Raw genomic sequence first — 72,089 nt, forward strand, 5'->3', positions numbered from 1 at the left:
TTGAGTGATGAAGACTCGACAGTCCCACCGTTGGCAAGTTAGAACTGTGAGATTCACTACGTGCACCACTGGTGTTTTGTGGAAAAGCACATGTAAGATTCTGCAACAGATACTCCTGCATTCGTCAATACCTTTTTATGGCAGGAATTATTTCGGCAAATATACTTTTGTACCGGGGATCTAAGAGTGTGGCAACCCAGTAGTCGGGATTACTTCGAATTCTGACAATCCGGGGGTCATGTTGCAGGTAGTGCAGCAAGAAGGCACTCATGTGTCTTGCGCATCCAGAAGGACCAAGTCCTTGTTGTGTTGGTAGCGAGGTAAGAATCATGCTTCCTTCCTCTGCCCTCTCCCTCCAACCTCGCACAACAGAAATGTGATCAAGGTCTCCCTCATCTGATGAGTCTTCCATGCCCATTGCCAGTTCGTCCTCCACTTCTTCCTCAGCTCCTGCACCTTCCGCAACAGTTTGGCTGCTACCATGCGCCCTGGTTAATCCCTCTCCCCCACCCTCCCATGCCTGCCGCCTTGGTGCTGCCAACCGTCTGGACCTTGGAGATGTTATCCCTTCCGCATACGACTCCTCCTCTACTTCCTCCACCTCCTCTTGTCCCACCACCTGACTCCGAATTCTGTTTAACATGTGCTCCAGCATGTAAATCACCGTAATAGTCATGCTGATAATGGCATCGTCAGCACTAAACATCTTCGTCGCCATTTCAAGACTGTGCAGAAGGGTGCATAGGTCCCTGATCTGAGACCACTCCTCCAGCGTGATTTGCCCCACCTCTGGATCTCGTTGGCCCAGGCTATACGTCAGAACGTATTGCACCAGGGCTTGTCGGTGCTGCCACAGTCGCTGCAACATGTGCAGAGTTGAATTCCACCGTGTCGGCACATCGCATTTCAGCCGGTGAACTGGCAGGCCCAACGACTTCTGTAGAGATGTAAGTCGTTGAACTGCGGGATGCGAATGGCGGAAGTGAGCACACAGCGACCGTGCAATTTGCAGAAGGCCATCTAGTCCGGGATAGTGGGCTAAAAATTGCTGGACAACCAGGTTCAACACGTGAGCCATACAAGGCACGTGTGTGACATTGCCCCGGCGAAGTGCCGCACCCAGGTTTGCAGCATTGTCGCACATGGCCTTCCCTGGTTTCAGGTCCAGTGGAGACAACCTTTCATGAAACTGGGTCTCCAGAGCTGACCAAAACTCCTCAGCTGTGTGACTCACATTTCCCAGACATTTCAAAGTAAACACTGATGCGTTGAGCCCTGCTGCCAGCATAGTAAGGAGGTGTGCAGGATTCCTTCTGCGCAGTTAGAAAGCAGGTGGCATTACCAGACAGGCTTTGGGTGCAGGTGGAGGACCGAGAGGAGGTTGAGGAGGCAGAAGCAGTGGAGGAAGTTCGAGATAAAGAGGATTAACACACAACTCGTGGGGACGGTAAGACTTGGACAGCAGCCCCTTGTCCTGCTGTCACCATAGTTACCCAGTGCCCAGTCAGCGACATGTAATGCCCCTGTCTATGCCTTCTCGTCCAAGTGTCTGTGGTGAAGTGCACCCTGTCACACACAGATTTTCTCAAAGAAGCGGTGATGTTGTGTGCGACATGCTAGTGGAGCGCAGGCACACCTTTCTTTGAGAAGTAGTGCCGACTGGGCATCTGGTACTGGGGCACTGTGACGGACATAAGGTCTTGAAAATCCTCTGTGTCCTCCAGGTGGAAAGGCACCATTTCTGTAGCCAACAGCTTGCAGATGGTGAAATTCAACCTCTTAGCTTTCTCATGGCTAGGAGGAAATGGTCTTTTACTTTTCCACATCTGAGGGACCGAGGGCTGGCTGTTGTGCTTAGACGGTGTTGAGTAGCGTGTCCCCGGCAACTGCCGGTCTGTGAGGAAGATGCAGGCGGACATATTAGGTTGCCTTGATCCAAAGGTGGTGCTCTCGATGTCGGAGAGCGCTCAACACTAGCAGGTGTTTCCACTTCCCAATGAACTGACGACCTGCCAATCACACTGGCTGTTGCGGGTAAAGAGGTGGCAGGTCTGCGTCCAAAAACATGTGTGACTGCTGTCCCCCCAGTCACAGAGGATGAAGAGGCTGCGGATGCACAAGATGGGGCAGACGGTGGTTGGCCCAGCCGGCTAGGCCGCATTGTAGCACAGTGAGCTTCCCACTGCAACTTATGCTTCATATCCATGTGACGGTACATGCATGAAGTACTCAAACTATGTATTTTTTGGCCTCTACTTAGCTTTTGCTGACAAATATTACAGATAACACGAGTTGGGTCATCCTTATCGATCTGAATAAATGCCCAGGCTATGCAAGGCTTAGAGCCCATGTGACCTGAAGAGCCACTACGACTTGTGGTCAGAAGCAGAGTTGTGGTTGAGGATGCAGTTGTTGACGTGCTTCCAGTACTCCGTCTCTGTTCAGGAAGGCACAACCTAACCTCGTCGTCAATAGCATCTGTGATGCCCCGCTGTGCTTGGTATCACAGATCCTACAAGAGTGCATTGATGGAATCCTCCACAAGAGGCCCCCATAAACATTCACACATCTCCACCTTCCACCTCAGACCAGCAGAGGGAGCCCGTTAGGGATATAAATAGGGAAGGTGGAGCTAGGCAGTTCAGTTCCTCTGAAGAGTTCCTGCAGTAGAGAAGCCTAAGAGAGGTCAGTCTGCAGTGGAGCTCAGTCTAGTCTAGAGAAGGCAGTTAATAGTTCAGCAGTGGAGCACGAGGCTCCTGCTTGCTAGATTCAGGGAGCCCAGATAGAACTTAAGGTGTGCTGGTGACGTAAGATCAGTGAAGCGCGGCAAGCTGCCGTTAGTGTGTATAGCCTAGTGAGGGCCCGAGTAGGCCGAAGGCGAGTGGCGAGTTAGTACATAAGGGGCAGAGGAGCTTAACCAGCTCACCCCGAAGCATTTACCGGACACAGGATCCGAGCTTACCGGTATCTCTATGACCCAGTAAGGCATAACCGGAATCCCTGGAGAACTACAAGTCCCAGGATCGCTAAGGTGCTGATATGTAACAGAGCCAGGAGACGCTTAGGCCCCGCATACTGGGAGCGTGAACTCCAAGAGAAGGCCCTACCACAAGGTCAGCCAGCGCAGGACAGAGACAAAGTTAGGCCTAGCTCCAGGCAGGTCAGAAACTTACTACGCAGAGGCAAGAAACAGGAGGCCCTACACCCGCTCATTGGGGAGGATCCTGATATGCACCCTTCACCCTACAGTGCTCCGGGATGTGCCTGAATTTCCACCAGTAAAAGGTACTGAAGTGACTACCGTGTCCGTTCCCGTTTTTGCTCTGACCCAGCTGGGTCTCGCCTGTCCTGCACTCCCCCTGCATACGCTGCCCTGAGACCTAGCTCCACCTGTGGGGAGCTATACCATCGAGCTGCCTTATCACCGGCCTCAGTGGACTGCTGCAGCGCTGGTTCTTGTCACCAGATACCACAGGTGGCGTCATGAACTCTTATAAAATTAACAATTATCCACCCTTTTAAAGAGAGACCCCAGGGTACGGGCCAGGGAGCCGACCACCGCGACATCCCCAAGGCCAGGCAAATGCCCGGGTACCGAGTCATCCCCATCCCCAGGGCTAGTCACATCCTCCTCCACCTCCTCTGCTGACCTCATTGACTGTCTGACTGTGGGTTGACAGTAAGTGGGATCTCCAACCTCGTCATCATCACCCTGTGTGTTATCACACCCGTCGCCCTCAGAGCCAACCTCTTCCTGCCCTGACCGAAAAGTCAAGTTGTCGCTCCAATCAGGTATTTGAGTCTCATCATCATCTTCATCATTGTCTCCACCAACAGGAGTTACAGTTTGGGAACAAGGGTCTACATTATGCTCAGAACCTTCTTCATCTGGTCCTGGATCCAACTTATAAAGATTCTGGGCATCGGATCAGATCATTTCCTCATCTGGATTAACAGAAGCTCTGGAGCAGACCTCCATTTCCCAGGCTATAGTATGAGTAAACAGCTGGGCAGACTCAGCCATCTGTGTTACCCCATACTCAGACGGGCAGCTGGAGACTTGGGAGCTGTGAGGAAGCAAGTGCGATTGGGGTGACACCTCTGAGGACTGGAGTATTTGTGATGTTGAAATTGAGGTGATGGAGAGCCCACTTGAAGGAGCACTTGATATCCGTTGAAGCACCTGCTGTTTTTGTGACTCATCTAGAATTTGTAGCGATGGGCATGTCCGTAAGAATGGGATCGTATCACATTGTCCACGAAAAGAAGTCGACATCTTAGTTTGGCTGGAAGATGGTCTTTCTTCTGCAGATGTTACTCCCCCCCCACCGTGGGGGGCCTCGACCCACCGGCGGACAGGCACCAGTATTGGGATAGGGGGGCTGGCCGTCAGGGTCCACCGCGGCTCTGGCACAAACCCGGCGACACAGAGGTGGCACAGGCAGGAACGGACTGGCCGTGTCGGCTTCTCACTTTTTGGATTTTAGAAGGGCATGACATGCCTATATCTGTGTCTCCCCCTCCTTTTATTCCTCCACCTCTTTTCTTTTCGCATGACTATATGTACTTGTCACTTTTCCATGTGTTAGTTGTGTCTTCTGAGCAGTTTGTCAGCTTTTGGACACCTTTGAAGGTGTTTTCTATGTGTTTCTATGTGTTTTTGTTTGCCTGTCATTGGTTTTAACGGTGTTCGAAGGTGTTCGACGAACAGTTCGACGAACAGTTCGGCGAACACACGGGTGTTCGACAAACCGAACTCGAACACTACGGGGGTGGCTCAACACTAATCATGACTGAAACCTAACACACCTTAATATACTCAAGTGAACTCACAGGGGTTCTTAACTATATACCACTGGTACGCCAACAGATTTTGAGAATGGAACAGTAGGGTGCACCATTCCCATGGAGTATTGATCTAGAATGATCGTCACCACTTCACTACTACTTCAAGAATGATCATCACCATTCCACTCCATGGGACTGCTGCAGATTGAAGAGCAGTCTGGGAAGTCTCCAAAACATCGTAACAGATGTAGAATCTCGACAGTGGGCTCATCTTCACGATGGTGATTATGTTGGTGGATGTTATGATCATTTTGCATTGAAACGAAGTAGCTTGAATGTTTATGATTTCATATAAATAAACATTGAAGATAATAAAGTATGCCATGGTTTATTTAGCTTGATCTAAGTTATGGCTTATGGGCTTGTGCAGACAGCTGTATTTTCAGTGGTTGTTCATGAAAAGAAGCATTGAAAACATATGTGAGTGCCGGGATTTTACTCTACTGATGTATTTTCAGTCCAAGTGCAATCCAACAAAACATCAGATCACATTTTGACCAATATGGGGCAGTGGGGCAGTGCATAAATACAACTTTTTCCTCGGACTGGCTCGAAAAATCTCAGCATGGCCAAGTTTGATCCAATATTCGTATCGCACTCAGCCAGGCAAGTCAATGAGTTCATGGAAAATATCGGACTGCACTCACATGACATCTGAGCACAGTATAATTTCCGTGGACTGACAGAATGGAAAAGATGAAGACATATTTTTCTCCATCTTCTCTTCATCCAAGAGAATCTTACATTGATCAAACTCGCATAATCGGCCCAATTCTCTCAGATGAGAGAATACACAGTCGTCTGCACCTACCCTAAACAAGAGTCTGGAGAAGGCACCAGTCAAGACTCGAGAGTTCACTCTTGAATTTGATTTTATTTGTTTTATAAACATAAACAGTGCTTTTTGGGGGAAAAAATACAGCCTTGATGTCAAAAGTAAATGGAAATTTGTAATAGTTCATGCTTTGGCTTCCAAAACTCACATCAAAGACAGTTGTTTTTTTAATGTTGCATGAGACGCTATCATCAATCAGACAGACACTTTAAAGAAATGCTCATAGAGCTTTCACAAAGACAAAACAATATTTGAGCAATGTCAAACCGAGCTTGACCTTAATCTAGTTAACTCCCAGTAAAATGTCAGGTGATGACCATATACTTTGCATAGGAAAAAAACATTTTTGGCATCCCCCATACCCATATTCTCATTAGCATTCAGCGTTCCATTTTTATTCTACATAAAAACTCGAAAAGATTTTAAATTCTAAAAAATCAGCTTGAAAGGTAAAAAAAAAAAAAAAAATGATCCGAGCCTAATTAGCACAAAAATAACACACAAATTCAACAGTTTGAAAAGGGCAGACGCGAAGGCAAAATATCATTATGTGACACGATTAAAAAGACATAATAACTTTAAGGACATTTAGTAAAAATATGAACACATTTGCCGTACTTAGCACTAAGCAATTAAACAGGTGACTGCATCAAACATCAGGAATTGGATGCTATAAACCGGGAAAGGGTTTTTTTTTCAGCCATTATAAACGAATTACTTAATTTAGGCCATCATAAAATATATACCTAATGATGTCTGCCTAATTTATTTCTTTAAAAAAAACGCTGGCAATTAAGTTTTTCCATTGCATCTCGGAGTCATTGATGACAATGTGTTCTCTGCAAATTTTATCCTAAAAAAAATCCTTCCCTTCAAATCTAATAAGAGCCCAATTGAATTAGTCTTTCAAATTAGCAATACATACATAGAAAGAGCCATGAATCTAAATGACAGGCAAAGACCTACAGCTTAAACACGAGGCTCGTGGTTAGAACATCCTTTCATATATTTTTAATAAAACTGCTGATACAAATTCAAAATCGACTTCATAAATCAAACATGATTTAATGTATGAAGCTCCAAGGTTTCCCCAGGACCAGCTGCGCAAGTCCCTGTCTTCGGAAGACACAAGCTTTGCAGTTCAATGCTTGAGGTTTTATGAAAGGTTTATTGGATTTCAAAGTCCCTTAAGGGGAAACCCTTTAAATGTCTTTGCAATTATAAGACTAATAACACTTTCAGTTTCTGGACGGTGCCGTGACTTGACAAAGATAAGGAACTTCAAGTTGCTCAGTCAATACAAAGCTATTAATCTCTGTCACCTCCTTGTCACTATGGCTCAGGAAAACAATGTCGCTCCATGACCTAGGGGGAAGTCATGTAGTGATTTTATTCAGTATGTCAGGATTCATCAAACCAGATTTTGTCACTCCTTTCAACTCCCTTGAAACCCTCCCAATACTTTATCTTGACTATGCTGGCACCCTTCATATAGTTTGTTGCGGGCCCTGCTTCTGAATAATATTTAGCATTTATTCATGCATATGGAGCCCTAAGGGGACTTGGAAAAGGTTCTATCCAACAGCAACAGAAGCCTTCTGAAACTAATTTTCTTCTCGTCAAGGTGAATTAATGCCGTGAGAAGATCATCACGTAATCAGATTTGCCATCTTCACATAAACAAAGGTTAATTTCTTCGCTTAAAATTAACTATTGAATTATCCGTTCCGTCCCAAGAGTAATATTCAGTTTTCTTTTTTTAACTTTCTTCGACATTGCACGTTTTTTAAAGAAAATATTGCAGGAAAACTTTACGCAGGGCTTAAGTTGACCAAACCCATTAGATAACAATTGGCAATGTGCTCATTCGTTCGATAGTTATCTCTTCCAACTTCTTTATGCACTTGGAAGCTTAAGTCAGTCATTTCCTTCATTTGTTTTCAATGGGGAGAAGTCATTTTTTCAATGCAAGTCTATGAGAAACTTAATGTGAGTCTGATTACCTTGCACTGAGAAAGTGACTTCTGGTGCACACAAAAGACGCTGTTTCAGCCGGATAGTCACAACTTCAATCACTTAGTTCAGAAGAGGACAGGAACGGCTCCTGGAACAGAAGAAGGCAGAGATCGTTAAGTATTTTTATGAATGCACACAATAACTATGGGGTAGATAATAATAACAACAATAAGGCCACATTCACACGTTCAGTATTTGGTCAGTATTTCACATCAGTATTTCTAAGCCAAAACCAGGAGTGGGTCAAACATTCAGAAGTTGGTTCCTGTGATTGTTCCTCTCCTGGTTTTGGCTTACAAATACTGATGTGAAATACTGGCCAAAATACTGGCATGGGAACATAGCCTAATAATTATGAATTGTCCATAATAGAGATTTCCAAAGACATCAATAATATCTCCCTGAAATGAGGTCTTCAAATGTGAAGATCTTAAGAGAGACTGATGAAAATCATTATTCTTAGGGCTTCTTCAAATGTTGGGTTTTTGCCATGTTTCTTCCTTGTGTTTTTGCCCTGAAATAAAAACGCATTGTTTTAAAGTACCTGTGAAACGAGCGTCAGTAAGTTGGTAGGTGAGTCTGTATGTATTTTCTTGATAATTTGTCCTGTAATTTATATGCATTTTTGCATTATATGTACTATATGACTATTCATGGAACTATTTGCAACAGTGCTGGCACCAGAACTTTTTATCATCTACCTACTCTGTATATGAGCCTTAATAGCAACCTGTTATTTATACTTTGGAAATTACCTTTTTTCACATACATTTATATTGGTTGGTTATCCAGACACATTCACCCATTGCCTATTCACTATTTTATATATTTTACATATCGGAGTAATTATTATTAATTCTTAACTCCTGTTCATCTCACCTACTTTCTTTATCTGTATTTGCCATGTTGGATATTTATTTCCCCTTTCCTTGTTTTTAATTATACTCTTCAATAAAGATTTATATTATTTGTATTTACTTTTGTCTTGGCACTTCTCTTTTCCTTATTGGTTGTTATATTTTTTTATTATACAAGTAAATTAGATGAGGCACTAGTAACTAGGTTTATGTTGCCCATTTTTTATTTTTTATTACTTAGATATGTAGATTTTCTAGATTGGGAATCACAAACATGGGACCTGCTCAACAATTTTAAAAGACTCTCCGAACGGGTTGCTGCTTAATTAGAATGATTGCGTAAGGACTTTTTTTTGCTTATCAGTGTTGGTGGATGTCACTAAAATTATGCCCATTTGTGCTCATCAGCTTTCATTAGTGTTTGTGTATTTATTGTGTGGCCCAACACAACTTTTCTTTTTCCAATGGTTGGACAACCCTGGATTAGCCTTTTGGCCAATCCCGCCAATATCGGTGGGTTCACCCCTCTTTAATCTTAGTGAAGAGTCAGATGGCCATATAACTCGGACAAGGATTGCAACACAATGCTTGGACTGGCGGTTGGTTCTCCCGACCCAAGCGTGACAGCATGTATATCTATGCAAGCTGTCACGCTTGGTTCGGGAGAGCCAATGGCAAGTCCGAGCATTACATTATGATCCTCGTCCGAGTTATATGGTTGACTCTTCCCTAATGTGTATGGTGACTTCAAGACTTGGACAGAAACTATTGGTCTTCTATTGGCCAGTAAAAATGCTGCCCTCCCACCCCTCCCCGCCCCCCAAAAAATTATACGGTATGTAGGATTTTTTCATCTTTCCTTATTGACTTAAAGCCAACATATGGCTGAAAAGAACTTTAGGTTATAATCCTGAAGAACGTCATTAAACATAATTGACTTATAGATATACAAGGTGGGCCACTTATATGGATACACCTAAATTAAATGGGAATGATTTGTGATAGCAATTTCCTGTTTGTGGCACATTAGTGTATGAGAGGGGGAAAACTTTTCCAGATGGGTGTTGACCATGGCGGCCATTTTGAAGTTGGCCATTTTGGATCCAACTTTATTTTTTTCAATGGGAAGAGGGTCATGTGACACATCAAACCTATTGGGAATGTCATAAGAAAAACAATGGTGTGTTTTGTTTTAACATAACTTTATTCTTTCATGAGTTTTTTACAAAAAAAAATTTGGATGGAAGACTCAGTATCCGAATTGTCATGATTAGTGTTGAGCGAATTTGTTTGGCATTTCAAATTCATGTTCGGGGTTCCGACTTGACATCTGCGTGACAGTGTGGAAAATCAGGGATGTTCATGGGCGGAGACGATTTTTTGACGCAAAGAAGTCGGAACCCCGAACATGAACACGAATTTGAAATGCCGAACAAATTCGCTCAACACTAGTCACGATCACCTATGGGACCTCAGCGATGAAGAACATATCCTATGGATTTTAAGTCAACTTCTTCTGCTATTTTAGCTAATCATACAATTATTTGACCTCCCTTTAATCATGTTTTTTATTGTTATGACTTATCCTGAGACTGTAGGACTTCTGCTATTTTAGCTAATCATACAACCATTCGACTACTCTTTGAGCATGTTTTTTACTCTATCCGAAAATGTATTTTTATTAAAACCTGTATGAATTGAGAATGGTAGCATTGTTATTTGTTGAGTTTTATTTTCAGTTAATTAATTGTGCCCCTTCTTCACAGTGCCTTAGGAAAATGCCTCATTTGCCTACTCCTCATCACTGCCCTGATCAGAATATACATTCCTTATTAGCCATACTGGCCAAATTATCTGCGTAAAATATTCTCAGCTATGGTTTTGATGTCAGGACCTCTCACCACTCTGCACAATAATTGCAAGAAAACAGATTTAGAGATAATGTCCATATATACTATTATTAGAAAAAGCAGCAATTATTATATTTCACTTTTGCTTGCTTTCCCTGTAAAAGCTCAAACTATTTCCTTTACTAGTTTTTGGATTAATAAACACATTTTATTTTTTAACAGAAGACTAATAAATCCCTTTTCCAGCAATATAATAAAATTTACATCCCAGTAAAATATATATTTTTTTCCCTTTTATTCAGGGAAGATGTTCTACATTAGGCAGGCCTTGTTATAACTCACAGCATCTTGCAAAACCCAGGGAAGTAAAAGCTATACATCTCCTTCAGACTTTCAACAGAAGAAATAGCTCCATCTGCTCACTTCCAAGGAATATATCAAGAATAAATGTGCTAAACGTGAATGTAAAAAGGAGTAAAAAAATCTAAACAGGAAGACAAATGTTCTGTAAATCATGCTCATAACCATAGAGAAGGAAAAATGTACGTGCAAAGCTGCTTTATTTATGTAAATGCTAATTTCATCCAAGTCTTGTTATTCGTAAATTTCATCTGGCGTCTTTACTGCCGTCGGAATAGTAAACATTTTCTGAAGATATCAACTAAATAGAAAATGTTAGTTAATGGTATTTTATGACATTACATAATACTGATCTATTTGTCTTTAGCTTGTGATGATCCCCAAATCTAAAAAATAGTAAATGATAATATCGGGTAAATAAAATATTACTTACACTCATATACTGTAGTTAGAAACATAGGCAGCAGAGTAAATTAGCTTAGAATACTATGTGACTAGAAGTGATGATAAAGATTTTTCAACACAAAATGAGTTAAAAGCAAAAAAGTACTTTATTGTGACTCAATTAAAATAATAGTTTATACTGACACTATATATTTTCTCTCCAGAAGCTATAATAAACAATCTTAGTGCTTATCAAGCTTATGATGATACAAATTATTCATAAAAGATAGTTTGTACTGACACCATACAATTTTTCCTCAACAGCTGTGATTAAAGGGGTAGTCCGGGACTGTAACATTGATCATCTATCCTTAGGATAGGTCATCAAAGTCTGGTCAGTGGGTGTGCAACACCTGACACCCCCGCCGATCAGCTGTTCTCAGTGTCGGAGGCTGGATTTGCACAGCACAGCGGCTTAGTACTGCACATCTGCCCCTTATTCAAATCAATAGGTAGCGGATGTGCGGCACCCAGCTATGGCATCTGTTCCATTGACAGAGCTGTGCTGTCCAGCTCCATAGCTGGACAGTTTCACAAGGAACAGCTGTTCGGCAAGGGTGTCGCAGCCCCACCAATCAGACATTGATGACATTTCCTAAGGAGAGTAGTAGTGAAACTTGGTACTCAAAAGGATATGTAGCCAAACAAGGTAAATTTATTTACAGTATCAGTCCGTAGATCAACAGCTAGTGGATAACGTCCGCATGGATCTTCAACAGATGAATGCTTTGATGTTGAAGTGAAAGATGTGAGTAGTCAAGTAGTTGTAGCACTTACTGACTGTGGCTTTCAGCCACGATACCCCATTGCAGACATACCTCTTACCACCTTCAGTTCGTTTAAGTGTCATCCCCAATGAGTATTGACTACTCATCTTCCACTTCAACATCACAGCATTTATCTGATGAAGGTCCATGCAGACTGAAACATTATCCACTAGCTGTTGATCTACGGACTGATACTGTAAATAAATTCACCTTGTTTTGCAATATATCATTTTGAGTGCCGAGTTTCACTACTGCTACTGGTACGGATTGGAACCCTACTCATGCACCTCATCTATTCCCTCTGGAGTGCCATTTATGATTTTTCTACTGAAGTTTCCTAAAGATAGGCCATCAATGTTAAAGTAGTGAACCACCTCTTTCACAATCTTAGTGAACTATAGATTTATACTGACCTGTAGCATTCATCAGAGACTGTTTCGATTAGTTTATACTGACACAATACATTTCCGCTACTAAAGTTAAAATTAACAAATATAAAACTTAATCCCACTATAAGGCTTTTTGTTTTTTGTTTTTTTTTAGTTACCTGGTTGTCTATGGAACGTATGCATTTCCACAATGCCCTCAATATGTGATGTCATCTATTTAGTGGGCTTTATGTGTTTTTTCACCAGTAGTTTTGCCACTTTTGAACTTTATCTACGATTAAAAGTTAGCCAGACTCAAAACTCGTCAGTATTTTTCTATGCCCAAACTACTATTTTAATGAAGTCACAATAATTTTTTTGCTTTTAACTCACTTTGCTGGATTGAAAAACCTTTTTCATCACTCAGAACAAAACTTCTTAACATCTCACAAGCTTTTATCTGTGCACATTCATATACTGGATGGGGTGAGCTGTATAAGCAAACTTTCTTGTATTACTTACTATATTACTAGAGACAAGCGGATCAGGCAAAATTCAAATTAGTCTGTTTAGATCATTTTTCCAGGGTAATTGTATTAGAAGTTATTCTTTATAGACCCCAGAGCATATTACATGCAATATATAAGAAAAATAAAAAAATATTTATACTCACTTCACTGTTGACCTCTCCAGCCCCTCCAGTACTCACTGCCACCAGTCTCGTACTCGTCACATCTTCGGATTGTCTTTGGTAGCAATAAAATCTCAGAGTTTTCCTAGAGGTTTCCTATGCCTGGTAGGGTTCTTTCCATGGTCGTGGCTAGTGATGAGCGAGTGTATTCGTTACTATTCCCTATTCACATGGATAGTACGGTATTCAGGTTACTCGTTATAGTGCGAGTTTTTGTGTACTCTCCTTGCTATATTCGGATGTCCCGCCCTGCAGTTTTGGCGCCTCCTTTGCAGCCGTTAAACATGCTGGGCTTCTTAACCAATCACAGTAATGCCGCAGACATCTTGGTTGTGGCATTACTGTGATTGGCTGGCCGCCCAGCGTCATAGGGTCTATTTAAGCCCTGCCGCCGCCATTTTGTGCATCTGGAGCCTGCGTTCTATAAGCATAGGGAGAGATCGCTGAGCTGCTAGGGAGAGTGTTTAGGCCTCTTGATCAAACAAAAGCCCTTGTAAGGGCTACCTGCAGTGTGTACTAGTTCGGTGTTTAAAGCAGCCGGTCACTAGCTCCATAATACCACCAAATAAGAGCTCATTTCAGAGCTGAAGACTCACAACAAAGTCAGAGTACAGGGAGGGAGAGATTGTGCATTAGCTAGGGAGAGGATAAAGTATTCTTCCAACGTTCATCTTAAAACAGCTCTTGTCAGAGGCAAAGCAATATTTTTCCTGTACACACAGAATTAGCATTGTGTGCTGCCTTTTTTTTTAGCACTGGTCTGTTTTCCCTGCTGTTTTAGGGGTCAGAGCCTGCCTTCTGTCTGTATTAGTCTACATAAAAAAATCTTTGATTGCCCTGCACAAAGCAGTAGTCCAAACATTTCCTACTGCCTGCTACAAGCAAGCACCAGGCCATTTTAACCACTATTTTGGGGTGTCAGCCTGCCTTCTCTCTGTATTAGTCTACGTAAAAAATCTTTGATTGCCCTGCACAAAGCAGTAGTCCAAACATTTCCTACTGCCTGCTACAAACAAGCACAAGGCCATTTTAACCACTATTTTGGGGTGTCAGCCTTCCTTCTGTCCATATTAGAGTGCGTAAAAAATCTTTGATTGCCCTGCACAAAGCAGTAGCCCACACATTTCCCACTGCCTGCTACAAACAAGCACAAGGCCATTTTAACCACTATTTTGGGGTGTCAGCCTGCCTTCTGTCCATATTAGTCTACGTAAAAAATCTTTGATTGCCCTGCACAAAGCAGTAGTCCAAACATTTCCTACTGCCTGCTACAAACAAGCACCAGGCCATTTTAACCACTATTTTGGGGTGTCAGCCTGCCTTCTGTGTGTATTAGTGTACGTAAAAAATCTTTGATTGCCCTGCACAAAGCAGTAGTCCAAACATTTCCTACTGCCTGCTACAAACAAGCACCAGGCCATTTTATCCACTATTTTAGGGGTCAGAGCCTGCCTTCTGTCCATATTAGTCTACGTAAAAAATCTTTGATTGCCCTGCACAAAGCAGTAGTCCAAACATTTCCTACTGCCTGCTACAAACAAGCACCAGACCATTTTAACCACTATTTTGGGGTGTCAGCCTGCCTTCTGTCTGTATTAGTCCACTTAAAAAATCTTTGATTGCCCTGCTCAAAGCAGTAGTCCAAACATTTCTTACTGCCTGCTACAAACAAGCACCAGGCCATTTTAACCACTATTTTGGGGTGTCAGCCTGTCTTCTGTCTGTATTAGTCTACTTAAAAAAATCTTTGATTGCCCTGCACAAATCAGTAGTCTAAACATTTACTACTGCGTGCTACAAACAAGCACCAGGCCATTTAACCACTATTTTGGGGTGTCAGTCTGCCTTATGTCTGTATTAATCTAAATAAAAATCTTTGATTGCCCTGCACAAAGCAGTAGTCCAAACATTTCCTACAGCCTGCTACAAAGCACGCACCAGGCCATTTTAACCACAATTTTGCCTGTGACAGCTAGCTTGGCTTGTGCCTTCAACATATGAAAATCTGTCAACAAAACCCAAAATGCTAAAAAAGCCTGTTGTTAAAGAATGTGGACGTGGACGAGATGTTGTCCGTGGTGAGCAAGAAGGCACTCACTGTTTCCGGTCAGAAGAAGCTTGATGCATCAACTATGTTCCTGGAAAAAATTCCCGGTCTGGAACGTAAACATGTGCGGAAGCCAGAAGAGTGAGAGCAGATTCTGTCTTGGATAGCAGACAAGGCCTCTACGCATTTGTCAAGCAACAACAAATCTTCCACGACCACACAGTCTTCTGTGGATACACAGAAGGCTGGCCCATCCAATCCTGAAGCTGGTTCTCCTTCCTACCACCAATAATCAGTCACACGAGACATATGACCCAAAGCTAGGCCACTCCGAGGATCTGTTTGGTACGTATCCTTTGATTGGCTCTGGCCTATCACCGTGCAGCATTGAAGAGGGGTAAGAGGAGGTGGCATGCGTTGATGCTCAAGTATTTGAGGACCAGAAGAAACCAACTTGGCGGAACGTCTTTTACTGTCTCCCGAGGTGGAGGCTGATGATGATGAGACACAGATGCCATCAGGTCAGCCTACAATGTCAACTGGGAATGACGATAAGATGGAAGACGAGGTGGTCGATGATAAGTCCACTGATCCGACCTGGACCGTTGGCATGCATAGCCATGACAGCAACACAGAGGAAGATGGATATGTAGCACCAACACAGGCTCCAAGGGGTCGTGGTTTTCCCAGAGTGAGAACTGGGTCAACTGTTCCCAAGAGCACCCCCGCTGTACGCCAAGTCAGGGCAAGGAAGCGTTCAGCTGCTGTGTGGAAATTTTTTTCTGAAAGTCCTTCAGAGAAAAACATTGTATGTAGTCTGTAGCATCTGCCATACCAAGTTGAGGAGAGGCCCCGGCAAAGGCAACCTAAGCACCACCAGTATGTGAAACCACATGGCAGCCAAGCACCCCAGTAGGTGGGTGGAACACCAGGGTACCAAATCTGTGTCTGCTGGTCAAACCAATGCCGTGTCACCTGGGCTGTGCCCTTCAGAATCTGCTGTTCAGGAAGCAGGCGCTCGTAACTTCTGCCCACAAGCTGCGGTTGCTCACGCACAACAAACATCAACCACATTCACTTCCTTGTCCCAGCAAGGCATTCAATTGTCCGAGACTGAGAGCTTGGAAAGAAAGCGTAAATACCCAGCGACGCACCCACAGGCACAAATACTAAACTCGCAGATTGCCAAATTGCTAGCTGTGGAGATGTTGCCGTTTAGGCTTGTGGGAACACAGTCTTTCCGTGATCTCTTGGCTGTGGCTGCCCCATGATACAGTGTTCCCAGCCGCCACTATTTTGCCCAGTGTGCAGTCCCTGCTTTACACAAGCACGTGTTAAGCAATCTGAACTGTGCTCTCACCAACGCCGTAACAGGGAAGGTCCACCTAACAACAAACACCTGGACAAATTGTTGTGGACAGGGACAATACATTTCTGTCACGGCACACTGGTTGAACCTGGTGGATGGTGGGACAAAGGCGCAAACGGGAACAACACACATTCTACCCACGCCAAAAATAGCGGGCCCAACTTCTGTCAGGGTTTCCGCCTCTTCATATTCCACTTCCTCTCTCCCCTCCTCCTGCTCCTCATCCTCTGCTGAATTACCCTCCCTAGCACTGCCAAGCAGGGACCTGTGCAGCAGCGCATCGGCAAAGGGGCAACACGCTCTGCTGAAGCTGATCTGTTTAGGTCAGAAAGCACACACTGCAGCAGAGCTGTGGCAAGCTTTAAAACAGCAAACCAATCAGTGGCTCTCCTCGCTGCACCTCTAACCCGGTCTGGTCCTCTGCGATAATGGGCGTAACCTGGTGGCGGCTTTAAAGGCCGGCAAGCTGGTACACATGCCATGCATGGCTCACGTGCTGAACGTAGTTGTTCAGAAATTTCTGAAAACTTACCGTGACTTGCCGTACCTACTTGAGAAGGTGCATCATATTAGAGCACCATTCCTCTACCGCTTTTGCTGCTCTTACAGCGCTGCAATAGCGCTTGAATTTGCCAAGTCACTGACTCATTTGCGACCTGCCCACGCGATGGAACTCCACCTATCATATGTTGGTGAGGATTAGTGAACAGCAGAGGGCATTAGCTGAATACAAGCTTCAGCATGCCTGTCAGACTGAAAGTCAGCCACCACACATAACAACTGTTGAGTGGGTGTGGATCGCTGACATTTGTGAGGTTCTTGAGAACTTTGAGTACTGCACCAACCTCGTGAGCGGTGATAAGGCTATTATCAGTGTAACCATCCCACTGCTGTGTCTCTTGAAGCAATCACTGCAGAATCTCAAAGAGGAAGCTTTGAGTGCCCAGCATGTTGGTATGGAGCCAGATTTCCCAATGGGTGATACTACCCAGCCTAGCCAATATTCTCAGGCAAGATAGGGTGATGAGGAGGAAGATGAGGAGGATGAGGAGGGAGAGGACTTGTTTTCCTGTGCTACCGAGGGGACTCGTAATGCAACAGAGGGGACACCCAGCCCAAGCTTCAGGTCTGTCCAGCCTGGATGGGCTGAAGAGGAGGAGGTGGAGGAGGCCAGTCAGCGTGAGGAGAGGATGTGTAATGTTTCTACTGTTGGGGACACAGAACTTTTGCCTTTTTGTAGCTTGGCCCACATGGCACAGTTCATGTGTAAATGTCTGTGGCAAGACCCTCAAGTGATACACATTTTATCCAACAACTTATACTGGTTGGCCACCTATCTCTATCCACGGTACAAGGAGAAATTTTCTTCTCTCCTTTTGGAGTCACCAAAGAGTTTTACAATGGAATCGTTCAAGAGGACCGTTGTAGATCAGTTGCTGAAAGCATCACCCTCAGACAATGCTGGTGGCAGAGGTACCGGCTCTTTTCAACACCAAGGGATAATGGGGAGGGACACGAACACCAGCTCCAACAGAGGTGGGGGTAAAATGTGCACAAATTGGGCAATTTTTAATAAACCAGCACAACAGCAAGGGCTATCTGTGCCTGTAATAATGCCAAGGAGGGATAAGTTGCAGAACATGGTCAAGGGTTACTTAAGTGACCATACGTGTGTCCTTTCTGACGCTTCAGTTCCCTTTAAATATTGGGTGTCTAAGCTGAACACTTGGGCCGACCTCTCCTTATATGCCTTGGAGGTGCTGGCCTGCCTGGCTGCTAGTGTGGTGTCTGAGCGTGTTTTCAGTTCTGCTGGGGCAATCATCACTGATAGGCTTACATGCCTCTCCACGGAAAATGCAGACAGACTTACTCTAATTAAATTGAACAAGGACTGGATATCTCCACAGTTTGTAATCCCTACAGATGACAGCAATCCAACCTAAATTCACCAAAAATACAGATTCATGCTACTGCTTTTAACATCACCCCCTTCCCATAAAAAAACGTTTCCTTCCTTCGTCAACCATGACTCAGCCCAGAAGGCTAAATTTTAGAAACCCTCTGCACATTGTGCAGTGGACAAACCAGGACAATATTCCTACTCCAGCCAAACTAATATTTGTGATTAGAGGCCCTTGTGATGATAGCTTCCTGCTTCAACCATGACTCAGCCCAGAGGGCTAATTTTTAGAAAACCTATGCACATTGTGCGGTGGACAAACCAGTCCAGGACAGTATTCCTACTCCAGCCTAACTGCTATTTGTGATTGGAGGCCCTTGTGATGATAGCTTCCTGCTTCAACCATGACTCAGCCCAGAGGGCTAATTTTTAGAAAACCTATGCACATTGTGCAGTGGACAAACCAGTCCAGGACAGTATTCCTACTCCAGCCTTACTGCTATTTGTGAATGGAGTCCCTTATGATGATGGCTTCCTGCTTCAACCATGACTCAGACCAGAGGGCTATTTTTTAGAAACCCTATGCACATTGTGCAGTGGACAAATCTGAAATGTACAGTGGTCCTACCAAACTAATATTTGTCATTGTAGGCCCTTGTCACAGGTTGTGCCACATTGTGACTGAGATAGGGGATACATATTCAATAGAAATTTACACTGACTGTTGATGACCAACTGATGGCCCTCTGAAAACTTGAATTGAGGCCCATAACTACTACAGTATTCCAAGGTACATAATGTTTGACAAGGGAGGCCCTTGTCATGGAATCTCCCTTCACCTATGACACAGCCCCCAGGAGTAATTTTTGGAAATACGATGCTGCACATTCTGCACTGGACCAAGTAGTACAGTATAAATAAGTCTTCTCTTCCTATATAATCCCTATATAATGGGTGGAATATTGACAATCAAAATCTGTGAGCCATTTGGAGAAGCTTTTCCAACCCATCCTGGAGGGGGGCCCCATATATCCTTTGTCCTTTGACTTGATATATTTTATATTGCATTTTTGGCCTGTTAAATACAATTTAGGTTAGGTTTGGTAGTTATTCTTGTGTGTCTGTAAAAGTGGTGTAATACTGCGACAAACTTATTCCCAGAAACCATATGTGAGTCAGAAATGCATGCAGGCACATTCCCCAGGCTCTTCCCATTCTGTTTCATTACTTTCTCATCCATTTCAGCCTTTTCCTCAGGCCCCCAGATCCCTTTGTAGGGTCCAGCAGAAAATTACTCGCATTTCCCATTGACTTACATTGTACTCACTATTCGGAACGAATACGCGATTATTACAAAGTACTCGTTACGAGTATAGCGATTACAAATATTACGGTACTCTCTCATCACTAGTCGTGGCATATGTGGTAACATCATATGTCACCTTTGTGGGCACATTTGCAGAACCCTCTCGCTGCCGACGCCAATCTGAAGATGGGACGATGACCGGATGAGTGGCATTGAGCAGCTGAGGGGCTGGAGGGGTGAGTAAAAGGGTTGGGTTTTTGTTTATTTTGATGGCCTTTTATGGATCACAGACACCATTTTGCTGAATCAGCGAATAAGTGAATTACAAAAAAATCTACATTTTGGCAAATGCAAATTTTTACAATTTTTGAGTATAATTCAATTCTAGTCAAATTTATGTTCTTACCTCTAAATGTAACAATTAAAATTATTTGAGGGTTAATGTACCTCGTATTAAAAAAGTAAAGCTAAAAACAGGAAAGGCATTTTCTCCCTCAATCTCTTTTTTGCTACCCTTTTTTGCCTTAAAATACAATTAAAGCTGAGAAACACATAATTAAATCTCTGTGTGTCTAGACAAGTAAGCCATGCCCCAAGCTTCTTCCTTATGGTTCTGTGTGTGGTTGTAAGAAATCTGGCTGCAGCAGGAGTCTCCCCCCACTGCTCTTTCTATAGTAGGACAAAAGGCTGCCTAGCCCCACCCTCCTTAATGGATGGGCTGGGCTTCATCTCCTGCTAGTTGAAGATGGAACTGAGCTGCATTAAATAACATCTTCGTTATCTACTGATTTTCATAAAATGCTGAAAACTAATAGATACTGAGTGTTACTATATTTATTATTGAATCAATTATTTCTAGGTTTAGTACTCTTTTCTAATATTTTATATAATATTTAGTCATTAAGTTGTTCTATGGTCAAAATACAGCACCCAGTCTCATTGTGATAGGTGTGGTTGTGTATTATAATTTTTTTTTGAATGAAACAGCTAAAAGAAAGCAAAAAAAAAAATACTATAAAATTATACTTCCCCAGTAATTTTCAAAACTAACTGTACTGTATGTTTTAGTTATTTGTGAAATAGTGTTATAGACTAATATGTTGGTGCTATAGAAATAAAAAATATTATTATAGAGTCAGAAGCAAATATATCTGTTGGCAAAACAGACCTGATACAATAAGAATTAAACAAAGATTCCCAACCTTTCATTTCTTCTATACAGTGTTACCACCCAGGAGCACAGAAATCTTTAAAAACTGGAGAAAGAAGAATCGGACCTATTCTTGACATTATTATGCAATAAAATAGTTCTAACTTAGCTATGTGTTGTTTTCAAGGATTCCACCAACTGCTGCCATTGATTCCGTCTCTTGTAGGGAGATTTCATGGCTTTTCAATAATCCTTTTGTATATTAATCTCTACAAATAATAAATGAACTTTTCCTCACAGGAGGTCTCTATGGTTTCAGTTCCCTGTCCAATCTTCGGCATTACTATATCTGCTCAATAAATGGAAAGGAAGTCATTGCGGAATTGTGCTACGAAATAATCAGTACATTCTTGAAAATTATACATTTTTCAAATAATAGTGCAAAAGAGAACTTAATTGCAGTAAAATAGAATCAAGGAATTGACTAGTAAATGAAAGATAAGATTTAAAATAACAATATGAAAAAGCAAAATATTTCAATGATGTGTAAAAGGGTGTGACACAAAGGATTAGTATTCCCATCACTATGAGGCATTTGTGTATAAGGACCGCCATCTACTGTCCAAACGGAACCCTGCAGAACCATCCGGAAGAGGTAGAGTTTCAGGAGGGACCAGTTTAGATGGGGCACCGGGTCAAATGACCTTAATGATGCAGTTCCCAGGTATAAGAGGCCAGCGCACCAAGACTGGAGTGGATTTGGGACGAACAAGAGGGACTGTCAGAACGAGTGTCAAGAAAGAAGCTGAGGCCAGGGTGCCAGGCCATGACAGGAACCTTGAGTCAGCAGGTTGGGGCGCGTCTGGAAGCAGAATCCAGATAACACCAGTCAAGGTTCGGGAACCAGGCCAGACCAAACAGCATCTGAGAAACAGACCAAGTTCCGGAACCCAGACTACGCCGGTCAAGGCCCAGGGACTAGAACTGCGTAGTCAAGATCCAGAGTCCAGAATCCACCAGTCAAGAGCCGAGGCCCAGCCTTCATCCCACCAGGTATGAGAGACATCTGTCGCTGGTCAAGCACTGAAGATTCATTGGAAATCCCCGCTCAGGAATGGATGCCTGTGGTGGTGAACAGGAGGCGTGAGTGAGCCAGGCCATTGCTTCCAAGTACTGATGTACGGCATAGGGGTTGACCTGGGGCAGTACAGCAGACCAGATGGGGGTCGGTTGATGCGAGAGAGGCCCTGCCAGTTTTGCTAGACTTTGTTAGAAGGACTTGCGGCCTGGGGTGAAGAACCGGAGTCCCCCTGCTAGTGCCTGTGCTAGAAGAAGAAACAGAACAGTGACTTTCATAGTACTGTGACTACTACCCCTGTTAGGAAGTTGAAAGATTATATAACGAGAGAGTGTTATAATATTTATAGTAAACCAGAGAATTAATTGTATATCTGATATTGTATATTGTGTGCTGTAACTATTCTGCTTTACACTATTCACAGTTGCCACAGTTACCCCATTTCCCCCCACGCTAGAGAAATAAACAGTTTAATTGGTTACTTCACCTTACCCTGTCTGCGTGTTGTATCCGGTCACCTACTTACAGATGTAAGGAGATCACATGCGAGATCTTAATGGGAACCTTGCAGCTGTTTTAGCCACCTTAAACCCCATCATCATTTGTCTCCTTCATGCTATTTCTGTATTTTGACAACCCCCTTCTTATTAATAATAATAGTTTTTATTTTTATAGCGCCAACATATTCCGCAGCACTTTACAAATTTTAGGGGGGACATTTGCAGACAATACAGAATAAGCATATCTCATATCGAAAGGAGTGAGGGCCCTGCTCGCAAGCTTTCAGTCTATGAGGAAATGGGGTAGACACAAAAGGTAAAAAGTACATATATTGTATAATGCAGCCTTGATATACTAAATAGGATAAATAATAATACATGGACTGGTCGCCAGCCAGTATGTGTACAGTCCTGACAGAGGCTATTAAGTGCATGGTTGGTATGAACCTGAAGTTGAAGAAGATTTTAATATGGGGAAAACTGGGACGGACAGAGTGTGTTTAGGTGATACACCAGTCTAAAGAAATGTGTTTTTAGGGTTCACTTGAAACTGTGGGTATTGGGAATTAATCAAACTGTCCTGGGTAGTGCATTCCAAAGAATTGGCGCAGCACGCGAGAAATCTTGGAGACTGGAGTGGGAGGTTCGGATTATGGAGGATTTTAGTTTTAAGTCATTTGCAGAACGGAGGGCACGTGTAGGGTTGTAGACTGAGACAAGAGAGGAGATGTAGGGGGGTACTGAAGCATGGAGCGCTTTGTGGGTAAGCGTGATAAGTTTAAATTGAACTCTATATTGGATGGGCAACCAATGCAATGACTGGCACAGGGAAGAGGCATCGGTGTAGCGGTTGGCGAGGAATATGATCCTGGCTGCTGCGTTAAGGACGGATTGGAGAGGGGAGAGTTTAGTAAGAGGGAGACCGATTAGTAGAGCATTGCAATAGTCAAGACGAGAATGAATAAGAGCTACAGTAAGAGTTTTTGCCGAGTCAAAGGTGAGAAAAGTCCTGATTCTTGAGATGTTTTTGAGATGTAGATGACATGAACGAGCGAGTGATTTGATGTGAGGAGTGAAAGAAAGATCTGAATCAAAAATGACCCCAAGACAGCGGGCTTGTTGCTGGGGAGTAATGGTTGAGCCACAAACAGAAATGGCAATATCGGGCACAGGTAGGTTAGTGGAGGGAGGAAAGACGAGTAGTTAATTTTTTACAGATTCAGTTTTAGGTAGAGGGAGGACATATTGTTAGACACAGCAGAAAGACAATCACTGGTCTTTTGTAGTAATGCAGGGGTGATGTCTGGAGAAGAGGTGTATAATTGGGTGTCATCAGCATAGAGATGGTACTGAAAACCGAATCTGCTGATTGTTTGTCCAATAGGAGCAGTGTATAAGGAGAAAAGAAGGGGGCCTAGGACTGATCCTTGAGGAACCCCGACAGTAAGGGGAAGTAGGGAGGAGGAGGAGCTGGCAAAAGACACAGAGAAGGAGCGGTCAGAGAGATAGGAGGAGAACCAGGAGAGAACAGTGTCCTTGAGGCCAATAGTGCGGAGCATAGTGAGGAGGAGCTGGTGATCCACAGTGTCGAATGCTGCAGAGAGATCCAGGAGAATCAGCACGGAGTGGTGACCATTAGATTTAGCTGTTAGTAAATCATTAGAGACTTTAGTAAGGGCAGTTTCAGTAGAATGTAAAGAGCGGAAACCAGATTGTAAAGGGTCAAGAATAGAGTTGTCTGAGAGATAGCGGATGAGACGGGAGTGGACCAGGCGTCCCAGGAGTTTAGAGATAAAGGGAAGATTGGAAACTGGTCTGTAGTTGGCCGTGCAGTTCTGGTCAAGGGATGGTTTTTTAAGTAATGGTTGTATGCTGGCGTGTTTAAAAGTAGAGGGAAATATACCAGATGAGAGGGAAAGGTTGAAAATTTTAGTTAGGTGAGTGGTGACAGCTGGAGCAAGGGACTGAAGGAGATGTGAGGGAATAGGGTCACTGGTGCAGGTGGTAGGGCGAGAAGATGCAAGGAGCCTGATCACTTCATCTTCCGTGACTGGTTCGAAGTCAGAAAGTTAGCAAGATACAATGTGGCGGGGGAGAGCATGCATAACATTTGGGGATTGGGAGAAAATTTCCTGTCGGATATGGTCAATTTTTTCTTTGAAATAATTGGCCAGATCGTCAGCGCTGAGGTCGGTGGTCGGGGCCTGTGTTGTTTGATTGAAGAGAGAATGAAATGTGTCAAAAAGTCGTTTAGGATTATTGGAAAGTGAAATGATGAGGTTGTTAAAGTAGGTTTGTTCGGAGAGGTGAAGGGCAGAGCTATATGTTTTCAGCATAAATTTATAATGGAGGAAATCTTCAGGCAGATTTGATTTTCTCCACAGCCGTTCAGCGCACCTGGAGTACCTCTGGAGAAGACGTGTTTGAGGCGTGTGCCAGGGTTGTCGCCTTCTATGCTGAATTTTTCTTTGTGTAGGAGGTGCGGCTTCATCCAGGGCGCATAGTATTATTTTGTTATAATGCTTCAATGCAGAGTCGGGACATGAGAGGGAGGAGATTGTGGCCAATGATGATTGCAACCTTTTTATAAATTTCTGGGTGTTAATGGTGCGTAAATTTCTATAAGTGTGGAAAGTGGGGGGGTCTTGAGTAGAGTCACAGTTCTTGACAGAGAATGAAAGAAGATTATGGTCAGAGAGTGGAAGGGGAGAGTTAGTAAAGTCATGTACTGAGCAAAGCCGGGAGAAGATCAGGTCCAATGTGTTCCCGTCTTCATGTGTAGGAGAATTAGCAAGCTGTGAAAGGCCGAAGGAGGAGGTTAGTGATAAAAGATGCGTGGCAGATGGGGAAAGAGAATCGCCAATTGGGATGTTAAAATCTCCCATGATTATCGTGGGGATGTCGCAGGATAGAAAATTTGGAAGCCAGGCAGCAAAGTGATCCAGGAATTGACGGGGGGGACCTGGAGGGCGATGGACAACTGCCACTCGCAGGGAGAAGGGCCGGTAGAGTCTGACTGTGTGGGCCTCAAAAGACGGGAAGATAAGGGAGGGAACAGGGGGGATAACCTGAAAAGTACATTTTGTTGAAAGAAGCAGACCAACACCTCCCCCTGATCTGTTTTCAGGTCGCGGGTATGAGAGAAATGTAGGCCACCATAGGAGAGAGCTGCAGCGGCGGTGGTGTCCGACTGCTGGATCCAGGTTTCAGTGAGAGCCAGAAGGTTGAGGGAATTAGAGAGGAAAAAGTCATGGATGTAAGAGAGTTTATTACAAGCTGAGCGCGCATTCCAAAGGGCACAGTTGAATGAGACTGAAGATATGCAGGGAATATTAATGAGATTAGCAGGGTTTCTGAATGTAACAGGGAAAGGGTTAGTGTTATTATTACTGGAGGGTCCTGGGTTGGGAGAAATATCACCTGCGACTAATAGAAGGAAGATACAGAGAGTGAGCAGATGGTTGAGTGATTTGTGAGAGCGTTTCCTGTGTTGTATGGTGGGAATGAATGGATCTGCATGGTATAACATTGTGAAGAGAGCATGACAATTGTACATAGGAGAAGAGAGGAGAGAGGGGTTAATATGGATGAAGTGTGCCAAATTTGTGGGAGAACGGTGAATGTGGATGATTGTAGCAGCCAGAATATAAATGGCACAGATACAAATGGTGAATACTGTTTGCCAAAAAGATGACCTGGAAGCAAGTTTGTTTAATTGTCTTGCATGTCTTACCTGTCTCCTGCCCTGTCCAACTGCCATTTTCTAACTGCCGCGGCACTTTGATAAATTCTGGCACTTCGATAAAGTATGCATAAATGCTATATGCATAAATGCCCCCGCATAAATGCTGCCCTTGACTATGTCTCAATATATATCTGCTTAGATCTACACAGATTTAACTCGTTAGCAATCAATCAACTAGCTTAAGACAACAGGAGACCATAAAACTGCAGAAAAAAAAAACAGACTGGCAACTGTACATGGATCATAAAATGTTAAAGTAAGTGTGATGACCTTAAAGTATCATGGATTAAACAACATAGAAGAGTGAGAAATATATACCAGTGATAGGCTGCAGAGCATTGCATGGAGGTACAAGGCAGTTTTCAGGATAGATCACACATAGGAGTGAGAAATATATACCAGTGATATGCTGCAGAGCATTGCATGGAGGTACAAGGCAGTTTTCAGGATAGATCACACATAGGAGTGAGAAATATATACCAGTGATAGGCTGCAGAGAATCGCATGGAGGTACAAGGCAGTTTTCAGGATAGATCACACATAGGAGTGAGAAATATATAGCAGTGATAGGCTGCAGAGCATTGCATGGAGGTACAAGGCAGTTTTCAGGATAGATCACACATAGGAGTGAGAATTATATACCAGTGATAGGCTGCAGAGGATTGCATGGAGGTACAAGGCAGTTTTCAGGATAGATCACACATAGGAGTGAGAAATATATACCTGTAAGAAGAGAAGAAAGATGAATATTAGCAATGCCATTTTCTAACTGCCGCGGCACTTTGATAAATTATGGCACTTCGATAAAGTATGCATAAATGCTATATGCATAAATGCCCCCCTTCTTGTGACTTTGTGATCTCTATATACTTTCAAAATCAAGTTTTATGCTGTGTTCGCGCTCTGTAAGTGTTTCAGGACTAGTCTTTCAAGGCACTGATTTCCCCTGGACTAGTTCTGCTTCCCATATTTAAAGCCCCACTGTTAGCTATTGACATCTCTTTGCAGATCTCGCGTATGCATCTGACATTCTGCTTCCCTTTGCATGTGCAGTGTGCTGATGAAGCCGGGGAACTTACACCTGGCTTCATTGTGCATTATGAGAAAGGAAGGATACAATACGATTTGAAAAAAGCTGACGTTGACGTTGCTCTTGTCAATCAAATGAATCACTCACAGAGAAGTGTGCTTTCAACATGGAAGCAGGACTAGCCCAAGGAAACCAACACTGTGCCTGACTAGTCCTGAGACAGTTGCATAGAGCAAGAGCAGGATCAATTTTTATTTTGAGAGTATATAGAGATTGCAAAGCCACTAAAAGGGGTAGTCAAAATACAAAAATAGTGATGAATAGATACATGGTAGTGGGTTGGGGGCTAAGGCAGCTGAGAGTTTCCCTTTAAATGTTAGAGTTTTTTTGAACACTATACAAAAATTAAATCATCTATGCAACATTTTATATTGCTCCATTAAACATAAAAATAAAGAAAAACAAGAAACAACTTGAAAAACAGTCCCATTCAACCATAATTTGGTAGCATGTCATAGAGCAACACAATGGGGCTAAAAGGACCTATCTTTCATTGGAATATCTTTTTCCATAGCTTGTATTCCAGTTTTAGTATTCTGAGTATAATAATAAATAAATGTATATGTGACGATGGCCATAACGTTTGTCTAAAGTTTATTAATACAAACTGTTTCAATCAAAATGATTAATTAAGTGAAATGTAATTATTAGCAATCTTCTTAGCAGACTAATAGTAGATTGCCATCTCCTGGAAAGAAGTCATCATGTTTAAGATTTTACGATGATAAAGACTAGTCCATGAGTGTTTTTTTAATTTTTAATTTTATTTTTTTTTAAAAAAGAACATTCCGAGAAAGATTGCAAGATGTTTTGAGCGTATATTGCCTTTTGATCAACTTTTTTAAGCTCTCATAGAATAAAGCCATAGCGTACTGCAGTATTCTGATTCTCTGCTGCTTCAATCACTACACAGTTCCAAATTTCATCTAAGTGACATCAAGAATATCAATCACAAGCTTAATAAAATGAGTTTTCAGGGATTAGTAGCTGCATACAAACATAATTTCACTCTAGGCAATGCCAAAAGTAGTGTACAAGAACACCACAGAACTCTGGAGTTTTCAATATCTGGCAGCCTTATTTAATGAATCTGAGTTTGGACTCATTCACATTCCCGTATTTTCATCGGATAGCACTTGGACAAATGTTATTCTATAGGGCCATGCACATATCCGATTTTTTCCTCGGACAGGGGGTAAAAATCACAGCATGCCTGACTTTGATGCGATATTCTGATCACACTTGGCTATGTAAGTCAATGAGTCTGAGGAAAACATCGGACTGTATTCAGATGACACCTGAGTGAGGTTTGATTTCCATGAGCTGACAGAAAAGAGAAGATGGAGAAAGTTTTTTTTTCATCCTCTCCTCATCCGAGAGAATCGGTGCACACTATGCTCACACTCTGATCAGAAATTTGATCAGCGTGTGATTTCCATAATTGTCCCGACTCTCTCGGATGAGAGACTATGCTCGTGTATACTTCTGCCAAAGGCTATGTTCAGAGAACATTACCTACTGGAATGCAAAATGACTAGAGTGGAAGTGAAATTTGGGACTGGGAGGGTAATAATATGTAGCTCTTTTTCAGACTTTGAGCTTAGACCCTTATTTTCCTTGAAGGTTAAAGTTAATTCTAGATATTTTAGTTAAATATGTGCTTCCAACATTGTGGCCACATTTTGTGTTAAGGTCCAAAAAGACAAGGTTTTGGGAAAGATCAAGCTCCTTAAAGACAATGATTTCAAAATTGGGTGTATAGGAGCTTGACTAGCCTGTTAATTGTTCTAACAACAACTACATCATGCATCTTTGGGATGAAATAGATCACGGATCACCAGACAATATTCTTGCCCAATACCAGTGTCTATCCTGCAAATGCCCATTTTGGAGGAATGGGTGCAAGTGGTAAAAGTCTTCCCAGATAAATTAAGGCTGTTATAACTGCAAAAAAGGCTCTAAATTCATATTAAGGGTATATTCACAAGCAGCGTTTTTGCAGCTTTTTTTCTCCACCAAAAACCAGAGTGTTGACAGGAAAAATGCATTGTAAAATACTCCTGTTTTGGGTGCATTTTCAAGTGTGTTTTCGTATTTTTTTCCCAATTCGTTAGAAAGGGTGAAAAATGCTGAAAATACGCTAAATTGACATGATGACGATTTGTAAACACACCCAAGAGCTCAAAAAACACAAAAAAACAAGAATATGCATGAGATTTTTGGGATCTCATTCACTTTGCTGGTAGTGTAAAGTGCAGCATTTTTACAGCAGAAAAAAATGCAGAAAAAAATACTGCAAAGGCGCCATATTTAACATACCATAACAGTTTTGAAATGGGAAAAAAAGGAGACTAATTACCCCAAAATAAATCCATAAGAAGTAAATCTGGAAATATAATGATATAAAACTGTTCAATTTTATTAAACATATTTAAAACAGAAATTTCCGTAGTACATGATTCAAAATTTTAGTAAATGGTACTGATTCGGTGAAGACACAAACTGTATGACAGCAAAGACAGGCAGTTAGATCAGGTAAGCCTCAGTCACAGTAAGTTGCAAGGTGTGTACCATGGTTAGTCAAAAAGAAAGAGGGAAAAATTCATAATATGAAAACAGTAAGGCACTGCCATATGTAAAGTGAATGGCGCCAGGATATACAAGGTAAAGTGGGAAGTCCCATGTATAAGAATCAATGTGCATATACCCAAAACAGCCACCAGACAACTCACATATTAGGACAATGGAAGAGTTATATACTGTATACTTGTTATCAAGCCATGAATCATACTAATCATCAGAGAGTGGATGCTCACCCATAAAGTTCGGAGTGCCTACGTGTGTCAGTAGCCCATTGAGGGAGCCTACGCAAAACGCGTTTTGGGTATATTGACGCTAACAGGCTAACGCCTGCGCATTATGCTTTACTCTACTGCGGATGCATGCACACTTATGTTTTTGGCTGTGCTCACAGTAGGGAAAAGCATAGTGCGCAGGCGCGAGCCATGATTTCTGTGTGTAGGCACAAAATTTGGCCCGGCAGTGTGGATGACTGGAGGCATCGTCCACGTCAATTAAAGGAGGACGGCAAGCAGCAGCCGGGGGAAGGATGGAGAGGCCTGAAACCACATCCACGACAGGACCGACTGGATTACCATGCAGCACGGGAGAATTTAAAAAGGTTTTTGGGGGGTCTACAGGGCGATGTAGATGCCGATTACAAGTGACTGGCAATGATAGCAATGATAAGATCCAGCGTTTTATCATCTACATGTTTTGAACTTGAACCAACTTCTTCTTCAGGAGCACAACAGTAGTCAGCAAATAGTAAATGAGCATATTCCTGAAAGAAATAATGGACTGGGACAAAAAGTGCAATAGGGTCTTATCCAAGTTCTTCAGAACAACAATAATTTGTAAGGGATTTGAGATCAGTAGACTTCTGTGGTTCTCCTGAAGAAGAAGTTGGTTCAACTCCGAAACGCGTAGAGAATTAACCACTTGATCTAATCAATGCTATTCCCCGGTCTCGTTACCTACATCGGCAGTGGTGACTATCAGGGTATGTGCCCACGATGCACATTTGAAGCAGAAATTTCCTGAGCATTTTTGTCTCTCCTTGCCAGAAAAAAACACATGTAAAACGCACGTAAAGCCGCGTCAAAAACGCATGTAAAAACCGCATGCATTTTTACGCGTTTTTGTTTTGGTTTTACATGTGTTTTTTGAAGCGCTTTTTGAAGCTTTTTTTGAGCATCAATGAATGATTTTTGGAGCTAAATAAAGTTGGTGGGACGTTGCTTAAGCCCTTGGAATACCATAGAACTGGAGTGAGTATATTGGTTCATTTAAATGATTAAAGACTGTGTCTGTTGTATTTCAAATAAAGTGTTTACACTTTGTCTGTGTGTTTCTTTACTTTGCTTGGTCTGATTGACACCTTCACATCACCTAACAAAAGAGCTGGGTGTCAGCTACTTCCACTCACCCAGTCTTCATTAGTATTTCAATTCACGTAATTTATGCAACTGCTGTCAGCTGTTTATTTTAGCCTGGGAATATGCCACAAGGCAAACATTTTCCCTGGCCATAATTAACATCTAACAGCTGGTTCGTTAGCCCCTATGTTCTCCCTCCCTGATAAGCAATCAGCAGCGCTTTGGACACAACATATTTATGTTGCTTCCAAAACGCGGTGTTCTAATGCCACACTTTTGTTGACGGTAAATGTGAATCCACCGCATATAATGACACTTCAATCGGTCAAAATCTGGAGTGGAGACTAGTGTGTCCTCTACAGCAGTTGACAGCAGTGAGTTTGGGTACGTGGCCACGGTGAGGAGCCGCTGCAGGTTTGACGCTGCAGGTTTGACGCTGCGTGTTTATACAGCGTCAAACCCACAGCATCCAGATGTTACAGAATAGTGGATGGGATCTCTAGAAATCCCATGTCCGCTATGCGTTTTTCTGAGGCTGCGAATCACCCGCGGACACTGACATGCGGTGCGTCTTTCAGGACCGCAGCATGTCAAATTCTCTTGTGGAGTCGCTAGTCTCCACAACAGAAATTTGTCCACTAGAAAGTACAGAATGCGGTAAATCCTCATGGTTCAGTGAACACTTGTGGATTTACCTGCATTCAATAGAATGCAACGCTTTGGACACAGCAAAAATTTGCGTCCAAAGTGCTGCTACGTCTGAATTATGGGCACAAAGCCTAAAATTAAAAAAAAAATTGCCGTGGGCTCCCGCGACAATTTTAAAAACCAGCAGAGGGAAAGCCGACCGCTGGGGATGATATTATTAGCCGCGGAAGGGGCCATTAGCCAACAATGTTCCATGGCTATTAATATCAGCCCACAGCTATTTGTTTAGCCTTTACTGGCTAGATTACAGGGGAACCCCAGAAAAAAATTGACGTGGGGTCCCCCTATAAAATCGAGCCAGCAAAAGCTAAACTAGACAGCTGTGGGCTGATGTTAATAGCCATGGAAGGGGCCATGAATACTGGCCCCCTTCGCGGCTATTAATATCACCCCTCAACAGTCCAAGAAATGGTGCATCCATAAGATGCGCCAAATCTGGAGCTTAGCCTCGCTCTTCCACGCTGCCCTGTAGTGGTGGCAGGGGGTAATGGGTTTGGGGTTCACGTCAGCCTTGTATTGGCGGCTGACATGAAACCCAGGTTAGTAATGGAGGGTGTCTATAAGACGCCCCCATTACTAACCACGTAGTAAAATGGTTGTCGCATTTTCAATAAAAGACAAAATAAAGTATTTTTAAGAAATAAAACACACCAACGATTCTACAATTTTTTTTATTACACGCCTCCGCGAAGCCCTCGATCTCCTTAAAAAAGCGTAAAAAAACAAACAACAATCTCCCTCACCTGTCCGTCGTCAGCGACGCAGTCCACGATCATGACTGTCCCACGACGATCCGGATCATTTCTACAGCTGTGACATCAGCCATCACTGATGTCACAGCTATAGAATACAGCACTGTATACTGACAGGGATGTAAAATCACTCCCTGTCAGTATATAGTGCTGCAGGCTGTCACTGGAGTTCATCAGCTGAAGATCAGCTGATGAAACACGGTGAGCTAGAGACCTTGGGAACCTTCTTGTGAAGGTTCCCACTGTAAGCATCAGCTGATCGGTCATGAGACTGATCAGCTGATTACCTGCTTCAGCAATCAGCTGATGCTCACGTGACCATCAGCTGATTGTTGCCAGTACTGATCACCTGATGGTCATGTGACCATCAGGTGATCGCTGATGTCACCGATCAGCTGATGGTCGCGTGACCATCGGGTGATCAGTGACGTCACCACAGGTCCTGTAAGTACACAGCAGGGCGCGAGCCCGCGCCCTGCAGTGTACCGAGAGCCGCTGAAGAGACGACATCACAGAGGAGGACACTGGGGGCCATCAGACAGGTGAGTATTAAGGTTTTTTTTTAATTTTTACTTTTTTAGGCTTCTCCCATCCACATTGCTTTCACTGTTATCAGCCAGAGCAGCTGTCAGACGAGAGAAGTAGCAGCCTCTCCTCCCGACCCAGGTACCAGCCGCGACGCAATTTTACACCTATTGATTTACATTGAAATGCAGCAAATCCGCATGTATAGTTATTATGCATGCGGGTTGCTGCGATTCAATGCAAGTCAATGGACATGATTTCGCCACAAAATAGCGCCTGAAGTGGTTGTGCTGCGGTTTGTGCCGCAATGATAATCCGCAGCGAAAATTTCCACATCATGTGCACAGCACATGCGGATTATCATTGGTATACATGGCAGTCCTCTTACCAAGCGATTTTTGTTTTACTTACCAATGGCCAGAGGACTGCCCCTATATAAGGCACCTCCTCCAAAATGGAGGTGCCTGTGCAATGTTGAAGTCTGCGTGCTAACACTCTCTCCAGCCCTCAGATCCCAGTGCTGTCCACCAGCCTGTCTATCAGCCGTGCCCCCCAGCCTGTGTATCAGCTGTGCCCGCCAGCCTGTCAGCCGTGCCCGCAAGCCTGCTTATCTGTCATGCCCGCCAACCTTTCCATCAGCCATGCCTGCCAATCAGCCTGCCAGCCGAACCTATCCGTCAGTCAGCTCTGTCCGCCTGCCTACCAGACGTGTACATCTGTCTGCCCATCTGTCGTGCCAGTTCGCTTCGGCTATCAGCCCTGTGGGAGTTGCCTGCTCTCACACAAGGTCGGTCCCAGAGTAGCACCTGGTTCACCTTCCTGGTCCCTTCTTGGTTCACGGAGTTGACTAAGCCGCCATGTAGCCAGGGTCGGTCCAGGTGGGCACTTAGTTACGCCTCTCTGGTCCCTCCTTGCACCACGGCACAGTGGTTCCACCATCCGGACCCGTAACACATATACTATTGGCCGCAAACCAAACACTATCTGTTGGATTTGGCAAAATTGTCAACTAATCAAATTTTTTAATAGTTTGTTTATCACAGAGAAATAGATAGAAACACTTATGCTATAAATATCCCATGGTAGATATGAACTCCTTTACCGATGTTATATTGAGATTCTGGATCTTCAGGTTCTGTCTTCAGCTCATGAATACTTGTGAATAAGGAAACATACATTTCAAGTAACTGTTCCTTCCTATACTCGAGTACAATGCTGTCTACCTTTCTCACAAACATAAAATATGTATAAAAAAACAAATAAAATATAATGCCCAGCTTTAAATAGTAATGTTCTGGTTTCTATTGATATTGGAAAAGTTAAAGCAGCTGTGGTTATGGCGGCCTGAAACATGACATTAATTCATAGAATGTCTAAAATTCCAAACACTTAAAGGGCATAATTTCCATAGCTAGTAGTTTGGCGAGCTTAACATTTAGAAATGAAGCCTTGGCATGTGCTTGGACTAACTTTTTTTTATTCTTTTGAATACTTTATGTATTGTAGCTTCATAGATTGTAAGGTAATCTTATTAACACTATAACATTCTGGATATTTAGAATAGGACATTTTTTAGAACCATGTGACTGCAGACTGCCAAATTGTGACAGTATGCATTGCACAAACAGTCACTATTATCCTTTATTCCCCATGCAGGTGGCCAGTCACATGACTACATGTATGCAATTTGCATACTTGCGGTCAGGTGCTGATTAGTCTCACCCTCGCATTTCTCAATAGAAGAAAATTGGGAGACTGACCACTGGCACTGGGAAATTGTAAAAGTGTGTGCATAATGCCTTGCAGCAATCACATCCCATGGTATAGTGCAGGGAATCAGGAGGGACTTTCATAGCTTATATAAAACCCAAGGCATGGAATGCAGCAGCCATTTTAGGTTGATTAGGATAGTGAGAGGATGTCAGAGTTCACAGCACAGAAATAGAGATAGGAAGAGAAATAAGAGTGTTTAATTGCAAAAAAAAAATTCCTGGCTATATAATTGATCAACTAACAAATAGAGTAGCACTTTGCATCGCTAAATATGCAAACAAGAAATATTTGAAATTTGAATAGCATTACTGCTCTAGAAAATAGAAATAAATGAGAAATCTTAGCGCATAAATTGGCCAATTCATGTGTACCTGGTAGCCACGATAAGGTGTTTCTCATTATACCAGGAACCTGCCTGTGTGAACTCCTCTCTAAGAGACAAAAGTCTGATTGTGTATGGGAAGTCAAGAATCTGCTGCAATTAAAACTGTCTGTGGCCTAGAGACGGAGTGTTCAATCAAAGCCTATACATATAAGCAGAAAAAATGACTGGCACTTCCAAAACAAAAAATAGATGTGTACAAGTGCTTATTAGGAGCAGCTACCTCCTAGAGTACTACTCTATTTGTTAGTTGTATATGGAGGTAGCTGCTCCCAGTAAGCACCTGCCTGTCTGTTTCTTAATCTGTTGATGATCAACTTTTTGGGCAGCACCAACCACATCCTCCCAGACACTGCTCAGATAGGTGACTGTTTTCCTTCCTAAATCTCCCATTTAAGAAGGGTCCACAAGTTCTCAGTAGGGTTTAGGTCTCTGCCATGTCTCTGACAACTGAACACCCTGTACTCCAGGGAGGTTTCCATTCTAGAATATGATAGCACTGGAGGATAATGGCTTTCTGGTTGATGTTTGATTCTTCTGTAATCTTTGGCACTTAATGTACGTCTTTTTTTCTCAACACATTTTTTGAGACCCTGTTGACTATTTGCAGCAAAAATTTGATGGTTCTATGATCATGCCTCAATATTTGAGCAATTTAGATAGTGCTACATCCTTCTGTATGATGTGTAATTATTTTAAGAGTCAGTAAAATCTCTTTTTTGTCCCATTTTGCCTGAGGAATACAACCTGCCTAATAATTCTGCACACCTTGATAAAGAGCGTTGCATCCTTAGTTCACACCCCCATCATAACACAAATAAGCATCACATGATCTGCTTCATCCAATAAGCATTCAAGTTTATCTGAATAAAAATGATGATATGGTCAAAATACTCACTTGCCTAATAATTGTGCACACAATGTATGTATAGATGCCTAAAGGGGTTGTCCACTCGTAGAAAACTCCTTGTTAATGACTCCAGTGGCCATTATAAAATGAAAACTCACGATTCTTACCTCCTGGTGTGACACTGTTCCTGCAATGGTGGCACTCTTAGCAGTCAGTATTCTGAATACTGAAAAGCTCCAGTCAATCACAGGCTGCTGATTGGCTGCAGCGGTCAAATGACACAATATTCTCACGAGACTGTCGGGAATGACAGCACTGACATCTCAGGAACGTTGCTGCTCTGGGAAGTGAGTAATAGGCATTTTTATTTTATGATAGGCCCTTGAGAGATTAACATGGGATTGCCCATTAGTAGGCAACCCCTTTGAGTATGTGTTGGCCTTGTTTTAGCATTTGCTAAAGTTAGTCCCTTCTTACATATTCAGTAAATGAGACATCATTATTAGTCAAGTCACTTTTCCTGTCAATCAAACCAGTTGCAGGAGTGAAACAAATAATACAGAAGGATATGGTTCTAGCGCCCCACTGTTGGCTCACTAGGAGACAAAATCACTGTCGTGCCAGGCAGTGTATGACTGGGGTGCCAAGAGCCCACCAGAAACATTGACTTTGAGGGGCCCACTTTTCACTTGCATGGAAATATTACACTAGCCTTGTTCCAAATGTACTTATACTTCTATATAATAATAAACTTAGTATTTTGGTAAATGAATGAGGATATGCTTATTTTTTTCTGTACCAAGTGAATTATGCCACGTACTGCCCATACAGTGAGGTTGGAAGCCCATGTCTGCACAGGGGCCCACCGGGAGATTCCCCTGTTCCCCTATGTGCCAGTCCGAGCCTGGTGCCAAATACCAAACTTCTTGTGCACAGGTTAGCGCCAGAGAACTGCGATCACCCCAAGAATACCGGTCATGATAAACGGAGAAAGTTGCTCTATTAGATGAACAGTTTATAGAATAGGGTTGCCAGAGAGAAGAATCAAGTCGAAGGAATAAGAGAAGAAATACTTAAGTATGAAAAGCTGAGTATGAGATTCAGTGTCCTTACAATAAATGTACTTTGGTTGCACAATTAGATCTCTGAAATAACAGCTATGAGAAAATGTAGCAAGGACAAACATAAGTGTAAAATAAAGTATAAGGAGTAGGCTTTGTGTAAGTGTTGGCAGGGAGGCGATATCATAAATCATAATTAAGTAAGCGGAAATACCATGGTGGGTCATTGGCTGCATGATTGTGAAACAAAAAACATGGCCAAATTTTGGCTGCACCCTAAGGGCCTGTGCGGACGACTGTAGTTTCAGTCCAAGTGCGATCTGACAAAACATCAGATCACACTCAGACCAATGTTATTCTATAGGGCCGGTCATGTGTCCAGTATTTTCCTCGGACCGAGTCTGTCCAAGGAAAGAAAAATTGCAGCATGCACAATTGGTTACCAATATTCATATCACATTCGGCCAGTGAGTGGAAAAAACAGACTTTACTCATTTTTCTTGTGTTTTTTTTTCTCAGTGTTGCAGTTGTTAATCAATAATGCATTTTATCCATCAGCCTCCCTGCTTCTTTCTTTATAGGTTAAAAGACCAGTGTGTAAGAGCTCAATTCACACGTCAACTTCCAATTTTATATTTTTATTTTGGGCATCCCCCTCTTTGCTTCTGTTTTGCACGCATAATACATCAGTTTATTTCTCATTCAAAAACTGAAAGAGATAGAGTGAACTTGTATTTATTCATGCTTTGATTTTTAGCAATGGAAAAAAAAGGTGAAACAGGAAAGTAAGGGTATGTGCACACGATCAGTGTTCGCTGCGGATTGGATGCAGCGCAAGTGCGCTGCATGCAATCCACAGTGGCCAGATGTTACAACATAGTGGATGGGATTTATACAAATCCCATGCCCACTATGCGTCTGCTGCACACCCGCGGAAACAGACATGCGGCGCGTCTTTCCAGACCGCAGCATGTCTATTTCCTCCTGCGGGTCCACATGCGGGCTTTCAGCATAGACCTAACTTCTATGGGAAAACCCCTCCTGTGAAGAAAAAAAAAAAAACGGCCGCCGCTCATTTGCATAATGAGCTGAAGCCGGAGGCGGCTTCTCCACAGCCTTGGGGCCGTAGTCGGCTCCGGATTGTTTGCATATACCCTAAAATACTTTGAAGCACCACTTCAGCATTTGTTTTTTTAAATTTCAGCACTAGAGTGGTGTAACTAATCTAAGTTATCTCACCACAGTATTATACTTATCAGTCAGCTCTTTCCGGCGACGTTCCGGTTACGCGCTGCCATCTTGTAACCGCAACTTCTGACTGACCGGAAGTCAGAGGTAGCGGTCACAAACTCTCAATGTAAGTGTATGAGAGCCTTGTTCTGGCCTCATTCTGGCTCTCATAGACTTACAATTGCACAGGAAACACTGCAGCGATGTGGCAGGTCACAAACTGCTGGAGACCGACCGGAGGAGAGCTGAGAACAGATGATGACGACGGCTGGTAACTGTAGGGGCTCTCTCACACTGGTGTATAATACGGAGGAGTGCAATGCGAGAAAAGATCGCATTGCACTCTGACCAATATTAGTAAATGAGTCACTGCTCATCTGCGATTTGTTTTCTCAGCTCAGATCGGATTGAGAAGAAAATTGCAGCATGCTGTATTGTCTGCAAGAATCGAATCGCACTGATCAATGCAAGTCAATGGGTGTGAGAAAAAAAACACATGGCACACGGACCATACGTGTGCCATCCGATTTTTATGCACATATCTCAAAAGAAACCTGGCATTTCATCAGCCAAGTACAGTAAATTCATAGCTCGAATCATCAGAATAGAATAGATATATAGATAGAATAGATATAAATATGTCAGTGTGATATATAATCAGTGCTTTTTCGTGTATAGTTTTCTGTACTTGTATTTAGCTAATAAATAAATTAATTGAAAAATGGCGTGGGGTCCCCCCTATTTTTAATAACCAGCCAAGGGAAAGCAGATAGCTGTGAGATGGTTTTATTAGTCTGGGAAGGGGCCAATCACCATGGAGCTTCCCAGCCTATTAATATCAGCTCACAGCTTTCTGCTAAGCCTTTACTTTTTATTAAAAAGAAGGGACCCTAAAAAAAATGACATGGGGTCACCCCTATTTTCAGTAACCAGCAAAAGCTAAGCAGACCACTGCATGCTAATATTAATAGGCTGGGAAGGTATATGGATTTTGGCCCCTTCTCAGCCTATGAAGAGCCTTCAGATGCCTTGGCTCTTTAAGATTACCCTGGTGCATTGGCAATCGGGTTAATGGTTTTGGGGTTGATGTAAGCTGTGTAATGTCTGCTGATATCAAGCCCAGGGGGTAGTAATGGAGACTAGTCTATCAGACACCCCTATTACTAACCCTGTAGTCAAAAGATAGAAACACACGCACAAAAGTCCTTTATTTGTAGAAAGCACTCCCTGACAATTTCTTTCTTTACCCCATTTATACCAAAAAAAGTAATCCACAGTGGTCTGCCATAATCCATATTTAGGTCCCATGATGATTCCCATCTTCTTTGTCCAGTGTATGGGGCCCCCCTTAAGAGAACAAAGGTCCATACACTGAAGCAAAAGCCACTGCTGGGTCTCACGCTGTGCAGTACGAGAACCCGGCTGCTGGGACAAGCAGTAACGTCATTAAGGTTACCACAGTTCAGCGATTGCATCACCGCTCATCATAGCATGAGAACCAGAGACTGGAATAGCAACCAATGTCGGTTCTCATGCCGTGACATCAGTAAGGTTACCGCATGCCAACACACCAAATTAACTGCTCTACAGGATTATGGTGTTGCCCTTATGCCTTCTTAAAAATGGCTGTCGATATGCACATGCGCTATGATGCTGTTGTCTTATTTTTTCTCGGACGGCTTAAACTCTGGAGGTGTGCATGTCTGTGACTTCACAGGAGATTTCTCCCTGACATGGGCCCTTCCGTGAATGCTGGATACGAAATAAATTCTTCCGGTACACACTACTCCACGCATGTGCTGCTTACTCGATGATCATTGTCATTTCCCTGCATATATATAGGGCTGAACAGTCATTTTACTATTCCTGTCTTCATAGCATATGTGAAACGCGCATCAGGGGATTTCCTAGGATCTTGAAACACTTTATATTATAATGGGTAAGTGATTCATTTGAATTACCACTGAGTTTTATACCTAATCTGTCACTAGGTAGCCCAGTTTGGTCATTTAATTATTTAGATGTTCATTCATCTGTACACCTTTATGAGTAGACCTTTCTGTTTATATGTCATCTTTATTACATTCTACTACATTATTCTGTCCCATAGTGACCTTTCCTGCTATATGCACTTTATCTACAGATTTACAGCTATATACTGTAAACTGTGTAACTTTACATGTCTGCATATCCTTGGAATTTTTGGATCATCTTTGGGTATAAACCTCTTTTTATTAATGTATTAGTTTTTATAATCTACTTTTTATGTAGTAACTAATAAATACATTCTTGTAATTTTATGAAATGAAGTACTCCATGTTGCGGTGCTTATAGGTCTTACAGTTGGCTTCAAGTAGCTCAGTTCTTAATCACATTATCCAGCGATGAACACTTATTATTTCTAAGAATACAATGAAGAGAGTAATAAAAATACAATATTTGCCTACAGTTATACAGTTCGTTGCAACATTTGGGAGCAGGCGAATTGCTGATCATTCATATTCTAGACCTCCTTGAGCACATATGTGTAATGTCATGAAGCATACAGCTTTTATATTGGCTGATATCCATCCAATCTGTTATGTTCTACAAATACTACTATCATCACATTTGTATTCATCACATAGCGTACGTACGAGCAGATAATTAGTGTAATTAGGCTGGAGGTTGCCGTGTAGGGGTAAGTTTTCATATTCAGTCTAAGCACCTTTCATTCACTTCAACACAAAATCAGCACTTTTGAAAAACACTAATCGCAACGCAGGATATTTTCTGCATGACAAAACGTCTTTAATAAATCCCTTAATTAATTGCTTGCTTTTCCTTTCAAGTGAGACAAATAGAAAGATGAAAAATAGAAATGAATTTCTCTGCTGACAGAGAATGATTAAGCCGTAGGGTTGATGACAAGTCTCAATGGAATTTTACTTTATGTACAGCAACATAACATACACAGCTCAATACTAAACAGGCAGCGTCGGATGTAAGACACCTGCTTCACAAACGCGTTTGATCATTTATCCAGCCAGCATTGATCCACTGCAGGAAAAAATACAAAATTCTGTGTTGAGCATGATATGAGTTTTCTTTCTCCTTCTTTAGTTTTAGAGGCAGAAGAAGTAGAAAAGGCCAGAGACCACGTACACCAGTCTTAATGAAGGGCTCGCTAACTACAATGCACAAATTTTTTTAGGAGGTGTACACCACTTAATGGATTTGCCGCATCTTCTCAGTGGCGTGCGCTTCTGTGCGTCTCACCAGAAAGGTAAGGAGCTGGTATAGCATTTCTAGTGTAAGAAATGCTGGCACTATTCCTGATATTAACAGACAGCCATAGCCCAGTCCCAACCCGGCTGTCTAGGCTCACCTGGTGAAATGGACCCACTAAACCCCAGGTCCAGATGGCTACATGGGCCCCGATCATCAGTGCAGCCGACAAGATGACACTTGGAGAGCAAGGACGAGACACCCTCAGGAATCTTGAGAATAGCAGGATGGATGCAGCAAAGTCATCAGGGAGAGGAGCAAGTAACACTGTGCACAGGAAGAGGAGAGAAACAAGCTTGCATGTTTTAATGAGCCTTAAAACGCCTTAGGAGATGATGTCACATGCTGGGCAACCTGCAAAGCTAGATGTGGAGCACCACAGAGGGCAACTGAAGAAGGTGAAGGAAGCAGATCCAAGGATACCCAGGACGTTTCGCTATCCATATGCCTGTTTTGTTTGAGGAACAAAATGAGTGATGCTCGAGTCAAATGCTCGGGTAGCCGCGGCCACATGAATCGTGGCTAATACACCAGCATTCTCTGCATGCAGCTATATATTAGTCATGATGCATGCAGCCATGGGTACCAGAGCATTTGACTTGAGCTCGCCGGCTCCTCTATCCGAGCCCGGCACTCTCGGATAACTCCTTATCCGAGCATACTCGCTCATCCCTATTAGTTACACTGTGCGTTAGAAATTAAACAATCATTTTGGCAATATTGGCTCGTACAGTACAAACTGCAGATATTTCTACAATATGTGTCCATTGCAAGTTACATACTATAAAATACATCTTTGTATAATGCATGACAACAAACAAAACCTAAGGAATTATTCACATTTTCCAAACATGACCGCTACATGTGAGCAAACACATCATTTTTTTTGTTTAAGGTTAGGTTCCAACAATGAATTTTTGATGAATATTTTTTTTAAAAATTCAACTTATTACAGTTGCAGAAAAGTGGATGAGATTTATAGAAATCTGATGCCCACTCTGTTTTTTTTGTTACGCAGCACAAACTGACTGTGGCACATGTTTAAAATCCGCAACATGGCAATTTATCTTGTGAATATGCCGCTTTTTGCACAGAATTGCATTAGATGCGGAAAATCCACAGGTAAAAAACACATGCACTCTGCACATGACTATCAATAATGTTTTGTCAAAGCAAAGTATCAGGATTTATCAAAACCAAAATGGTTTTATTTATACATGATATACCGAAATAAAACAAAAACCCAGTGTCGAACACGATAAAAACGTACGGTATGTAAAAACACACAAACAGAAACACAATAAAAAAAAAAATGCAATTAACTTAATAGATGCAGAAAATCTGCAACATCAAAAACGTGCCAAATACTCATTGTGAGAACGTAGAGTTTGATTGGAGTGTGATCTGAGGAGAAGATGGAGAAAAAAATGTCTCCATTTTCTTCATTCTGTCAGTCCATGAAAACTGGACTGCACTTAGATGACACACAAAAAAAACTAAAACTAAAAAATTTAGCCCTTTTTTTTAAATAAAGCAGCGTGTGACGGCACCCTAAATCTGCAACAGAATAGGACAATTTGAGAGGAATTAAAATTTGGCACTTTTAAAATATATGATCTAATAAATGTAAATAATAGTGCATATACAAAAGAATTACAGATAACCTTTGGGAAACAAGAAGAACACATCTTTATTGATACATTTGGATTGCCAAGGTCAGACTTGCTTTTTTGGATCTAGGTAAATCAATCTTAGATGCTGTGTAGAACTTGATAGATTGGCGTATGAACATGATGCTCTCTGACACCTAACATGTTAAAGCCACTTGTTAACTAAACGCATTTAAGGTCGAAATGAAATTGACTATAGTCAGGAAAGCGGACTTATGATAAATTATTCATATTGACGTGTCAGCGTCCGGAGTTCTTAGAAATTGACGCGGGTAAATATACTTGTTTAAGAGCTGAACATTCACCCTATTTAATAATTTATGAGAAAAATACAAACGTAGCAAAGAGTGAAAAATATATATGCCTCCGAGACTAATCTTCTACAATAGTGAGTTTCGAGAAGCGAGCACGTACTCCTCAACCCTCCCCCCTTTTGCTTTCAGCTTATGAAATTCTCTCCACTTCAGAAGATGTGTTGTATATACATTAAAATCTATAACAACATCCAGGAAGGTTTTGACAAGCTAGACAGTCAGGAGACTCCAAGGTGATTGTCTGTTGTCATTTTTGACTGATTTTTCCTCCAAATCTCACACACCGGTGGTGGCTTGACCTTGTGGTGATAGTGATCTATCTTCATGGAAGACAACTGTCGGCAATGTCTCAATTTCGTTGCAAGGAATCTAGGTAGAGAAGCGTAAGAAAACCTTGGCTTTTCTTAAACAGGAAAAATGTGCTAAATATCCAGCGACCTTCTAACTTTAACCATTAAATTGACAACATCTCATAAATGTCAACTTTATAGGATAAAGCTGGCTGCATGTAAATGGTATATGTGGTATGAGTGGTAGAATCCATAACAAGAGGTCAGAAAAGAAGATAATAAATATATTCATAGCTACATAGTGCGTGCACTCGACACATGTCCATCAAGATCAACCAGGGAATGGGAAAGGATGCGGATGAAGTTCTAGTGTATGGAGAAGGTAGACATCCTAGAATAATAGGGCCAGAGAAACTAATGATAACATGAAGAAAAATGGGGATTACCTATTGGGTAAAATTGAACTCTAGTTACCCTTTTACCAAATAGGTAGCCATCATTATTAGTGTTGAGCGAAGCTGTTCGGCATTTCAAATTCGGGTTCATGTTCGGTGTTCCGGCTTGTTCGCGCCAAAAAATCGGCTCCGCCCATGAACATCCCTGATTTGCCACGCTGCCACACAGATAACATCTGAACATTTTGAAATGCCGAACAAATTCGCTCAACATTAATCATGATTGTGCTGGATCACTCCCTCCCTTTTGTAATTTTGTTATTCTGTTTTTGGCCATATTATATAATATATTGCTTTATATTTTTATTGCACTGACATTGTCTGTGGTGTATTAAAAGGAATCTGTCAACAGGTTTCTGCTACCCATCGTAGAGCAACATGATGTTGGGGCAGAGACCCTAATTCCAGTGATATATCACTTATTTTTCTGGGGTGCTGCAATTTTGATAATATCAGAGTTTTCTCTGCTGCAGATCTAGCAGTTCTCTGAATGCTGAGCTGTGTATAACCCCGCCCACACCACTGATTGGCAGATTTCTGGGTACACTGTGCATAGGCAGAAAGCTGCCAGTCAGTCATGGGGGCATGGCAGGACTACCTGGCATCAGGTTTAGTAATCCTCTAGTGATAATCTCCTGCTAATTAAAACAATAATTTTATGACAGCGACACTAACCATCTCAGTAAGTTACACATTGCTGGAATCAAGGTTGCTGTTTCTGCAATATGCTGCTCTCAGATTAGATGGCAAAAACCTGATGAGATTGCCAGTAATCTTTAGATGAGTTGGGTGACAACCAGAGTAGGAAGCCCAGTTTTATAAGCCACAATCCTGTGATAATAGTGATGATGCTTGTTTGCCAATTTATTATCTAGAGGAGCAGAACATATGCTTAGTGCACTTGTTTATGTATTGATAACTGCTTTACAGTTTTAAAAATGGCTTATAAATGGCTGAGTCTTGCCATCAAAGCAGCAGCCCAGTTTTTTAGGGATTAAGAAGGTTGATGATTGATGTGAGCTTGAGATAAAGTTATTTGGGGACTGATTTCCAGCCATGTTGAGTAAGTTGTAGAGAAGAACCTGATTAAGCAGGAGTTTCAGGGGGAGATTGCCTCTGTGACTGTCCCAGGCAGAAGGAACTGTGTCCATCCATAAAGAGTGGAGGAGAAGCTTACCCCCTGAAGAGGCAGGAGGTGGACATTCAGCCCAGGAACATGCCTGGGCATGAAGCAGAGAAGCTGGTAAAGTAACTCGTGGAGCAGAGACGGTCTCCAGTAATGACCAGCTCCGGGGTCCTGTGCTCTGTGGTCGGCCATCCGACAATATGGATAGCATCACTTGAGCTGGTCTATTCCATGGGTTTCCTCGGTCCACTGACTACAAACAAGCCCCTCAGACAGATAAACATAAAAATATATGTGTCAGGTATCACAGGAAGAGCAGAACACATCAGTGCATCTTGTTAGGTAAAGCATTTCTCCAGGGTGGTCTGTTGGGCAGGAAAACATCTGAGGCACATTTATTATTCCATCTTTGGTGAGGGCAGCTTCCCAAGTTGCCTCAGAGAGCTGAAGATAGCCAACCTGCGATACTTGAAGCAATCAAAGCCAAAAAAGTAAGCCCCACTGAGAAGTCAGAAAGTGTGAAGTGGTGGACTATCACAAGAGAGGGTGTGAGCCCTATGTGCAGTGGGGCAACATGGAAGGCCTGTGTTTGTGTATGGGTGTGGGGGGTGATGTGAGCTCAGGAGCTCTCTGGGAAACTGCAAAGAAGTGTCTACAATGGGATTGAAAAGATACTGTAAATAGTTCTCACCAAAATGGTTTCAAGCCACGAACTGCTAATGGACATCGTAAAAAAAACACTGTGAACTGTTTGCCAATTTTGGCTTCTTGTTGGGGTACCAGTGTAATATTCAGTTTTGAATACAGAGGACTTTGTGCTTCCAGTTTGAGCCCTAACATTAGTAGTTACATCTAGGCCCTAGAGACTAAGGGAACCCAATGCATAAATGAAAAATGTATATTTCCATAAATTAAAAATGTAATTTACATAATTGTTGTAGGTCCTAATACATATTTTGCATTTGGCGCCTGTAGAAAACATGTGTTTTAAATGGGCAGTGGGAAATGAACAACGCCAGATTCTTTATAGCAGCTTATCTGCCACAAAACCACAGTCATTATTAGTGTTGAGCCACCCCCGTAGTGTTCGAGTTCGGTTCGGTTCGTCGAACACCCGTGTGTTCGCCGAACTGTTCGTCGAGCTGTTCGTCGAACACCTTCGAACACCGTTAAAACCAATGGCAGGCAAACAAAAACACATAGAAACACATAGAAAACACCTTCAAAGGTGTCCAAAAGCTGACAAACTGCTCAGAAGACATAACTAACACATGGAAAAGTGACAAGTACATATAGTCATGCGAAAAGAAAAGAGGTGGAGGAGTAAAAGGAGGGGGAGACACAGATATAGGCATGTCATGCCCTTCTAAAATCCAAAAAGTGAGAAGCCGACACGGCCAGTCCGCTCCTGCCCGTGCCACCTCCTTGTCGCCGGGTTTGTGCCAGAGCCACGGTGAACCCTGACGGCCAGCCCCCCTCTCCCAATACTGGTGCCTGTCCGCTGGTGGGTCGAGCGAGCCCCCTGTGGTGGAGGCAGCTCTAAGCTTTTTAATTTAAATTGTCTCTCTAATTTGAATGAATACACTTTAAATCCATTTACAAGGATCTATTGGAGGGCAAGTCTCATGCCAGCAGCCGCGTAATTCCTGCTCCAGTAGCGTCCACTAAAGCTGCTGCAGTTAAAAAGCTTTTATAAGGATCGAGCTCGGCTGTCCACCGCAAGGCATCCTACTGCCAGTCCCAGCCCCTATGCCTTGGGGTGCCTCCTGATGCTCTTCACTGAGTATCCTGTGGTCCCGAAGCATTTCCTTTGAAAAAATTAAGTGTCCGAACTACAGGTGGTGTAGCTTGCTTAACAGCCGGGATAATCCGCTGACTAGCAGACACTGCTACTAGGCACAAAGTATTTCCTGGGCTAGATGCAGTTAAAAATTTGTAATTAGATATTCTCGTTGGATGCTGAGAAAGCATACCATAGTCTCCTGGCACGCCATATATTATTCTCTTAAAAAGTTTGGGGTAGGGGTCTAGGGGACCCTTTTATAGCCAAAATCACGGCCCTGTATCGCAATACGTCACCTAGGCTGAAGTTAAATGGAACTGTAGCACCCTGAGGGCTCGGTTGCTACAGAGGTATTGCACCTCACCCAGAGGTGTGATATCTCACTCTCAGGTAAGGATGGAGTGTGGATCAGGACCCGACACCTGCATGCATTACACCACATTGCCGTGGGGCAGGGCGACCAATATGCCCCTGAGATGGGCACGACAGTCCCTGTCCCTGGCTGGAGTGGGGGGAGGGAACACTGAGGAAGGGGAACCCTGTAGTGCAGGAGCAGGGAGGAAGCAGTTCCTGGGTGCATTGAGAAGGGAGTATAAAAGGTGGGCACCATCTTAGTTCAGTGCAGAGAAGTCTGAGCAGAAGTGACAGGGAGCAGGGACTCTGCATGAGCTCTGCTCCGGAGGCGTGCCTAGTAACAGAGGCCCAGGCCTGGAAGAGGGAGAAGGAAGGAAGAGGAGCGGAGAAGGCTCCAGGAACGAGGAACGAAGGGATCCCAGGGGTGCGGACGGGCGAGTCGCCACCGCACGCCCGAATCCACCTGCGTGGAGGGGTCAGGCCAAAGGGGGAGACCGGTCCCCGAAAGTAGTGGAGGCGGAAAACGACCCTCAGCTAGAAACCGGAGGCTGTGACATTTTATGTGCCGCAGCACCTCGCTACACCCGCTAGGAAGGCACCACATAGGGTCAGGGAAACTGGCGCCAAGTTTACCAAGAGGAGGCCCGAGGCAGCCGGACAGAAGGGTTGGTAAGAAAGGCCAGACAAAGGACGCACAAAGGGGGTCCTGTGAAGCGCTCCAAAGTTATCTGGGAGTTGTCTGAGCCCCTCACCTGGTGAGCACAGTACGACGTGGGCAGCAGTTACCTGCAGATGTGGTCTGGATAATAAGAGCTATGAGTAAAGGCCCTGGACTGCATCACTGACTCCGTGTCGTTACTGCTGCTGCCCTGCACCATCACCCCCATCCTCCGCATACACTGCCCTGAGGCTATACTCCTCCCGTGGGGAGTTATGCTACGCTCTGCTGCACCCACAACACCCGCCTCAGCGGTCTGCCCTGCAGCGGCAGTTCACTCTGACCGCAATCCACGGGTGGCGTAGTCGGACATTTGAACATCAAAACCACATGAATAGTTCCGACACTGGTTTGACCGCCCTGAGCCATGGAACCGGGTCGCCGCCACGGAGACTACAACCACCAGCATCCACCAAAAAGGGTCCGGCTCCGGGTGTCCCAAGGCCCAGGGGGCGCGTCAGAACATTTTCATCACCTTTCATAACCACCAATGGAAGAAGGCAGGGATGTCCTCTGTCCCCTCTCTTATACATCCTAGTGACGGAGCACCAGCTCTCATCAATTCGCCATAACCCCAATATTAGGTGGATTGAGGTGGGAGGCACCGAGTACAAGTGCTCTCTATTTGCTGATGATGTCCTAGTATATATCACTCAATCACATATATCCATCCCTGCTGTTATGGCTGAAATAGATCACTTTGTTACATGGTCAAATTTTAAAATCAATGCAGCGAAGTCTGAGGCCCTCGATGTCTCCCTCCCCAAATCCATGCAGGATTTCATCCAGTCCAACTTTCCCTTTGCCTGGCCCTCATAGGGTATCAAATACTTAGGAATTCCTATTCATAGAGACCTCTCCCATCTATGTTATCTTTATTTTGGGCCCTTTATTGAACAACTCCATACAGACCACGGTTGGCAAGTTAGAACTGTAAGATTCACTACGTGAACCACTGGTGTTTTGTGGAAAAGCACATGTACACTGTGTTCCAAATTATTATGCAAAAAGTGTTTAGGAGTGATAAGGGAAGAATTTGTTTGTTTGTCAGTTAAACTCATTGATGGTGATGTGTGTCAGGGCTCTTTATATCACTGTAAGCAATTGCAGACACCTGTGCTAATTAGTTTGGCAGGTGTGTCCAATGAAAGGCAAGACTACTTAAGAAGGCTGTCCCACATTATTAAGCAGCCTACATTTTCTGCCAAAATGGGAAAGAAAAAGGATGTGTCGGCTGCTGAGAAGCAACAAATTGTGGAGTGTTTAGGTCAAGGCATGACTACAATCAACATTGTGCGATGATCAGGATGAAGTGTCTTGGCAATCAAGAAGTATGTAGCTGATTCACAGTACACACGTGTGCGTGCTGATAAGGGCAAATTGAGGACTCTTTCCTACAGGCAATTACGTCAGGTTAAAAGAGCACCGGCAAAAAAGCGTTGTCATAGCAGCAGACAAGTTTTTGAAGCTGCTGTTGCCTCCAACGTCCCCCGAACAACAAGATGCAGGGTCCTTCAGAGGTTTGCAGCTGTGCATACGCCATCCTGTCAACCTCCTCTATCCACTTCACACCAACAAGGAGGAGGTGGAGTAATGTTTTGGGCTGGAATCATGGGGAGAGAGATTGTCGGCCCCTTTAGGATCCCTGAAGGGGTAAAGATGAACTCCATAATGTATGTGGAGTTTCTCAAACAGCACTTCCTGCCATGGTTCAAGAAGAAGAACCGTGTATTCCACAGCAAGATCATTTTTATGCATGATAATGCACCGTCTCATGCTGCACATAACACATCTGCATCTCTTGCTGATATGGGCATAAAAGTGGACAAACTTATGGTGTGACCCCCATGCTCCCCTGACCTCTACCCCATTCAGAACCTCTGGAGCATCATCAAAAGGAGTGTCTATGATGGCGGGAGGCAGTTCACATCTAAGCAACAGCTCTGGGAGGGTATTCTGTCCTCATGCAAAACAATTGAAGCAGAAACCATCCAAAACCTGACAAATTCAATGGACGAGAGAGTTCAGAAGCTCCTTTCGAACAAGGGGTCCTATGTGCAAATGTAACATCACCTAGAATAAAGTTTTGAGTTGAAAACTGTTTGATTTCAGTTTCTAATAACCTGCTAATGCTTATAATTTCAAAAATGACCATTTTTTTGGTCTTTATTAAAATGAAAAGGTTGATCGAAGAGTGTGGGGGATCTAAGAGTGTGGCAACCCAGTAGTCAGGATTACTTCGAATTCTGACAATCTGAGGGTCATGTAGCAGGTAGTGCAGCAAGAAGGCACTTATGTGTCTTGCGCATCTTGGAGCCCCAAAATTATTTTCGGGGCTAGATGCAGCTAAAAATTATTATTAATTTTAAATCTGGTGGAGCTTAGTATAGATGGCCTAATAGAATCAGTACTGCACACTGCACACTGCTACAAAACCCAAATTATTTTCCAGCCAAGATACAGATAAACATGATTAGTAATTTTAAATCTGGTGGAGCTTAGTATAGATGTCCTAATAGAATCAGTACTGCACACTGCTACAAAGCCCAAATAATTTTCCAGCCAAGATACAGATAAACATGATTAGTAATTTGAAAGTTAAAATGGTTGGTGAGGTGATTTTAACCAATCATCAAGCTTTTACTCTCCCCAGGATGACACAGGGGTAGAAAAGTCGTTTCGGATCCATGATTTGTTCATCTTTATAAACGTGAGTCTGTCTACATTATCAATGGAGAGCCGCGTACGCTTATCTGTCAGCATACCACCAGCAGCGCTGAACACACGTTCAGACAGAACGCTGGCTGCGGGGCATGACAAGATCTCCAAGGCGTAAGTGGCTAGCTCCGGCCATTTATCCAGATTGGAAGCCCAAAAAGAGCAAGGGTCCAGTGACACAGTCATGGCTTCAATGTTTACTTGGAGATACTCCTGTACCATCGTCTCTAGGCGTTGACTATGTGTCAGACTTCTTGTCTCCTGTGGCCTTGCAAAGGATGGGCTAAAAAAGTGGTGAAATGATTCCGCAAAATTGATGTTACCAGCAGATACTGTGTTTCTGTTACGGTTTGAGTGCTGAACACTCGACGGTCCCACGGTTGGCAAGTTGGAACTGTGAGATTCAGTACGTGCACCACTGGTGTTTTGTGGAAAAGCACATGTAAGATTCTGCAACAGTCTCTGCTGATACTCCTGCATGCGTGCATCCCTTTCTATGGCAGGAATAATTTCTGCAAATTTACTTTTGTACCGGGGATCTAACAGTGTGGCAATCCAGTAGTCAGGATTATTTCTAATTCTCACAATTCGAGGGTCATGTTGCAGGTAGTGCAGCAAGAAGGCACTCATGTGTGTTGCGCATCCAGGAGCACCAAGTCCCTGTTGTGTTGGTGGCGAGGTAACAATCATGCTTCCTTCCTCTGTCCTCTCCCCTCAACCTCGCACAACAGAAATGTGATCAAGGTCTCCCTCATCTGATGAGTCTTCCATCAGTTCATCTTCCACTTCTTCCTGGGCTCCTGCACCTTCCTCACTAGTTTGGCTGCTACCATGCGCCCTGGTAAAACCATCTCCCCCACCCTCACATGCCTGCCGCCTTGGTGCTGCCGACCGTCTGGACCTTGCAGATGTTAGCCCTTCCGCATACAACTCCTCCTCCTCTACTTCCTCCACCTCCTCTTGTGCCACCACCTGACTCCGAATTCTGTTTAACATGTGCTCCAGCATGTAAATCACCGGAATAGTCATGCTGATAATGGCATCGTCAGCACTAAACATATTCGTCGCCATTTCAAAACTGTGCAGAAGGGTGCATAGGTCCCTGATCTGAGACCACTCCTCCAGCGTGATTTGCCCCACCTCTGGATCTCGTTGGCCCAGGCTATACATCAGAACGTATTGCACCAGGGCTTGTTGGTGCTGCCACAGTCGCTGCAACATGTGCAGAGTTGAATTCCACCGGGTAGGCACATCTCATTTTAGCCGGTGAAGTGGCAGGCCCAACGACTTCTGTAGAGATGTAAGTCGCTGAGCTGCGGGATGCGAACGGCGGAAGTGAGCTCACAGCGACAGTGCCCTCTGCAGAAGGCCATCTAGTCCGGGATAGTGGGCTAAAAATTGCTGGACAACCAGGTTCAACACGTGAGCCATACAAGGCACGTGTGTGACATTGCCCCGGCAAAGGGCCGCACCCAGGTTTGCAGCATTGTCGCACACGGCCTTCCCTGGTTTCAAGTCCAGTGGAGACAACCATTCATGAAATTGGTTCTCCAGAGCTGACCACAACTCCTCAGCTGTGTGACTCACATTTCCCAGACATTTCAAAGTAAAAACCGCCTGATGACGTTGAGCCCTACTGACAGCATAGTAAGGAGGTGTGCAGGATCCCTTCTGCGCAGTTAGAAAGCTTGTGGCATGACCAGACAGGCTTTGGGTGCAGGTGGAGGACCGAGAGGAGGTTGAGGAGGCAGAAGCAGTGGAGGAACTTTGAGATAAAGAGGATTGACGCACTACTCGTGGGGACGGCAAGACTTGGACAGCAGCCCCTTGTCCTGCTGTCACCATAGTTACCCAGTGCCCAGTCAGCGACATGTAACTCCCCTGTCCATGCCTACTCGTCCAAGTGTCTGTGGTGAAATGCACCCTGTCACACACAGAGTTTCTCAAAGAAGCGGTGATGTTGTGTGCGACATGCTGGAGGAGCGCAGGCACACCTTTCTTTGAGAAGTAGTGCCGACTGGGCATCTGGTACTGGGGCACTGCGACGGACATAAGGTCTCGAAAATCCTCTGTGTCCACCAGGCGGAAAGGCAGCATTTCTGTAGCCAAGAGCTTGCAGATGGTGAAATTCAACCTCTTAGCTTTCTCATGGCTAGGAGAAAATGGTCTTTTACTTCTCCACATCTGAGGGACCGAGGGCTGGCTATTGTGCTTAGACGGGGTTGAGTAGGGTGTCCCCGGCAAACTGCCGGTCTGTGAGGAAGATGCTGGCGGACATGTTAGGTTGCCTTGATCCAAAGGTGGTGCTATCGATGTCGGACAGCGCTCAACACCAGCTGGTGTTACCACCTCCAAAGAAAATGATGACCTGCCAATCACGCTGGCTGTTGTGGGTAAAGAGGTGGCAGGTCTGCGCCCCAAAACAGGTGTGACTGCTGTCCCCCCAGTCACAGAGGATGAAGAGGCCGCGGATGCACAAGATATGGCAGACGGTGGTTGGCCCGGCCGGCTAGGCCGCATTGTAGCACAGTGAGCTTCCCACTGCAACTTATGCTTCATGTCCATGTGCCGGTTCATGCATGAAGTACCCAAACTATGTATTTTTTGGCCTCTACTTAGCTTTTGCTGACAAATGTTACAGATAACACGAGTTGGGTCATCTTTATCGATCTGAAAAAATGCCCAGGCTATGCAAGGCTTAGCACCCATGCGACCTGAAGAGCCACCACGACTTGTGGTGAGAGGCAGAGTTGTGTTTGAGGATGCAGTTGTTGACTTGCTTCCAGTACTACATCTCTGTCCAGGAAGGCGCAACCTGACCTCGTCGTCACTAGCATTCTCCTCCACCTCCTCTGCTGACCTCATCTCTTGGCTGACTGTGGGTTGACAGTAAGTGGGATCTCCAACCTTATCATCATCACCCTGTGCGTTATCACACCCATCGTCCTCAGAGCCAACCTGTTCCTGCCCTGACAAAAAACTAAAGTTGTCGCTCCAATCAGGTATTTGAGTCTCATCATTGTCTTCCTCATTGTCTCCACCAACAGGAGTTACAGTTTGGGAATGAGGGTCTACATTATGGTCAGAACCTTCAGCGTCTGGTCCTGGATCCGACTCATAAAGATTCTGGGCATCAGTGCAGATCATTTCCTCATCTGGATTCACAGAAGCGCTGGAGCCGACCTCTGATTCCCAGGCTATAGTATGAGTAAACAGCTCTGCAGACTCAACCATCTGTTCTACCTCATACTCAGACGGGCAGCTGGAGATTTGGGAGCTGTGAGGAAGCAAGTGCGATTGGGGTGACACCTTTGAGGACTGGAGTATTTGTGATGTTAAAGTTGATGTGGAGGAGAGCCCACTTAAAGGAACACTTGATATCCGTTGAAGCACCTGCTGTTTTTGTGCCTCATCTGGAATTTGTAGCGATTGGCGTGGCCGTAAGAAAGGGATCTTATCACATTGTCCGCTAAAAGAAGTAGACATTTTAGTTTGGCTGGAAGATGGTCTTTCTTCTGCAGATGTTACTGTTGCTTTAACACCTACCCCACGGACACAACCTTTTTTCCCCTTCCCAACACGCCTATTCCTCTTTCCACCAGCAGCAGGCCTTTTTCCACTCATTTTGGTGGTTAACTAATTCACAACTCTGGAGCTGTTTGCACAAAAAAACAATGGATGGGAACCGAGCAGAGCTGAGTGGCCAAACTGTGGTATTTGGCCAAAACTATTGGCTGGGTTAGATGCAGAAAAAAATTATATTCAATTTGCAACCTGATGGAGGTCAGTATAGAAGGACTAATAGAACAAGTCCCACACACAGCTAGAAGCCCAAATATTTTTTCAGAGGTAAATGCAGAAAAAAATTATATTCAGTTTGCAACCTGATGGAGGTAAGTATAGATGGACTAATAGAGCAAGTCCCACACACTGCTAGAAGGCCAAATATTTTTTCAGAGCTAGATGCAGAAAAATATTATGTTCAATTTGCAACCTGATGGATGTCAGTATAGATGGGCTAATAGACCAAGTCCCACACACTGCTAGAAGCCCAAATATTTTTTCAGAGGTAGATGCAGAAAAAAATTATATTCAGTTTGCAACCTGATGGAGGTCAGTATAGATGGACTAATAGAACAAGTCCCACACACTGCTAGAAGGCCAAATATTTTTTCAGAGCTAGATGCAGACAAAAAATTATTTTTAATTTGCAACCTGATGGAGCTCAGTATAGATGGACTAATAGAACAAGTCCCACACACTGCTAGAAGGCCAAATATTTTTTCAGAGCTAGATGCAGATAAAAATTATTTTTAATTTGCAACCTGATGGAGGTCAGTATAGATGGACTAATAGAACAAGTCCCACACACTGCTAGAAGCCCAAATATTTTTTCAGAGCTAGATGCAGATGAAAATTATTTTTAATTTGCAACCTGATGGAGGTCAGTATAGATGGACTAATAGAACAAGTCCCACACACTGCTAGAAGGCCAAATATTTTTTTCAGAGCTAGATGCAGACATAAAAATATTTTTAATTTGCAACCTGATGGAGGTCAGTATAGATGGACTAATAGACCAAGTCCCACACACTGCTAGAAGGCCAAATATTTTTTCAGAGCTAGATGCAGACAAAAGAATATTTTTAATTTGCAACCTGATGGATTTCAGTATAGATGGACTAATAGAACAAGTCCCACACACTGCTAGAAGCCCAAATATTTTTTCAGAGCTAGATGCAGACAAAAAATTATTTTGAATTTGCAACCTGATGGAGGTCAGTATAGATGGACTAGTAGAACAAGTCCCACACACTGCTAGAAGAACAAATATTTTTTCAGAGCTAGATGCAGAAAAAAATTATATTCAATTTGCAACCTTATGGAGGTCAATATAGATGGACTAATAGAATGATGCTATACCCAAAAGGTTTTACTTCACTAGGTGCAGTAAAAAAATTGGTATTCTATACACAGGTGGTGTATCTTGCAACACAGATAGGCTACTCCACTGACTAACACACTCTGCAATAGGCCAAAAAGGATTAGCTTTGCTAGATTCAGCCAAATGCTGTGAAAAAATCTTGCACAGCACTGGCACAGACCTGTCTGGCAAAAACTGATGGGAACTGAAGTAACTTAGTCCTGAAAAGGACTTCAATTACAATTAGTCTTTACTCCCACAGCCTATCTATTTAAGAGCACAGACCAGCCTCATAAAAGTCGTAGGAAATGCTGTAACCTAGTCCTTAAAAGGACTGCAATCACAACTATTCCCTACTCCCAAGCTATCTGTAGATTTGTGCGAAAATTGGCTTGAAATTAACAAGGTATAGCGCACACAGCAACAGCGGTGCTGTCTAACACGCAGCTGCAGCAGTGAGAAAATGGTGGCGACGGGGAAAATGGCTGGGTCTTATAGGGCAAGGACATGTGACATACACTGCCAATGTCACATGCCCTTGCTTGTGTGAAAAAAAGCACTTCCCTCCGTGTGTGCGCTGCTGATAGGCTGACAGATTGCACCTCCCCACTGTAAATGCGGGAAAGAGAAAAAAAAATGGAGATCTTCATTATTCCTGCAGAGATCCATCCCCTGCCCCTCCCCCTGCCCCGCTGTACACTCAAACTGCGTATTAACATTAATTTTCATCATTACTGAGAAAAAATCCAGTTATGATTTTGGTGCACGAACAGTTATCGAACATAACCTCGAACAGCCGAATTTTTCTCAAATCGTTCGTGTTCGCCGAACGGCTCTATCACCGCCCAAATTTGAGATTGGCGAACAGTTCGAGTCGAACAACGCTCATCTCTATTCATTATAAGGGCATGTTAAAATCAATCAGCCAGTTAAAATGGAGAATAGTAGAGCTTAGCTATAGTTTGCACAGAGGTAGCAGTCACATATAAGCTCCGATGCCTGAAGAGACCTAAATGCCGATAATGTAAATCATCTATCGTAGGTGGAGTTCCTAGATGAAAAAACCACATTGATGTTCATATAATGTATCTGCTTCAACAAGGCTTTAAAAACTGTTCCATGAAAAAAGTTGACATAATTTCTTTTTGATGTGGATTCCTCATAAATAATAATTAGTGTTGAGCGAACATGCTCGACACTGCTCGGTACTCGCCCGAGCATCACGCTACTCGGGATGTTCGGCGAGCACCGAGCATTTCCGGGTTACTCGGGCGGGAGCTCGGGTCTCCGCCCTGCATGTTTGGTGCTCTTTACAGAGCCAATGAAAATGCATGGATTTCCAGCCAGTCACTGTAATGCCGCAGCCATGTTGGCTGTGGGCATTACATTGATTGGCTGGCTGCACAGCGTCACCTCGAGTATTTAAAACCGGGTGCCGCAATCTTGGACACAGACGGCTGGGATCAGACAGTGTAGGGACAGTGCTGCTGATTTAGGGAGAGATAAATACTGCAAAATAGTTAGTGTAGGGTCTGTAAAGGCTGCCAGATCAAACAAACAGTCCTTCTCATGACTAAAATCCATCCCAGATATCAGGCAGGCAGGCTGGCAGGCTGTATAGGAGACGCAGTGGTTATACCAGCAAACGCTGCATTACAGTCCTCTGTGCTCCTGTTGCTGAAATTTCTGGACTTAGCTCCAGGTCTCGGGGGCCAGGAAAAATACTTTTTTTTTCATCTAAATCCTCTTTTTTTTTCCTCCTTCACACTGTACAAATACCCGTTTTATTAACCTTTTGGTGTCCCCCCCCCAAAAAAAAAAAAAAAAGTGTGTCTGTGACAGTTCAGACACAAATATATCTGTTTAAAAGAGTCTGGTGTAGGCCAGAGAAATAGAAGTGTGGTTTTGCAGTTCCACGGTTCAAACCTCTGTATTATCCACTTTTGGGCCATTTTTACCTAAAAAAAACAGTTTGAGTGTGTCGCTCACTGTTCAGCCGCAAATATATATATTTTAAAAAGTCTGGTATACACCAGTAAATTATAACTGTGGTTTTGCCGTTCCACGGTAAAAAAAATCTGTATTATTCTGCTTTTGGCATTTTTAGCAGTAAAGAAAAACAGTAATAGTGTCTCCTGATTGTTCAGACACAAATATATCTGTTTAAAAGAGTCTGGTATACACCAGTAAATTATAACTGTGGTTTTGCTGTCCCATGGTAAAAAATCTCTATTATCCAGCTTTTGGTATTTTTTCCGTAAAGAAAAACAGAAATAGTGTCTCCTGATTGTTCAGACACCAATATATCTGTTTAAAATAGTCTGGTGTAGGCCCGAGAAATAGAACTGTGGTTTTGCAGTTCCACGGGTCAAATCTCTGTATTATCCTGCTTTTGTCATTTTTTGCCGTAAAGAAAAACAGTAATAGTGTCTCCTGATTGTTCAGACACAAATATATCTGTTTAAAAGAGTCTTGCATACATCAGTAAATTATAACTGTGGTTTTGCCGTCCCACGGTAAAAAATCTCTATTATCCAGCTTTTGGTATTTTTTTCCATAAAGAAAAGCAGTAATAGTGTCTCCTGATTGTTCATACACCAATATATCTGTTTAAAATAGTCTGGTGTAGGCCCGAGAAATAGAACTGTGGTTTTGCAGTTCCATGGTAAAAAATCTCTATTATCCAGCTTTTGGTATTTTTTCCGTAAAGAAAAACAGTAACAGTGTCTCCTGATTGTTCAGACACAAATATATCTGTTTAAAAGAGTCTGGTATACACCAGTAAATTATAACTGTGGTTTTGCCGCTCCACTGTGAAAAATCTCTATTATCCTGCTTTTGGCATTTTTTGCCGTAAATTAAAACAGTAATAGTGTCTCCTGATTGTTCAGACACAAATATATCTGTTGAAAATAGTCTGGTGAAGGCCAGAGAAATAGAAGTGTGGTTGTGCAGTTCCACGGTTCAAACCTCTGTATTATCCACTTTTGGGCCATTTTTACCTAAAAAAAACAGTTTGAGTGTGTCGCTCACTGTTCAGCCGCAAATATATCTATTTAAAAAAGTCTGATATACACCAGTAAATTATAACTGTGGTTTTGCCGTTCCACGGTGAAAAATCTCTATTATCCTGCTTTTGGCATTTTTTGCCGTAAAGAAAAACAGTAATAGTGTCTCCTGATTGTTCAGACACAAATATATCTGTTGAAAATAGTCTGGTGTAGGCCCGAGAAATAGAACTGTGGCTTTGCAGTTCCACGGGTCAAATCTCTGTATCATCCTGCTTTTGGCATTTTTTGCCGTAAAGAAAAACAGTAATAGTGTCTCCTGATTGTTCAGACACCAATATATCTGTTGAAAATAGTCTGGAGTAGGCCCGAGAAATAGAACTGTAGTTTTGTAGTTCCACGGGTCAAATCTCTGTATTATCCTGCTTTTGGAATTTTTTGACGTAAAGAAAAACAGTAATAGTCTCTCCTGATTGTTCAGACACAAATATATCTGTTGAAAATAGTCTGGTGTAGGCCCGAGAAATAGAACTGTGGTTTTGCAGTTCCACGGGTCAAATCTCTGTATTATCCTGCTTTTGGCATTTTTTGCCATACAGAAAAACAGTAATAGTGTCTCCTGATTGTTCAGACACAAACATATCTGTTTAATAGAGTTTTGTATGCACCAGTAAATTATAACTGTGGTTTTGCTGTCCCACGGTAAAAAATCTCTATTATCCAGCTTTTGGTATTTTTTCTGTAAAGAAAAGCAGTAATAGTGTCTCCTGATTGTTCAGACACCAATATATCTGTTTCAAAGGGTCTGGAATACACCAGTAAATTATAACTGTGGTTTTGCCGTTCCGCGGTAAAAAATCTCTATTATGCTGCTTTTGGCATTTTTTGGCGTGAAAAAAAAAATTTAATAGTGTCTCCCTGATTGTTCAGACACAAATATATTTGTTGAAAATAGTCTGGTGTAGGCCAGAGAAGTAGAAGTGTGGTTTTGCAGGTCCACGGTTCAAACCTCTGTATTATCCACTTTTGGGCCCTTTTTACCTAAAAAAAAACAGTTTGAGTGTGTCGCTCACTGTTCAGCCGCAAATATATATATTAAAAATTGTCTGGTATACCCCAGTAAACAATAACTGTGGTTTTGCCATTCCACGGTAAAAAATCTCTATTATTCAGCTTTTGGTATTTTTTAAGTAAAGAAAAACAGTAATAGTTTCTCCCTGATTGTTCAGATTGTTTAAAAGAGTCGGGTGTAGGCCACAGAAATAGAACTGTGGTTTTCCTTTTCCACGGTTCTAATCTACTTTTTATTACCCTTTTTCCATTGATAGTGCGAGTGTAAGCTATTTTACTTCCTTTACAATGGGCAAGGCGCGTGGCAAGGGACGTGGAACTGGACGTTCTGGTGATGGTGCGTGCAGAGGACGGGCCGTGGCCAAGGTGAAAATGTGCCACAACCAACAGCCACATCTTCTCGCTCCCACTTCTTGACCGAATTACTAGGGAAGCACAGAACAACACCATTATTGTGAACTGATCAGTGTGAACAGGTTATTAATTGGATAGCAGATAATACTTCCAGTTACCTGGGCACCACCACCTCCGGTCTGACTTCCACACGGTCAAATCTTAGTAGCCGTGAGTCTCGACCGCATACTCCTCCTCACCCTGATGCTCCTTCCTCCCACCATGCCGAGTGTCGTCAGACAGCAACTGATCCCACACTTGGACACTCTGAAGAGCTGTTCACTGGTCCATTTCCAGATTTGTGCCCCTCGCCTGCTCCACTTGAAGTGGTGGAAGAGGAGAGCCCATGTAGCGATGCCCAAATATTTGAACAGCCACGGCCACAGGAAGTCGACGCTGGCAATTTGTCACAAGAGGTGGACGATGACGAGACACAATTGCCAGAAAGTGAGGAGGAGGATCGTGGTGCGCAAGTGGAAGAGGAGGAGGTGGTGGATGATCTAGTAACTGACCCAACGTGGCAGGAGGACATGCAGAGCGAGGCCAGCAGCACACAGGGTGAGGGAGGCAGAGTACCCCAACAGGCAGGAAGAAGCAGTATGGTGGCCGCACACAGAAGACAGGCAACAGTTCCCCGTAACACCAACACAAGGGATGTTGCCAGTACAACCTGTAGGTCTTCCAGAGTCTGGAATTTTTTTAAAGACTCTGCTGATAACCCCAAAAAGGCCATTTGTACCACCTGCCATGCCAGCATCAGCAGGGGTGACAAAACTACCAGCCTGACCACCACCAGCATGATGAGGCACATGGCAGCAAAGCCCCCGACTTTGTGGGGTGAACCCCAGGGTCCACGACCAGTGTCAGCGGGTGTCACCACTGCTTCTTCCGCTGTTGTGCGTGCAATAGAACCCCATGTTGTGTGTGCAAGGCAATCCCCTGTCCATACTGCATGCAAAGATGCCCCCTCCTCTCAGTCTTCACTTGTTATGGCAGTTTCTCAAGAAACAGCATCAACGTCCACGTCCACGTCCCACCGCAGCGTTCAATTGTCCATATCCCAGACCTTTGAACGAAAGCGGAAATTCGCAGCTAACGCCCCACAGGCCACAGTCCTAAATTCGCACATTTCACGACTGCTTGCGTTGGAAATGCTGCCTTTTAGGATGGTGGAGACGGAATCCTTCCGCAACCTTATGGCGGTGGCCGTCCTTCGGTACTCGGTCCCCAGCCGACACTATTTTGCCCGGTGTGCCATCCCCGCACTACACAAGCACGTGTCCCAAAACATCTGCCGTGCCTTCAACAACGCAGTTACTGGGAGAGTCCACCTGACAACGGACACGTGGACAAGTGCTTGTGGCAAGGGATGGTACATCTCCCTGACGGCACACTGGATAAACATAGTGGAAGCCGGGACCCAGTCGGACCTTGGGACGGAACACATCCTCCCCACACCGAGGATTGTGGGCCCTATGTCAGTCAGAGTTGCCCCCACAGTGTACAGCTTCTGCGCATCATCCTCCTCCTCCTCTTCATGTTCAGCCTCCATCTCAGATATCACCACATCAGTTACAAGCTGGAAGCACTGCAGTACTGCCTCCGCCAAGCGGCAACAGGCTGTGCTGAAACTCATAAACTTAGGTGAGAAACCTCACACTGCTTGTGAGTTGTGGACAGCTGTGAAAGAGCAGGCAGATCTGTGCCTGAGACCGCTGAACCTACAGGCATGGTCGTGTGTGACAATGGCCGTAACCTGGTGGCGGCTCTGAGGTGAGGCGAGAACACACACGTACCATGCCTGGCTCATGTGCTTAACCTCGTGGTTCAGCGGTTTCTTAAATCGTACCCCGAGTTGCCAGATCTGCTTGTCAAAGTAAGCTGCATGTCAGCTCATTTTCGCAAGTCGGCTACAGCTTCCGCCCCCCGTGCTGTGTTGCAGCAGTGTTTGCAGCTTCTGTCTCACCGACTGGTGTGTGATGTCCCCACACGTTGGAACTCTACCCTCCACATGTTGCTAAGCATTTGTGAGCAGAAGAGAGCAGTTGTGGAGTACCAGCTGCAACAAGGCTGTCGATATTCAGGTCAGACTCCACACATAAGACCTCAGGAGTGGACCTGGATGTCTGACACTTGTACCATCTTGACAAACTTTGAGGAGTCCACCAAGATGGTGAGTGGCGATGACGCCATCATTAGCGTCAGCATTCCACTTGTCTGTCTTTTGCATGGAGAACTTTCACTCTCTTATTCCTGAGGTGGAGAGGTCTACAAAAATGGGGCAGTACCAGAAGGCCCTTGCTGCAGAACTGTTAAAAAAATTCCCATCTGAACACGCTAGCGGCAGAGGTCACAGTTCGTTGCTCAACCAAGGCGTACATGCGAGAGAGACGCAACTCCAATCCAGCAGAGGCAGGGGAAGACTGTCAACGTTCTGGGACAGTTTTCTCAGACCCTCCCTTCGGACAGACCCTGAGGCGCGGGGTACTCTCACAAGGAGTGGAAAGTTTCAAAAGATGGTGAGGGAGTACCTTGCCAACCCTACCAGCGTCCTCCGTGATTCCTCTGTGCCTTTTAATTATTGGGTATCCAAGCTGGACACTTGGAATGAACTCGCTCTGTACGCCTTGGAGGTCCTGGCCTGCCCTGCCGCTAGCGTGTTATCGGAGCGTGTTTTTAGTGCCGCTGGGGGAATTATAACTGATAAGTGCACTCGCCTGTCAACTGACAATGCTGACAAGCTGACCCTTATCAAAATGAACAAGGGCTGGATTGGGCCAGACTTCTCATCACCACCAAATGACAGCAGAGTAACAGAAAGTCAAATTCACTGTGTTATTTCGGGAGGTGTATTCACATGCACCGCTTCACACCCACACATGGGTATATGCTTCCTCATTTCAGCTGTTTTATGCTCTTCTCCTTATCCTCAGCCTCCACCACCACTATACCACCAGGGTGACCGTGGTCCGTGTTGCCATTATTGAAAGTTCCTCCGTCCTAATTTTTGGCTGCTTTTGCTTGGAAGGCATAAGCAAATACTATGGGAGTACCACTCCCCAATAATGGGAATAATGTTTTTAAGATGCTGTACTGTATGGCTCTTGTAAGGGGCATTAAAACCGTCTTGATAAGCTACTGTGACCTCCACGTCTTTTCCGAGGGGCATTAAAACCATCTTGTTAAGCTACTGCAAACTCCACGCCTCTTCCGAGGGGCATTAAAACCGTCTTGTTAAGCTACTGCGACCTCCACCATTTCTCCAAGGGGCATTAAAACCGTCTTGTTAAGCTACTGTGACCACCATGTCTCTTCCGAGGGGCATTAAAACCGTCTTGTTAAGCAACTGTGACCTCCTCCACTTTTCCAAGGGGCATTAAAACCGTCTTGTTAAGCTACTGCAACCTCCACCACTTTTCCAAGGGGCATTAAAACCATCTTGTTAAGCTACTGCGACCTCCACCACTTTTCCAAGGGGCATTAAAACCGTCTTTTTAAGCTACTGTGACCTCCACGTCTCTTCAAAGGGGCATTAATAGCGTCTTGTTAAACCACTCTGAACTTCAGAGCTCTTCCAAGGGGCATTGAAATGCTGTTTTTAATTACCTCTAACCTCCACGACTCTTCCAACGGGCATTGCATTTCCTCTTAATTTTAGTCAGCTTTTGCTTTTCAATGCAAAGACGAAAACTAACAGCGTCCCTCTCCCCAATAATGGGTAGAAGGTTTTTAGTATGCTGTAATCCACGTCTGTTTCAAGGGGCATTGCAATTCCTCATAATTTTTGGAAAGCCTTCCATTCACTGCTTAGGCCATCAGTGTACAAGAGACCCAGTTGCTATAAATGGAAAAAACGGTTTAGTTAAGGCTCTCTGACCTCCATGTCACTTCCAAGGGGCATTGGAGTGCCTCAAAATTTTTGGTAGGCATTGCACTCACTGTATGCCCTATAACTGTGTAGCCGAACCGCTCCTTTTGTTACAGAAACATATCCTACAAGACATGTGTGGTTGACTGGCCTGATATTGATGTGAATGGTCCCTGTTCCTCTTGCTCTTTCTCCTTTGCCACCACCTCATCCATCATTTATCACCTGAAGCTTTGTTTTAACGGGAGTCATAGAACTGGAATAGTAGCAGGAAAACATCCAGCAATCCTCGGAGGAGGTAGGATATGCGCCAAAACGCTGACCACCTCAGGCCTAGCCGCTACTACATACATACGCTTGCATTCCAAGAAAGCAAAGCAGATGCTAACTTCTATCATCATCATCATGCTCCTCACCTTGGCACTCTCAACTCCCCTGATAGAGAAGCCAGGGCCCATCGGAGGAGTCTGGTTCTCTCGTGGGCTCGTCAAATGGTGCTCTAAAGCATCCCAGGCTAAGAAAAGTGTGGGGGAAGTTCCCAGGAGAAATATGGGCGGCTGGGGACCATTTATGGACACCCGGCCGCCCCCAGGCGACTGGGGACCATGTGTGGACACCCGGCCGCGGGGCGGCTGGGGACCAAGTAAGGACACCCGGCCGCTCCCTGGCGGCTGGGGACCGAGTGTGAACACCCGGCCGCCGGGCGGCTGGGGACTAAGTATGGATACCAGGCCGCCGACGCAGCCATGACGTGATGCCCAGATTCTGCCTCCACATGCCTTAAAGGCCCAATTTAAAGTGCAAGCAAGCAGAATGGTATTGCAGCCTGGGGGTGGGTGGGTGGCAGGCTGCATACTTGCGCTTGCATTGCAAGGAATGGGAGAGGTACAATTGAACACTGCCCTGGGACAAGGACTTGAACGTGGATAGTTGCAAGTCTGCCACGACAGGTGCAGGGTGGGAGGCATCTTCGCATGTGCCATGAACAGGGGGTTGGCATGCACACACTACAGCGGAATAGGCTGTCCTTCCCACTAAATGCACTGGGGAGGACACAGGTAATGTTTTGGTATACGCACTTAATCTTATGTATAAGGCGCACCGGGACAAATAGGTGCGGCTGGGGACCGAGTATGGATACCTCGCTGCCGAAGCAGCCATGAGGTAGTGGCCAGCATCGGCCTCCTCCAAACTAAAAGGCCCCATTTCAAGTGCAGTCTAGCAGTATGGCATTGCAGCCTGGGGGTGGGTGGGTGGTAGGCTGCACACTTACGCTTGCATAAAAAGAAAACAAAGCAGATGCTAACTTCTATCATCATCATCTTGCTCCTCACCTTGGCACTCTCAACTCCCCTGATGGAGAAGCCAGGGCCCACCGGAGGAGTCTGGTTCTCTGGTGGGCTCGTCCAATGCTGCCCTAAAGCAGGCCAGGCTAAGAAAAGTGTGGGGGAAGGTGACAGGAGAAATAGGGGCAGCTGGGGACCGAGTATGGACACCCGGTCGCCTCCTGGCGGCTGGGGACTGAGCGTGGACACCAGGCCGCCGGGCGGCTGGGGACTGAGTATGAATATCTCGCTGCCGAAGCAGCAATGAGGTAGTGGCCAGCTTCGGCATCCTCCAAACTAAAAGGCCCAATTTCAAGTGAAAGCTAGCAGTATTGTATTGCAGCCTCGGGGTGGGTGGGTGGTTGGCTGCATATTTGCGCTTGCATTGCAAGAAATGGGGGAGGTACAATTGAACACTGCCCTGGGACAAGGACTTGCATGGGGATAGTTGCAAGTCTGCATCTTCTGATGCGGCAAGGATCACTTCTGATGGGCACACTTTTAGGCAGTGACCAGGGAGTCAGAGATGCTTCCAGGGGTCTTCCCCATGCTGTTCCCATGTCTTTTCAGCACTGTATGCATGTGTCACACAGCACATGGCCAGATAAGGTTGTAAAATGTTAAAATGACATTTCCCGGTGAATGCATTTGTCACGGTTGAAAGCAATACAAAAGTGCAAAAACGCATGAAAAATGCTACTTGTGAACATAGCCCAAGGAGTGGAGGAGTATTTTTGGTTTTGGTTATTTATTTTACCTTATACACAAGTCTTTACCCTGGAAAGTAAATTCCTTAACATATTTCACAGGAAAACCGTTTCAGTTTAGTTTTTGAACGTTTTATTGTGAGCCCGTAAAAGTGGCTTAATACCTCTGACCACGTTGTTGACAGCAGTGACCTGGGGGTCAGAAATGCTTCCAGGGGCGATCCCCATGCTGCCCCCATGTCTTTTGAGCACTGTCACTATCGTTTTGGGCACTTTTTATGCTTTCTACAGACTGCCGGTGGTGCCACCGCAAAAATGCTCGGGTCTCCCCTAGACTAACATTGGGCTCGTTGCTCGAGTCGAGCACCCGAGTATCACGGTGAGCTCGGCCCGAGCTTCGAGCACCCGAGCATTTTAGTGCTTGCTCAACACTAATAATAATGCATAAAAAATGCTTTAAAGACTGCATCAAAACTGATAACCTTCATGAAAAAAAAGCATGGCTTTCTAATGTGGATGAAAATGCAGCAAGTGACAGCAAAATCTTTCCACTGAAACATGGTTTTAAAAAAAATTCAACAAAGAAAAGTGTATGTTCTGCATAAATTAACAAAGGTAATATTGATTAATGAGATGATTCCATTAAGAGTATGTTCAGAGTTTTTTGTTGCGGATTTTGAAGCAGGTTTTCTCCAAAATCCACATCAAAGAGAATTTAAAGGGAACTTGTCGCTAGATTTTTCCCATATAAAGTACTGCCATCACCATTGGGGCCTTTTTTACAGTTTACTGGAATCCTGTAAAAAAAAAGTCCCCAATTCAGTCTGCAGATCCCCAAAAAGACTTTTTATTGTACTCACAGATTAGGCGGTCTGGTCTGATTGGCATCTCTGGTCTTGATCTGGCGCCTCCTCTCTTCTTGTGATCACAGTCCTCCTTCCCTGCTTCATGTGGATGACGTATCCTGTGTCATCCACCCAGTGTGCCCATTGCACTTCTACACAGGCGCACTTCTCTCTGTCCTGTCGAAGGCATAGCAAAGTACTATAGTGAGCATGCTCCGGGAATGGCCAAAGAGCGCTAGTGACCCGGAAGTAAAGATGTGCATTACAGAGCTTTGCTTTTCAGAGAGAAGTGCACCTGCGCAGAAGTGCAATAAGCACACTGTGTGGATGACAATGGAAGGAGGACAGACATCGCAAGAAGAGAGGAGGCGCTGGATCAAGAGCAGAGATGCCCATCAGACAGGACCGCCCAGTCTGGGAGTATAATAAAAGTTTTCTTTAGGATCTGTAGAGGGGATTGGGAACTTTTTTCCAGTATTCCAGTATGCCGTAAATAAGACCCTAATGGTGGTGGCCATACTTTATATGGGGAAATCCTGGTAAAGGGTTCCATTTAAAGCCTTTTTGGATGTGGATTTTACAGCAGATCTGCTTCAAAATAAATGTAGAAAAATATTGAGTGAATATACTCCAAGATTTCATGCACAGTATGTGGAACTAAAGATACATTCTCCTCTAAAATACATGTAAAATATTTAGTATAAGTAAAATGTCTTAATGTAGCATCTGGTGTAGGTGGCCATAATTTTAAATTCTAATATAATAAATAAAAAAAAGTGTAATCTTTTGCATGAAATTCATCCCATATATTGTAGAGCCCTATAAACTAATATTGGTGCCATAATAGAGCTGAGTGCAACCGTAATTTTGCCCTAAGAATGATCCCTTGTTATACATTCCAAGCCTTTCCACCACTGGTATCCTATCAATATCCTTTTTAAATATTCATAATTCTAAACCTAAAGTATTTTGTCTAAGAATGGCTTTTTACCTTAACATCTTATGTAAGATACTAAATGATATCTATGTAATAGTATTGATCTATTAATAGAGGCATCAAGGTAATGTAAGGTGAATCTCCCAAAGAATCTGCCATCTGTACATCACACACCGCAGCTTGTTTTAATTGATATAGCCTTGAAGTGTTGTGTAAGCTGTTTTTCTTTAGTTTTCTATTCCCAAAATGTCCTAGTTGACAGCTTCTCAAGATTTATGGTGGAATTTTACAGCAACAAATATACGCATCTGCAGTAAGATGAAAAATTCTAAATTCATTCCAATAAGCGCTAATTAATAAATATGTATAATGCGGAAGATTATCTTGCAGATGCTTATGCTCCTCCACATGGGAGGACTCAACGAATACTATGTTACAATGTATAACAATAAAAATATTTATCTAATGAGTAAGATTTCTGCCATTTTCTGTATTTGGAACGGAGGGTAACATATTTATTTGTTCTTCTGATCCGGTCACATTTGACATACAGTATCTGTTTGATGTATATGGTTTTAAATACAATTTACTATATTCTGAAATTCCATGCCATATATTGAGCCAGGGCTGTCTCATAGATACATTGGAGTGAAGAAGTATGTGGCACCCTGTTAGCTGTCAGGCTGTTGCTGGATTTGAAATGGGTCCAGTACCTGCTATGGTCTCCCATTTTGGTCCAGCTGGGGCTGATGCTACTCAGCATCATTGTCAGCTCCAATGCCTAGCTGGTCCACGAGACATACAGATTGCCTGCTGGGTATTTGTGCCTAGCAATGTTAAGCGTAGGTTGCAGAGGGAGACAGGGCTGTTGGAGCCTAAGTCCAGGATTCTCGGTACTGAGCATGTCTGTGACCTGGCGGATCGTGATTGGTGGTTTGGCAACCACCTGATCCGGTGACCTGGCACCACCTGATTGGTCGCGGGTGACGTCACCAATAGTGCGAAGGTGGGCAGGGCTTAGTCTTTAAAAGACCCGCCCACAAACATGGCGGCGTGCTCTGATCATTGAGCAGTGAGGCTGATGTGTGGATGACTGTGTTCCACATAGTTTCCATAGGCAGGTGTAGTGGAAATAGACAGGTTGCTCCGTCTTGCAGTCTGGCTCTGCCAAAGGGGTCGCCTAACACCCCGAGCAGCCTGCAGACGCCCTGTCCACGGCTATCGCCTGTCAGCCACGTGGAGCAATACCCTGCAGTCCGGTAGCATTCCGGCTGGAGGCACGTGTACCTGTCGGCGTAGTCACACACGCATCCTAGCGCTGCCAATGTAGTCCCTGTGCAGTTAACAGGGCTACAGCTACTTCCCCGGTCGCGCATCTCCCGTGCAGTTAACGGAGATAGAGCGAACCGCTATACCCGTTGCTGTGTGCAGTAACACGGAAGGGTTTATCATTTAAGTTGGTTGCTTTCCTTTTCACCCGGAAAGTGTTCGGCAGCAGTCCACCAGGCAGCATCGCGGATCCCGGGGTCGGTTGCATTCCATTATAATAAAGTTGTCTGCAACCGCCCTCCTAACAGTATCAGAGTGCCCGGGTCTTGCCGAACATGACCAACAACCAGCAACTGCTGCACTATATACAGCGAATTGAGGCCAGACTTAAGTCTCTGGAACAAGCTGTCCTGGTCGCTGATATCACTGCAGTAGCTACCCAGGCGGCTTCTTTAGCAGCCAATATTATTAACTCGGCTGCGGTGAATACTGCAACCACTGCAAGTGCGCCATTACCCCGTTTTGCTTTCCCGGAAAAATTTTCTGGGGACAGTAAATTTTGCAGGGGATTTATTAATTTATGCTCCATTCACTTGGAGATGATGAAGGCACGGTTCCCCTCCGAAAGAGCCAAAGTGGGTTATGTCATCTCATTACTCTCCCACAGGGCTCTGGAGTGGGCTACTCCTCTATGGGAGAGGAATGATCCGGTTGTAGCAAATGCGGGTCTTTTCCTTAAGACCCTAAAAAGTATATTCCTTGGTCCTCAGGTCACGCATGATACGGCCCTTAGGCTTCTTGCGTTGATCCAGGGTTCAGCCACTGCCAGCCACTATGCCATCCAGTTTAGAACCCTAGCTGCTGAACTGGATTGGTCTGAGCGGTCACTTATCCCGGTGTTCTGGAAGGGTCGGGCTGGTCATTAGAGATGAGCGGTGTTCGACTCGAACTGTTCGCCAATCTCAAATTCGAGCTGTTTGGGGCGGTGTTCGAGCCGTTCGACGAACACGAACGATTTGAAAAAAATCCGGCTTTTCGAGGTTATGTTCGATAACTGTTCGTGCACCAAAATCATAACTGGATTTTTTCACAATAATGCTGTTAATCAATGTTAATACACAGTTTGAGTGTACAGTGGGCAGGGGATGGATCTCTGCAGAAATAATGAAGATCTCCATTTTTTTTTTATTTTTTTTTCCCGCATTTACAGTGGGGAGGTGCAGTCTGTCGGCCTATCAGCAGTGCACACACGCAGCGAAGTGCTTTTTTTTCACACAAGCAAGGGCATGTGTCATTGGCTGTGTATGTTACATGTCCTTGCCCTATAAGACCCAGCCATTTTCCACGTCGCCACCATTTTCTCACCGCTGCTGCTGTGGGCACTATACTTTCTAACTGTGTGAATTGCAAGCGAATTTGCTCTTAAATAGACAGATAGGTTGGGAGTAGGGACTAGTTGTAAATGCAGCCCTTTTGAGGGCTAGGTTAAAGTATTTCCTAGGACTTTTTGCCAGGCAGGTCTGTTTTAGTGCTGTGCAAGTGTTTTTCACAGCATTTGGCTAAATCTAGCTAAGCAAATCCTTTTGGGCCTCTTGCAGTGTGTGTTAGTCAGTGGAGTAGCCTATCTGTGTTGCAAGCTACAACAAATATGTATGTAATATGAATTTTTTACTGCACCTAGCCAAGTAAAATCTTTTGGGCATAGTAGCAGTGTGTGTTACTCATTGTATTAGGCCATCTATACCAAGCTCCACCAGCTTTGAAATTAATAATATTTTTTAGCTGCATCTAGCCTGGAAAATAATTTTGGGCATAGTAGTAGTGTGTGGTACTCATTGTATTAGGCCATCTATACCAAGCTCCACCAGCTTTGAAATTAATAATAATTTTTAGCTGCATCTAGCCCGGAAAATAATTTTGGGCATAGTAGCAGTGTGTGGTACTCATTGTATTAGGCCATCTATACCAAGCTCCACCAGCTTTGAAATTAATAATAAATTTTAGCTGCATCTAGCCCGGAAAATAATTTTGGGCATAGTAGCAGTGTGTGGTACTCATTGTATTAGGCCATCTATACCAAGCTCCACCAGCTTTGAAATTAATAATAATTTTTAGCTGCATCTAGCCCGGAAAATGATTTTGGGCATACTAGCAGTGTGTGGTAATTATTGTATTAGGCCATCTATACCAAGCTCCACCAGCTTTGAAATTAATAATAATTTTTAGCTGCATCTAGCCCGGAAAATAATTTTGGGCATCGTAGCAGTGTGTGGTACTCATTGTATTAGTCCATCTATACCAAGCTCCACCAGCTTTGAAATTAATAATAATTTTTAGCTGCATCTAGCCCGGAAAATAATTTTGGGCATAGTAGCAGTGTGTGGTACTCATTGTATTAGGCCATCTATACCAAGCTCCTCCAGCTTTGAAATGAATAATAATTTTTAGCTGCATCTAGCCCGGAAAATAATTTTGGGCATAGTAGCAGTGTGTGGTACTCATTGTATTAGGCCATCTATACCAAGCTCCACCAGCTTTGAAATTAATAATAATTTTTACCTGCATCTAGCCCGGAAAATAATTTTGGGCATAGTAGCAGTGTGTGGT

Source organism: Phyllobates terribilis, unplaced genomic scaffold, assembly GCF_046119375.1.
Source record: "Phyllobates terribilis strain yellow unplaced genomic scaffold, ASM4611937v1 Scaffold_13__5_contigs__length_258822181, whole genome shotgun sequence".
Taxonomy (NCBI): Eukaryota; Metazoa; Chordata; class Amphibia; order Anura; family Dendrobatidae; genus Phyllobates; species Phyllobates terribilis.